The sequence below is a fragment of the Lampris incognitus genome, chromosome 19 (assembly GCF_029633865.1).
Source record: "Lampris incognitus isolate fLamInc1 chromosome 19, fLamInc1.hap2, whole genome shotgun sequence".
In the NCBI taxonomy this organism is placed as follows: Eukaryota; Metazoa; Chordata; class Actinopteri; order Lampriformes; family Lampridae; genus Lampris; species Lampris incognitus.
The window spans coordinates 29,287,969-29,357,877 of NC_079229.1; the positions used below are offsets into that span (position 1 = coordinate 29,287,969).

At 45.4% G+C, this 69,909-nt stretch overlaps 1 protein-coding gene across 6 annotated transcripts; it reads left to right on the plus strand.

Annotated features, from left to right (window-relative positions):
* The first annotated feature begins 11,468 nt into the window (after positions 1–11,468).
* pfkpa (phosphofructokinase, platelet a) lies at positions 11,469–60,047 on the plus strand. Of its 6 annotated transcripts, none has more exons than XM_056299634.1 (22): positions 11,469–11,712; positions 16,581–16,654; positions 19,081–19,158; positions 20,414–20,603; positions 27,054–27,219; positions 27,691–27,735; positions 28,604–28,712; positions 31,068–31,163; positions 32,841–32,933; positions 34,762–34,887; positions 35,950–36,014; positions 36,359–36,428; positions 37,618–37,764; positions 40,738–40,808; positions 40,953–41,040; positions 41,857–42,009; positions 47,172–47,336; positions 47,638–47,699; positions 48,200–48,311; positions 48,524–48,623; positions 49,634–49,739; positions 59,163–60,047. In XM_056299634.1, the coding sequence occupies exons 1-22, from the start codon at positions 11,619–11,621 to the stop codon at positions 59,317–59,319; spliced, it is 2,367 nt and encodes a 788-aa protein (XP_056155609.1). In that variant the 5' UTR covers positions 11,469–11,618; the 3' UTR covers positions 59,320–60,047. The 6 variants fall into 6 exon arrangements, 5 of the variants coding, with proteins under 5 accessions (XP_056155609.1, XP_056155610.1, XP_056155607.1 ...); XM_056299635.1 differs by lacking the exon at positions 41,857–42,009 and adding an exon at positions 46,010–46,162; XM_056299632.1 differs by lacking the exon at positions 31,068–31,163 and adding an exon at positions 31,600–31,695.
* Positions 60,048–69,909: the final 9,862 nt, after the last annotated feature.

Genomic DNA, 69,909 nt, shown 5'->3' on the forward strand with positions numbered 1-69,909 from the left:
GGGGGAGAAAATGCAATGAACAACTTACCTCTTTATTTAAAATCTAGAGTAAAATAAGACGCGTGAACGGGCGTCTCAAAGTAATATTGAAATGATTTCCATGCATCATCGTGAGTGACGTGTCACATCGCTGAGCGTGGATGACAACCACGATAATCTTCCCTCCAAGGATAATATTGTTCACCCGACTATCATCGCCACTTTTCACAGATCGTTACGTTGTGCACTGATGAGCCAAAACATTGTGACCACTTACAGGTGAATCGAATATTTTTGGTCATCTCCAAACACGGGCAAATGTCAAGGTCCAGGTAGATTAGATGGTAAGGGAACAATCAGTTCTCGTAGTCAGCGTGTTGGATGCAGGAGAAATGGGCAGGAGGAAAGACCTGAGTCACTTTGACAAGGCCCAAATTATTATGGCCAGACAACTGGGTCAGGGCATCTCCGAAACGGCAAGGCTTGTGGGGTGCTCCCAGTCAGCAGGGGTGAGTACCTACCGACAGTGGTCTGAGGAGGGGCAAACTATAACCCGGCGACAGGGTGTTGGGCACCCAAGGCTCATCGATGTGCGAGGGCATCCATGAGCCTTGGCACAAGTCACAGAAAATTTTAATGGTGGTTACGGGAGGAATGTGTCACAACACACAGTGCATCACCCCTGCTACGTATGGGGCCGTGTAGCTATAGACCAGTCAGAGTGTCCATGATGACCCCTGTCCACCGTTGCAGCCGCTTAAAATGGGCACGCGAGCATCAGAACTGGACCATGGAGCAGCAGAAGAAGGTCGCCTGGTCTGATGAATCACGTTTTCTTTTAGATAACGTGGATGGCCGTGTACGTGTGCACCATTTACCTGGGGGAAGTGATGGCGCCAGGATGCACTGTGGGAAGACGACAAGCCGGCGGTGGGAGTGTGATGGTCTGGGCAATGTTCTGCTGGGGAAACCCTGGGTTCAGCCATTCGTGTGGATGTCAATTTGACATGTGTCACTTACCGAAACATCGTTGCAGGCCAGGTACACCCCTTAATGGCAATAGCATTCCCTGACGGCAGCGGCCTCTCTCAGCAGGATAGTGCTCCCTGACACACTGCACACGTTGTTCGGGAATGGTTTGAGGAACATGATGAAGTGTTCAGAGTGTTGCCCTGGCCTCCAAATTCTCCAGATCTCAGTCCCACTGAGCATCTGCAGGATGTGCTGGACCAACAAGTCCGATCCATGGAAGCCCCATTTGGCAACTTGCAGAACTTAAAAGTTTTATCTGCTGCTATCATTTTGGTGACAGATACCAGACATCTTCAGGGGTCTTGTAGAGTCCATGCCTCGACAGGTTGGTGCTGTTTTGGTGGCACACGGAGCACCAACAGGTTGTCACAATGGTTTGGCTCATCAGTGTGTGTCTGGTGTTTTCTGTACCAAAAGCATGTGCTAAAATCAAACCCTGCAGTTTATTTATGTCCACAAAAAAACAAAACAGCAACACAGATTTAATACAGGAAGAAGAGCATGCCATTTTAATGTTATCTGTTGTGGCACCGAACTATAGTATATCGCTATTTTGTTTCACTTTCCCTAATTGTGGACATGAAAAGTCTTGATAGCCAAGATCCTCAGGAGCACAGCGTTCTTATATTATAAAGCTACCATCCACTGGTACCGGTTTGTATGCCAATATGAATAAGAAATCATGATACAACATCATCAAAGTAAGTCACTGGAAGAATTAAGAGTTGTGCATGTGCCTCTCTTGAAGCAAAGTCATCATTTGAGTCAATAACGCTTAAAACAAGCTTTTCCATAAAGCAGACCTTGAAAGACAGTCGTTAATCTCAATGAACCAAGCCTTTGTCACCGTCTTAGGTGATGTTAATAAAAGGCCACATTGTGAACATTGCAATTTAATTTTACTTTTTTTTCCCCCGCTTGGCAACACGTTGCAGCTTTGAAGCACCCCGTAATTCTCAAGAGACCGGATAAAGATTGAGCTCCATCCTCTTTGGAGCCAGCGTTTCCTGAACCCTAGTATGTCAGCTGAGCACCAGTCTGAATGACAACCTCCAGCGAATAAACAAACAATCAATGCCGGCCTATTCTGCTAGTCCACTCAAAATGGGACATGATTTCCCCTGGGTCTTCTCGGTTGCACTGTGCATTGCAATAGGGGATGAGGTACGTATGTGGTATAACATTACAAGCAGGAAATGTCATTTGACAGACAGTGAGGTCCTCTCCACGGGGAAGGGATATACAGCTTTGGATATAAAATGGTGCTGTGAGTGACCTCTGCTGGAATGGAGATGTTACAGACAGTGGCTTGCCTAGGTGTCCAAACAGCAGAAAAACAGCCTCTCTAATCTCGCAGCGGTGGTGAGGCCCACCATGTATTCACAAAGCACTCCCTTTAGTAAACCCGACAATGTGCCGAGTCTCATCAGAAAAAAAACAAACAAGAAAAGTCATCGTCAATCTATTTATGTTGGAATCCTCTCCGAAATCAGCTTTGACCGTGGCTATATTTTCGTTCTGTAACTACAGTACGGCCGATTCACCTGACCTTCAAGTCTTTGGGGCTGTGGGAGGAAACCGGAGGAAACCCACGCAGACACGGGGAGAACATGCAAAGTCCACACGGAGAACTACCCGGGACGACCCCCAACGTTGGACAACCCCAGGGTTCAAACCCAGGACCTTCGTGTAGTGAGGTGACCGCGCTAACCACTGTGCCACTGTGCCGCCCATGACATGTAGGTCAGGTGAATCGGCCATACTAAATTGTCCCTAGGTGTGAATGTGTCGGCCCTGTGATGGACTGGCGGCCTGTCGAGGGTGTCTCCCCGCTTGCCGCCCAATGACTGGTGGGATAGGCTCCAGCATCCCACGACCCCAATTGGGATAAGCGGCTTGGATAATGAATGAATGAATAATTACAGTACGGGGAATATTTTAGCAAGAGGACATGTCCCTCCATCTGCAGCATAACCCTGATTTGAATTGGCCCTGAAATCAATTTCAATGTAAAGTCTTACCCACCCGTTGGGTGAAATGTGTCTATCCACATATATTGACTTCTGTTGTTGTTGTTGTTGTTTATTAAAAATCTCTATAGAGAACATGACCCCAGGCCTCCCTAACATTTTTTCCTAATTGGTGCCCATTGTCAGATTTTCACCCCTGCTCCTGAGAAAGTCTTTCTGCACAACTCTATCCTGCTGACACCAGACCCGAACCATAACACATTCACTTCCAGTCCCTCAACTCCATTTTCTTGAGGAGACTCCGAGTATTACTTCTATTGAAGACTTCTAAGGTGAAACAGTGAGTCAGCAGAGAGCACCAGAGACAACGACTCCGTTTCTCGTGTGAATTTGAGTCATGGGACACAACCAATGTCTTCCTCTTACTTTCTCCAGGACGGCTCAGCACATCAAGTCAAATCATTTGGACCTATATTAAGGCATGTTGGATCTGGCTCGAGTATATAAGGATAACTTTACTTGCTTGTATGTGTTTGCCGACGTACGAGTCAATGCTACCCATGATGCATTTACTTTCAAATATGAAAATACAGTAGAAAAGTAATAACCTAATGACAAATGGTGAAATGCAAATTGAAGGTCGATTTGATCTTCTTTGCAACCCAAACATCATAAAACCATTGGACCCCCGTGAATGTCTTGGGGATAGGGGCCTGCTAATGTGGAAGCAGGCCAGCCAGAAGCAAGGGAGAAGGCAGGGAGACGCCCTCGTCACTGCCAGCTGTTTCTGGCTGTCGGCTGCGTGAGATTGATAATTTAATAATAATAATAACTTTATTTATATAGCACTTTTCTAAAACAATGTTACTTTGCAAAGAAAAAAAAACAGATGGCAAAAACCAGAGTAAGACCAAATAAGTAAGCGTCACCGCCGCCCCACGCCCTCCCAGGACTCACCCGCTTTGTGCCATTCTTCCTAATTGCCTCCCTTATCTTGGCCACTCCCCCTGCCCTAGTTTCTCTCTCCTGTTTGTGTGTGTATGTGTGCTTCAGGATTGGAGGCAGGTGTGCAGCAGGCAGAGCAGAGGTCCACCACATGCATTTCATACTGCATTTAACCCTACTCCTTATATACCCAGCCTTGCCACATCCACCTTGCCAGATCGTAGTGCCTGCTCAGTTCAGTCTACACTTCTGGCCTTTATGTTGAGACGGTGCCTGTTACCGGTTTCCTCATCTCAATCTTGCTCTCCATGTTTCCCACAAGCCTGCACTGCCCAGCCCAGCCCCCGCCTCCGGTCATTGGTCTGTCACCATAGAATCCCACTTGTCTTGCTGCTTCCCGGTTTGGGCAAGGTCCCCCTCCCCTGTGTGCTCTTGCCCTGGACCCAGTGTTCCCTGTCTGCTCCTCGCTCTACTGACTTCTCATCTCGCAGGGCATTAAAGGACTTGTTTTACTGAAACCCTGCCTTGAGTCTGTCTATGTTAACATATTGGGTTTACCTTGCAGCCAAGGAACAACAAAAGGAAGCTTCCCCACCCAATTAGGCTTATATAGCTCGGCCAAATAAACAAGGTGGGGGTGTTGCTTTAATGTCTATTTTCAATCTTGACTTCTAGACTTGAATCTAAATTCCAATATTTTTAAGGCTCTTGTTCTGGATCCATCTCCCTCAGTCATGAATAGACTCAGCTCAGTCCAAATTGTGATACTCTATCAACCTCCTGGCTGTTACTCACTTTTTCTTGAAAAATTTAGAGAATTTGTCTCAGGTCTTTTTACTCATTCTGATGAGATTCTAATTCTTGGTGATTTCACTATTTATCTGAATAAGGCTGCTGATCCTCTAAGTAAAGCCTTTATGGCGTTTGTTGATACTTTTGGGTTTGCCCCGTTTGTTCAAGAGTCGACTCATTGCAGTGGTCACACCCTTGATTTGGTTTTATCTAAAGGGATAGCTGTTTCTGATTTGAATGTCTTGCCAACCCCATCTGTTGTATCAGATAATTTTCTCATCAAATTTGAAGCATTATTGGCCTGTCCAGTTAATATCGGCATGGATTTAATTACCATTCACCACAATGATCCACCCACTGTAGCTGCAGTTGGCCAGCAGCTGCCTGAAGTCTTGACTCCTTTCGCTGTGGACTGACTCCGTTGAAAATGTCACTAGTGACTTAAATGTGGCCCTCTGTAGTCTCCTCGATTCAGTTGCACCTCTCCCTACCAGAGCTATGTAGGTGACTAAAGAGGCCTACACCCTGGTTTAATGACTAGACACGTGCTCTTAAGTGGGCCTGCAGGACACTGAGACGTAAATGGCAAAAATCAGAATTAGACGGGTTTTTTTTACCTATCATGGCACGAGTGTTTATTGAAATACAAGCGTGCTTTATCTGCTGCAAAAGCAGTGTATCTCTCTTGCTTAATAAACGTAACCCCAGATTTGTCTTTGACACTGTACCTAAACTTAACTAAAAAGCAGCCGTCTATTAGCTGCTCACCATTCACGGCCCATGAGATTCTAGACTTTTTCTGCAATAAGATTGATGAGATCATCAGCAAAATTAGTTCTTCAACTCCAGCTACTCCTGCAGATCCCTTACCAAATTCATATCTATACAATGAGTCACCTTTTTGAGACTATCTCTCTTGATAGTTTGACTAAGTCCGTGTCACCACCTAAATCAACTACTTGCCTCCTTGACCAGCAAAACTTTTTAAAGACCTCTGGCCTTTCTTGGGACTTACAATGCTAGACATTGTTAATTTATCACTTAATACTGGCACTGTTCCCAGCAGTTTTAAGAGAGCTGTGGTTAAACCTCTACTTAAAAAAATCACACCTTGATCCAGGTAACTATCAGCCAGTCTCTTATCTTCCATTCTTTTCTAAAGTACTACAGAGAGTTGTGTATCAACAACTTTTGACCCATATAGAAGAAAACTATATGAACCTTTTCAATCGGCTTTCAGGGCCTGTCGCTCGACTTAAAATGCTCTGACCAGATTGGTGAACGATCTTCTACTAGCTATGGACTCTGATTCCACTTCTGTGCTTCTACTACTGGACCTCAGTGCAGCCTTGACACCAATGATCACAGTATACTATTAGACAGAATAAATTTTAATTTTTGTGTCGCTGGCTTTGCCTCCTCTTGGTTTAAGTCCTACTTATCTGGAAGAACACATTGTGTCTGCTATAATAACATTACATCAAAATTCTCTGACGTTGGATATGGCATACCTCAGGGCTCAGTTCATGGCCCTCTACTTTTCTCTTTATATTTCATCTCTTGGCCAAATTATACGCAATCATGGAATAAATTCCCATCGCTATGCTGATGATACTCAGCTGTATGTGTCTGTAAGGGCTGATGATCATACTCAAATGACTAATTTAGAGGCCTGTTTGGCTGCTGTGAAAAATTGGATGTCACTAAATTTTCTGCTTTTAAATTCAGACAAAACTGAGATGCTGGTCATTGGCCCTGCTAGACACAAACACCAATTTGATCAGATAATGATAACAATCAACAACTCTGTGATTTCACAAAGTGTGGCAGCCAAAAATCTTGGTGTTACCGTTGATCCCAGCCTTTCCTTTGATAAGAACATTAAAGAAATCACCACTAGGTAAATGCCCCGCTGGTGGCAGGGCGTTTACCTAGTGGGTCCCTTTCCTGTGGAATAATCTGTCTGCTGCCGTCAGACAATCAGAGTATGTTGATTCCTTTAAATCCAAACTTAAAACTCATCTTTTTGCCTTAGCTTACAATTAGTCAATTAGTTGCCTTTAAGTTGAGTGCTTGCTTCATAACCTGTGCTGCATGGCGGGTCAGTTTCTGTCTCAATTAATTTACCAAGCACTGTTCTGCTGATGAGATTACAGTGTATTGATTACTGACTATAGCAAACTGTTCCCTTCTTTCACATGTCTTTTCTCTCTATCTGAATGATGTCTTCTCCTTTCTCTTCTTCTGTGTGTGTGAATGGTGTGATGAGTCTCCCCAGTGTGCACGTGCAGTATGTCCTCTTCCTAGGTATCCATGGTGATTGTGGTCATCACCTGGACATTGCTTGGCATCTTCCTCATCACATTCTTTATATATCTTATAAGTCCATATCATTTTGCTATCCTGTTTCAATGTTATATCCTTCTCTCACTCAGATGTGTGACTAATGTGTGTGTGTGTGGTGTGTCTTTTTGTCTACATGGTGATGGTGGTCACGTGGCTCGGGTCCTGGGCTGTTCCGGTGGCGTTTGGACACTGCTTGGTATCCTCCTCATCATATTCTTCATATACTTTATGATTCCATAATAATTCTGTTATCCTCTTTCAGTGTTGTATTCTTTAAATTGTGTAAACACAACATCCATTGCATGTTGTCCATCATGGGAGAGAGATCCCGCCTCTGTTGCTGTTCCTGAGGTTTCTTCCTATTTTTTTTCTCCGTGTTAAAGGTTTGTCTTTTTTTTTTTTAGGGGGTTGTTCCTTATCCGATGCGAGGGTCTAAGGACAGTATGATGTAGTGCTATAAAGCCCACTGAGGTAAATTTGTAATTTGTGATATTGGGCTGCACAAATAAAATTGACTTGACTTAATGAAAAGTGAACAGCTGTTCAACAGAGACGCAATAACAGAGAATACAACTCGCTGCTATAACATGAAAAGGAATTTTGAATGATATGTCGCATTACATTTCATCATTCATTTGCGGTGTTGAGAATAACAATGTTTGCCTATATCCTTTACATATTTCATTGTGTTTGTACTGGTGCACTGAAATCAAGTCTAGTGATTCTGCAACGACTGATCAAAACCAACTGTGCAAGGATGTAAAAAAATAATACTTCCTAGTCACACATCCTTTGCTCAGTATTTTCGAAAAAAGATTGTCATTATCTATCCGTTATCCGAACCACTTATCCTGCTCTCAGGGTCGCAGGGATGCTGGAGCCTATCCCAGCAGTCATTGGGCGGCAGGCAGGAAGACACCCTGGACAGGCTGCCAGTCCATCACACAGGGCCCACACACACACACACACACACACATACATGTTCATACATAGGGACAATTTAGTCCAGCCGATTCACCTGACCTCCATGTCTTTGGACTATGGGAGGAAACCGGAGCCCCCGGAGGAAACCCACACAGACACGGGCAGAACATGCAAACTCCACACAGAGGACGACCCGGGACGACCCCCAAGGTTGGACTACCCCAGGGCTCGAACCCAGGGCCTTCTTGCTGTGAGGCGACCGCGCTAATCACTGTGCCGCCGATTGTCATTAATCACAAGTTTTGTTTTTTTTTCTGAAATGTCATCTTTTCCCTCTGTGTAAAGTGATCCGCTGTGGCATCCAAGCATCATCCTCTCTTTAGTTAAAAAAAAAAAAAATGAGCGTGGCCATGCACAGATCAGCAACACTGTGCTGAAATCTGATCGAAAAATGAATAGTTGCGAATTTTGCCGAGGGAAGACAGAGAGAAGACATTTTAGGAAATTACTTTTAGACGTTTAGGGGGAAAAAGGTGGGGGTTTTGTGTTTTCTTGTTAATGTTGTAGATAGTGGGAATAATAGGGAGATAATGATAACGGCAGCGTAGCTGTAATGAGCACAACTTGTGCTTGACCTTGAAAATGTCCACATATTAACAATAATCCTTATCCGGACTATTCTAAAATGGTGATAATTCAAGTTATCTGCCTGATTACCAGCTCCCTTTAAATGATTTGCTGGGAAAATTGCGTCTCATCAAGTACACCCATTACACCGCCAGCGCATAAAGACTGATAGGCAACAGTAATGAGAAAATAAACAAAACAAAACAAAAGATTTCAGGTGGGGAAAAAAAGGAAAATGTTCCTTTTCATTTCACATTTACTATGCTAAAGGTGCATTCCTTTGATAAAAATGATTAAATGATACCTCATTTTCTTTTCTTCTTTTCCCCTGCCCCTAACAAAGCCCACACTGTTGTGTGCTTGAGCCAGCCCACCGGCTTCAGATCCACACAAGCAAAATCATCCTGGGTCATCCATCCACCCATTATCTTAACCGCTCATCCTGCTCTCAAGGTCGCGGGGAAGCTGGAGCCTATCCCAGCAGTCATTGGGCGGCAGGCGGGGAGACACCCTGGACAGGCCGCCAGGCCATCACAGGGCCAAGAAAATTAATATTAACAATTAAAATGAAGAAAAAAAACATTAAGTTTCCTTTATTAATCCTCTTGGGGAAATTCATTTATTGCAAATTCACCCGTCCTAGCTGTACGAGCTGCTGCCTTCATGCTACGCCCGGGGACCAACTCCAGTTCTTCTTTCCATTGCCTTGCTCAGGGGCACAGACATGTTGACATGCATGTTAGGGTTAATACCCTAACATGCATGTTTGTTTTGATGGTGGGGGAAACCGGAGCACCCGGAGAAATCCCACCGCAGACATGGGGAGAACAGGCAAACTGCACACAGAGGACGACCTGGGATGACCCCTGAACCCGGGACCTTCTTGCTGTGAGGCAACAGCGCTAACCACTGGGCCACCGTGCCGCCCAGATCATCATTGAATTCATTTACAAACTGGTTGTTGGAGGTCTGTAATATGATGGAGAGTAAACAGGCCCGAGCAGGTGGGGATACTTTATTGGCATTTGGTCCAGTCAGCACCACACTTGTCCCCCTTCAGACCAACTTAAAGCACGCTCATATTTGTTTCAGTTCATAGACAAACCATGTCAGGGCAAAATGACAATACATTTCCAAATGACTTCGCATTATAAAGCATTTTTAGTGCTTGTGTCTTCTTACTGTGCATGCATACAAGCTTTCATTTTCTTTTTAGTCTGACTGAAAAAGAAGTATTAATTAAATTCAATATACCTAGCTGACTGCCAAAACATCAGTCAGTGGGATTCTGGGGAGTCAAAGATCTGTATTGTCAGAAGACATTGATGATGACGATGGCTATAAACAAATTGTTTCTTCATAGAGCTCAAACATACTCTAAAATCATCCAAAATATATGGATAAATAAGTATATGTTAAAAAAAATTACGTAAAAGAGAGTACTTGAATGATTTTATTCAAGTACTGTATTTATGTCAATTTAATTCGAACCATAAATCTACACTACTCCTTTGGGGTTGCAAAACTACACTGATCAGCCAAAACATTAAAATCACTGACAGATAAGTAAGTACCATTGATTATCTCATCACAGTTGCACCTGTCAAGGGGTGGGATGTATCAGGCAGCAAGTGATCAGTCAGTTCTTGAAGTTGATGTGTTGGAAGCAGGAAAAATGGGCAAGAGTAAAGATCTGAGTGACTGACAAGGGCCAAATTGTGATGGCTAGACGACGGAGTCAGAGCATCTCCAAAACGGCAGGACTTGTAGGGTGTTCCCGGTATGCAGTGGTCAGTACCTGCTAAAAGTGGTCCATGGAAGGACAACCGGTGAACTGGTGACAGGGTCATGGGCACCCAAGGTTCATCGATCGGTGTGGGGAGAGATGGCACCAGGATGCACTATGGGAGGAAGGCAAGCCAGCAGAGGCCGTATGATGCTCTGGGTAATGTTCTGCTGGGAAACTTGGGTCCTGGCATTCATGTGGGTGTTATTTTAATACGTACCACCTATCTAAATATTGTTGCTGACCAAGTACCCCCCTGTCGTGGCAACGGCATTCCCTGATGGCAGTGACCTCTTTCAGCAGGATAATGCACCCTGCCACAGTGCAAACAATTGTTCAGAAAATGGTTTAAGGAACATGACAAAGAGTTCAAGGTGTTGCCTTGGCCTCCAAATTCCCCAGATCGTAATCCAATTGAGCATCTGTGGAATGTACTGGAAAAACAAGTCTGCTCCATGGAGGCCCCACCTTGCAGCTTAAAGGACTGCTACTAACATCTTGGTGCCAGGTACCAGATGACACCTTGTGGAGTCCATGCCTCGACGGGTCAGAGCTGTTTTGGCGGAACGAGGGGGACCTACACAGTATTAGGCAGGTGGTTTTAATGTTTTGGCTGCTCGGTGTTATCCTTTCCCTGGACGATTGTGTGTCACTTGCGGCTTGCAGCCACAAGATGGAGACAGTTCCCCGCGAGTTTCCCTCTACGAACAAAAATCAAGGTTTACTTATAAGATCTTATCAACTGTAGGGGAGGAAAATACCTCCGTTGAGATAGTACTTACTGGCTGCAGCAACACGTGCTGCCTCTTCTTCCTCTTTGCCCATAATGAAAGTTTACAATACCGCACCCGATTCCTCAGACTGATAAAGTAAGTTAAGGACTTCCCAGGGCATCCTGTATCTACCGAGTGTCACGTCCACTCGTTCAACCACCGTGACTCCTATTGGTTGTCAAACGAAGGCGCTTCGTGTGAGCGAGAGCTGATTGGTCGAGGGAAATGTCAGTTCGCAGCCGGCCCGTCTATGTAAATCGCTGACTAGATGCGGAACGGAGAGAGTGGGGGGTGGGGGCTCCCGGTGACGGTTTAGGAGGAAAGAGGTTGCGGACGAAAGCCTTCCATCATTTTCCGGGCAGTTTCACATACTGCTCTCGGCCAGCCGCCGTAGCCTCTCCGGGGTTTGGAGCGAAGACGAGATTTGTAAACGCCGGGGGAAAAATGGCGCAGCCGGACTGTAAGAAGATCTTCTTCGAGAACCTGTCGGGAGCGGGCAAAGCCATCGCGGTGCTGACGAGCGGAGGGGATGCTCAAGGTACCGTGTGCCGGACCAGAGCCCCGACCGGGTGGACGGTTGTATGTCTGGATAGTGCCCCCCACCCCCCCGCAGGGCCGGAACACGCATTTTTTGTTTGTTGGTGTAACGTTAACCGAGCGGCGAGCTTAACGGTTTCGCTAAAAACGCGTGCAGATAATTACGTAGGTGACGCCAATCACAAGTGGGCTAAAGCTACGCCGTCACCTCCATCCGGAGAGCTTGCCGGTTAGCTAAGCTCCGCGGCTAACGACGCTGGCCGGTTAACGATTCGGCGGTTTACGTTGCCGGCCACCGTTCGGGGGGGGCGGGGGGCGGCTTGTCAAGGTGAACGCCGGTCGACCCGAACGCGAGCCTCGACGTGACACGTGGTGCTGGATTGGCTGACGTGACGACTCGGCCGTTAGTTAATGACGCCTCGGCCACCACCGGCGAGATGATGCGCCGATGTAAGACAGCGGGCTCGGCATCTCCCGCCTTTAAAGCCGCCCCTCTGCGTTGCGGGGGGTCGGCGGCGGCGGAGGAAACCCCGAAACATGTGTTTTTCATACTCGTGTACAATTTGAGGTTAAACGGCAGCCGCTCGCGAGGCGAACGCGCCGTCGCTGTGCCGGGAAGTTGCCCTCGGTGGGAAGAGGTCGCGGACGTGACGAGTTCAAACATTAGTCACTCTCAAGGTTGCCCCCCCCGTTCCCTCCCCCCTTCCAGAGATGGGGGAAGATGAGCGCACAGCGGCGTTTCGCTCCGTCATTGGGGGGGGGGGGGTCGCGCTGATGGGACGAGGCTGCGTGACGTACCGCGGCAGCGGTCGGTGGGCGTTTAAAATCTGAACACTCTTGAGCTCGGTAAGAGGGAGCTTTTTAATCCCTGGCCCACCTTCGGGTGGTGCAGACTTCTGCGGCTTCACACCTGGCTCCAGTCGTTCACAGTTGGTTTTTAGCCACAGTGCTGATCTGCTGTGGGAACGCGCTGCTATTTTCTTTAAAACACGACGGGTTCCATCCAAATCGAACAGGCTCGCGGATGACGGCTGCAAGCGTGTGTTGTTACTTTGTCGCCAACCTTCGTGAGGCGACATTCTTCAGTAACAGTTGTTGCCGTTAGTGTTGCCATTAAACAGAACAGCAGTGCTTCAAGATCCAGAAATGAACCTCACCCTCCGGTTCTCCAGAATTATCCCTGGCGCCATGTCTCACTTTGTAGACCTTAAAAAAAAACCAGACAATATTGTTGGGCAGCTCAGGTCCTCCACCTGCTGCTTGGATCCTCTCCCTACCACATTTTTTTTAAAACCGTTTTTAACTGCTTACGCCCTGAGGTATTAGAAATGATTAACTGCTCACTTCAATCTCCACTTAAACACTTAAGGCACTTAAAACGGCTGTCATTAAACCACTTCCGAAGAAGCGCAACCTCGGTGCGGCAGTTGTTGCCAACTATAGGCCCATCTCCAATTTACTATTCCTCAGTAAAATACTTGGGGGGGGGGGGGAACAGTTTATTCTCAGCTCAACAACTATTTAACATCAAACAACCTTCTAGCCATTAATCAGTCAGGTTTTCGATCTCGCCGTAGCACAGAAACAGCACTTATCATAGTTGTGAATGATCTGCATATGAACACAGATTCGAATAAATGATCCGTTCTTGTGCTTCTGGATCTCAGTGCTGCCTTCGACACTGTTGCCCATAATATTTTGTTAGAGAGAGTAGAAAAATAGGTTGGCCTATCTGGCTCGGTTCTGAACTGGTTCCTACATACAGGACAGGCAGTCTTTTTTGTGTCCATTGGAGACATTGCCCTGGACAAAGTGGGTATTATGTGTGGGGTACTCCAAGGTTAAATTCTTGGACCATTACTATTTAATCTCTATCTACTCCCACTCGCACGTTATACAAAAACACAAAATAAATTACCATAATTATGCAGATGATTCACAACTGTACATATCCCTATCTCCTGATGACCTAGACCCCATACATTCCCTAACTCGGTGTATTGACAATATTAATCTATGGATGTCGGAAAACTTTTTACAGTTTGTCACAAACATTACACAATTGAATGAAGACCTGACAGAAATACTCATTTTTGGTTCAAAGACTCAGAGACAGAGAATTGCAGCTCGTCTCAGCTCTCTGTCTCTGGAGTGCAAAAGTGAAGCTAGGAATCTGGGTGTAATCTCACAAGATCAACCTTCTCCCATCTTAAAAACATTTCAAAACTAAGCGGCTTTCAGACTGTGAGAAATTAATCCATGCATTTATAACAAGTAGAAAAGACTACTGTGATGGTCTATTCACCGGCCTCCCAAAATCAGTTGTGTGGCAACTTCAGTTAATTCAAAATGTGGCAGCACGTGTTCTCACCAGAAACTTGTTCTTAGATCTTTGCATTGGTTCCTCGTCAAAACTAGAATCAATTTTAATCTGGTACTTGTGTACAAAGCTGTAAATGGCCCTGCACCTCAGTATATAAAAGACATGCTAATTGGGTACAAACCAGCAAAAACCCTCAGGTCCAAAGGAAGTGGCCTTTTAACCACCCCTTGTACTAACTCTAAAGCAGGGGAAGCTGCCTTTTGTATTCATGCCTCAAGTAGGTGGAACACCCTGCCTGAGGACCTGAGAGAGGCCCCCACACTGAACATTTTTAAAGGGTTAAAACCCTTCCTTTTCAAAACAACCTACAACTAAGTTCTTGGTGTGTGTGTGTGTGTGTGTGATATTTTGTATATTTTGATATTTGTATGTTCTGCTCCGATTCCTGTATAACTGCACAACAACTGTTAATGTGCACATTTATTTTCTACATTTTCACTTTTAAGATTGTTTCAATTGTATTGTTATTTTATGTAAAACACATTGTGTTGCCTATTGATGAAATGTGCTTTATATGTAGTTTGTTGAGTTGTTGTTGTTGTTGTTGTTGTGTGTATGTGATAAACTGCATACATGGAGTCTCCACTGAAGCGTTGTGTCACGTCAGGAAGTAGAGCCAAGCCCTGAGCTGACTGGACCGAAGTTATGGATGACATGGGCTGTCATGCAGTTGGCTTTTAATTGCATCGTAGAATCTACGATAGTGATGAGATGACAAACACCTGTTACCAGCAGAGTTAACGCTGGACTCGTACTCAATTCCCGAATAATGCATTTTATCGCCGGTGCACAAACCAAACGTGACTTTGTTTGGAGCACTTACAAAACGGACATTATGAAGGACCTGAATTCTAGATTAGCCTAATTAATACTGTCAGGTTTTAATGAGGGGAGTGATGACTTCAGCAGCCTCCCCGTCTATCAACATAAGTTCATTTATAACTTAAAGGACCGCATATTCTTTGTCTATGGTAACCACCGTTGATATTTCGGCTTGAGAGAGATTAATCAACTTTCAGGAGAGTTTGGAGTTGCATTTCATGGCCACGATGTGTTTAGGCCTCCACAGCTAACACACACACACACACACACACACACACACACACACACACTAGTACAAAAAATCCGAAAAAGAATTCAGTGGGCCCCAAAACAAACCATGCGTCCACTGGGCTGATGGCATGCTTGAGAGAAGGGGAGGGGAATGTTGATGTCAGGGGGCATTGTGTTTGTCCGGTCTCTCTTTTTACACAGTGTGTGTGTGTGTGTGTGTGTGTGTGTGTGTGTGTGTGTGTGTGTGTGTGTGTGTGTGTGAGAGGGGTGCGAGGAAGATGAGCGTCAGTCAAGCTCGCATGAGAAGCTCAGACTCCCAGCCATGAATTAATGAAAGAAACAAGAGGCAGTATAGAGGCATTGAATGGTTTCTGTGCCTCTCTCTCTCTCTCTCAATTTTTCCAAGCTTCAAAGTGTTTTACCAGCATGACACAGCTATTGCTCTCTATCTCTCTTGCTCCTCATTCTCCATCTCTCTCCTCTTTCACTTGCATGTCACATTTATTTCTCTTTCTCTCTCTCTCTCGTTTCCTCTTCATTGAATGCAATTAAAACTCGAAATACGTTTGATCAACATTATGTAATTTGAGAATTCCCCATCAGATGGTAATGGAAACTAGTTTTTTATGACTGAATACATGTGAAGTCATTTTTGCGGTTATGTTTACCCTGTGCATATTTAAGTGATTCTCTCACTCTTTTTCCCATTTTCTTTGGATTTCTTTTCCTGCCGTCTCCAAGCCTTGCAAATATCTAGCTTTTGTGTTGCTAAGTAACACCCTTGCTAAAGTGCAGCCTCCATTAGAGATGCAGTGTGTTTGCCAGTTTGGCAAGAGAAAGGAAATCTAATCTTTTGTCTCGTCGTAACGGCCCAGCTTGCCCTCCTTTGGTAAAGCATTATCCTGTGTTCCCACTATAAGAAATTAGGCTTACCTAATATTTACTTTCAAGGCACGGAGTGCAGCATCTTATTGGTTCACTGGAAGAGCCACAGACTAGCTGTCGGAGTGTGTGGGAGGAGCCAGGGGACATTTTTACCAAACATGGGAGTGCTGCATCACTGCCGAGAGGAAAACTGACGGAGGCATGGAGTAACACAATGAATACATTAACCCCTGCGAGCACATGTGCACGTACACACACAGAGTTAGAAAAAGTGGATAAAAATAATGATAAAAATAAAATACTGACATCTAAAAAATAATAGCAGAAATAGTTAGAAATGGTTTTGATTCTGTTATGATGATAAAGCCAATCGTCCATCTTAACATGTGGCATTGTGTTGCAAGGGAAGATTTTGTGTTGATTTGCTTTTGCTGCAGTGAAACCTCATCTGCTATGACCGTACATGTCTTCCAACACATACAAATTTTTTGTAGTATTTGATCCTGCTCAGGTCACTGCCTAAGCCTTGTTTTTTGTCTTTTGATTAGGTATGAATGCTGCTGTGCGTGCGGTGGTTCGAATGGGAATATATGTGGGAGCAAAAGTTTACTTCATTCGTGAGGTGAGTCTTGCCACAACGTGCCAGTGTATCCTTTCATTTGTCCTACTCCCAGGGAATAATACGACTACAGTCCATACTTGAAAGAAAAGCTACAATGGGCGAATTCGGAAGAAGGTATCGGCCATGTATTTTAATATATCATGTGCTATCTTCCAAGACATTCTTAAGATCAATGTACAGATGGGTGACAAATTAAAGGAAAAACCTGAATGCTTGACCCCTAGAGTGAGGGGGTCTGGGGGCTCTGTTGTGCTGTGGGGGGGCATTTTCCTGACATGGTTTGGGTCCACTTGTTCCCTTCGAGGGGAGGGTCACTGCAAATCAATACAAAGTTATTCTGAGTGATCACCTTTATCCTATGATGAGACATCTCTATCCTGGTGGGAGTGGTCTCTTCCAGGAGGACAGTGCCCCCATCCACAGGGCACGAGGGGTCACTGAATGGTTTGATGCGTATGAAAATAATAAGTCACATGCTATGGACCTCGATGTCATCACATCTCAACCCAAATGAACACCTGAAGGAGGTTTTGGACAGATGCATTAGACAGCGCTCTCCACCGCCATCATCAAAACACCAAATGAGGGAATATCTTCTGGAAGAATGGTGTCCATCCCTCCAGCAGAGTTCAGAGACTTGTAGAATCTATGACAAGGAGCACTGAAGCTGTTCTGGAGGCTCGTGGTGGCCCAACACCTTACTAAGACACTTTATGTTGGCTTTTCCTTTCATTTTTCACCCGTCTGGCATTACTTAATATAAACTGTTCAAATCATTTTTATATTTCCCTATTTACAAAAGGTAGCGATAACTGAGAAAATATAATTTCTCTCATTTTAATTGGATTGCAAAGGAAACCAGTGGTGTTGTTTGTTTGTTCTTTTATTTGTTCAAAACTTACTTAACATGTTTAGGCTACCTCCAGGTCTTCCAGTTGTCTCCCATGGTCACATTCTGTAAAGCGTCACATGTATGTTCTCTGCATGTAAGCTTATGAGAGGATGTAGGAAAGGAAGGGCTTAGACCCTGACAGCATTAGAGCAATGGTTTCCTGTGCAGCAGTGCTGAGGCACGGCGGTCAGTCCATGAGCTTTCGAAGCGCTGAGTGCTTATCCTAGCACAGCTGTCTACATGGTGATCCCTGACATGGTAGGGTTTATTACATAATTGACATGAGGCTCTAGCACATGCCTTGCATGGAGTGTTCCTCCTCCTCAGGTACCACCACACTGTTGTATGTGTGGTTCATCAGGTTAAAGAGTTTGACCATAGGTAGTTTATTTTCTCCTACGATGGTTACTTAAAGGGGTAGTGAACCTTTTTTTGTTTTTGTTTTTTTTTTTACAGTATGAGCTTAGACTATCCAGGCATGGGCCTAGGATGGTAGAACTGGTTGCTCTCGTGATGAATTCAATAAAAAACATGACAATACACAGCGGCTTTGAGGGCAAAAATCTTTACTTTTTCCTTTGAGTGGCTGTTGCAGCGAGAAAAGCGCTGCATGAAATGCAACTTGATTGATTAATCAACCTCCTTTGAATTTCCTACCCCCCCTTTTTTTTTCTCCCTAATTGTACTTGGCCAAATACCCCACTCTTCTGAACCATCCCATTGCTGCTCCCCCCCTCTGCCAATCCAGGGAGGGCTGCAGACTACCACATGCCTCCTCCGATACATGTGGAGTCACCAGCCGCTTCTTTTCACCTGACAGTGGGGAGTTTCACCAGGGAGACGTAGCGCAAGGGAGGATCATACTGTTCCCCCCAGTTCCCCCTCCCCCCTAAACAAGCGCACCAACTGACCAGAGGAGGCGCTAGTGCAGCGACCAGGACACATGCCCACATCCGGCTTCCCACCCACAATTGTGTCTGGAGGGATGCCCGACCAAGCCGGGGGTAACACGGGGATTCGAACTGGTGATCCCCATGTTGTTAGGCAATGGAATAGACCGCTACGCCACCCAGACACCCTGCATTTCCTACTTAATATGTGGCACCAAAGATGCAGATGCCTGTGTGTGATCGATTGATTGATTAATGGAGGCAACACACGTGAGCCTCAGAGTGTTGGACCAGTAAAATATGAAAGGGGTAGACTTTTTGGAAGCTGGGGCGAGGTGTCATACTACAGCAGTACTACCTTCAGTCACAAAGCCACACCACCATCACTGTCATCTGCATCTAGGCCCCTTTTTCACCTTTCTCAAAATGTGATTTGATGGAGACAGGCTAGAAAGAGTGCTGACTTATTCTTAAATGAATTGTTTCCTTCATGATGGTAGTCACACTCTGATGGAAATTTTCACTTCGCTGTTGCATTTCACAAGATGTGCGTCAGCCCACTGAATTTGTCTCATGCATTTGTGCTGATGGGAGATGTCTTGTGTTCAGAATGTAAGAGACTTTCTTTTGTTCTTTCCTTCCAGGGATATCAGGGTATGGTGGATGGTGGAGACAACATAAAGGAAGCCTCATGGGAAAGTGTCTCCAGTATGCTGCAAGTGGTGAGTAATGATCATGGAAAGCACAACACATCAAGAATTTAATTTACGGCCAATATGGTTTGTGCTGTTGTAAGAATGAGACCTTTGACCAGTCTTTGAATTTCATGTCTTGGACTGAAACATTGTGGATGCATAAAATCCCCAACCGTACCCCTAGTGTTGATGTGCTTTTATACAAGACTTTTTTTTGTAATTTTTAAACTTATTTTGATTAATAAAAACAAAAGAACACTAACTCACAACATGGATCACAACTGTAGGGTGCATCCAAGTACCTACCAACATGGGGATCTCCAGTTCGAATCCCCGTGTTACCTCCAGCTTGGTCGGGTGTCCCTACAGACACAATTGGGCATGTCTGCAGGTGGGAAGCCGGATGTGGGTATGTGTCCTGGTCGCTGCACTAGCGCCTCCTCTGGTCAGTTGTGACGCCTGTTTGGGGGGAATAGCGTGATCCTCTCCTGGCGAAACTCCTCACTGTCAGGTGAAAAGAAGCGGCTGGCGACTCCACGTGTCTCGGAGGAGGATGTGGTAGTCTTCAGCCCTCCCTGGATCAGCAGAGGGGTTGCAGCAGTGACCAGGGCGGCTCGGAAGAGTGGAGTAATTGGATGGGTACAAATGGTGGAAACCCCCCCCCCCCCGAAATACAGTGAAGTAAGAAAAATCACAGTTGTGATCCATGTTTTGTGTCCATCAACAGCCATGTGTCCTGCCAAGTTTACGTGAGCAAGACACAGAACTTTTACCTGTTTATTTCTTGTATTGTATGGACGGGAGTGTCCTCTAAATGTCTTAAATGTAATGTAAACTTAGCACAAAAATAAGGAAGTTTGTGTTTGGTAGATTATTTCTTTGTTGTAACAATGCTTCTTGGCAATAAATCTATCAGGCACCTGATTGTGAGTACCTGGGGTACCAGAAGCTCAAAACAAGAGTCAATAGCAACAGCAAAAAAAGCTATTTGGCATTGGCAGAGAAGATTTGGCAAATTTTTCATGGGCACAACCCACATACTCAGCTCTGTTGCTCATCCCACAAATGCAAGTTCCTTACAAATGTGGCACCATTTAAAAGGGAAATAAACAGGCTTTCCAACGGTATAAGATTTATTGTCAAGAAGCATTGTTACAACAAAGAAATAATCTACCAAACACAAATGTCCTTACTTTTTGTGCTAAGTATAGAAATCGTAAAACATTGTCTTTAACGGACTTTAAGTTGACTTTGTGTTCTTTCTCCATCTTGTCATTATTAGGGTGGCACAGTCATCGGCAGTGCCCGTTGCAAAGAGTTCCGCACCCATGAGGGACGCCTAAAGGCAGCGCACAACCTGGTGCAGCGTGGCATCACCAATCTGTGTGTGATCGGAGGAGACGGCAGCCTGACTGGAGCCAACCTCTTTAGGGAGGAATGGAGTGGGCTGTTGGGGGAGCTGGTGGAGCAAGGTATAGATTTGTGGAACAGGAAGTTATACCTCATTTCCTGTTCACCAAATAGTCAAGTCAAGTCAATTTTATTTGTATAGCCCAATATCACAAATTCCAAATTTCTCTCGAGGGGCTTTACAGCAACACAACATCCTGTCCTTAGACCCTTGCATCGGATAAGGAACAACTCCCAAAAAAAAAACCTTTAACGGAGAAAAAATAGGAAAAAACCTCAGGGAGAGCAACAGAGGAGGGATCTCTCTCCCAAGACGGACAACGTGCAATGGATGTTGTGTGTACACAATTTACAGAATACAGCACTGAAAGAGGATAACAGAATTATAATGGAATTATAAAATTTATGAAGAATATGATGCGCAGGATGCCAAGCAGTGTCCAGACGCCACTGGAACAGCCCAGGACCCAAGCCACGTGACCACCATCACCATGTTTATAAAAAAAATAAAAATAAATTGGTCACACATCTGAGTGAGAGCAGGATATAACATTGAAACAGGATAACAAAATTATAATGAGGGGGATGCCAAGCAGTGTCCATGTGGCAACCACCATCACCACGGAGACCTGGAAAGAGGACCGACTGCGTGTGCACACAAGGGAGACTCATGTGACACCATTCGCACACAGAAAAATAGAAAGGAGAAGACATCATTCAGAGAGAGAGAGAAAAGAATCGTGAGAGAAGGGAACAGTTTGCAATAGTCATTAGTCATAATCATAATGCTATAATCTCATCGGCAGAACAGTGCTTGGTAAATTCATTGAGACAGAAACCGACCCGCCATGCAGTACAGGTTGTGAAGCACTCAAATTAAAGGAAACTAAGGCAAAAAGATGAGTTTCAAGTTTGGATTTAAAGGACTCAACAGACCCTGATTGTCTGATGGCAGCCGGCCGGTTATTCCACAAGAATGTAGCCTGATAGGAAAAGGCCCTGCCACCAGCAGACTTCTTTTTAACTTTGGGTACACACAGGAGCCCTGTATTTTGAGAGCCAAGAGCTTGAGATGGAATATAAGGTTTAAGGAGATCAGACAGGTAAGATGGGGCAAGCCCATTTAGGATTTTATAAGTCAGCAGAAGCACCTTGAATTCTGATCTAACATGGATAGGAAGCCAATGAAGGGAGGCAAGAATTGCTGTAATATGGTCAAATTTCCTAGATTTACTTAGGATTCTATCTGCAGCATTCTGAACTATCTGAAGTCTTTTAGTACTAGAATATGGCAGACCTGAAAACAGTACAGTAATCAAGTCTGGATGAAACAAATGCATGTATTAGAGTCTCTGCATCAGCCATGTGTGTCGGGCCTGTGTCGCTCTTGATGACTGCCATAATCCACTTCGGCCCGTAGCTGTAGTTCCGTATGAAGACACCGTCTCCCAGCTGGAAACTTCGCAGCTTTGCATGTTTGTCATGTGAAGCTTTCTGTTGTTCCTGTTTTTTCTGAATCTTTGCTTTGACGTTGGGCAGGAGCAGAACAAACGGTGACCTTGGTTTGCGTGACATCAGCATTTCAGCTGGTGACAGGCCCGTGGAGGCATGCGGTGTGATGCAGTAGCTAAAGAGGAACCGTGACAGTCTGGTTTCAATCGTCTCCCCCTTTGTTTTCTTCATCCCTGCTTTGATGGTTTGGACGGCCCGTTCAGCTAGTCCGTTTGAAGAGGGGTGAAAGGGAGGTGATGTTATATGGCGGATGCCATTCTGCTTCATGAATGTCTCAAACTCAGTATTTGTGAAACAGGCCCTGTTGTCTTACACCCGAACCTGTGGCAGTCCATTGGGGCTGAAACTCTGTCTGAGCCTCTTGATCATGGCCTGTGAGGTGGCGGTACTCACAGGGTAAATGTCCATCCACCTTTAATGTGCATCCACGATCAACAAAAACATCCTCCCCAGGAACGGGCCTGCATAGTCTACGTGGGGTCAACTCCATGGAGTCTCTGGCAAGGGTGCAACGGGGCATGAGGGGTGCAAGGGTGCAACTGGGCATGAGGGGTGCAACGGGGCATGTGGGGGTGCCTTTCTGCTTTCTTGACACTCATTGCACGCCTGCACCTCTCGCTCTATTTCCTGGTCCATGCCTGGCCACCAGGTGTATGACCTGGCTTAGGCCTTCATCCGCAACATGCCAGGGTGCGTCTGGTGAAGTAGCTTCAGGAGGGTGCCGCGGCCTTTGGTCAGAATGACGATTCGGGAGCCCCACAGCATGCAGCCATCTCTCACACTCATCTTCACTCTCTGTGAGTGATAAGGACTCAGGTCCGGATCAACATGTGCTGGCCACCCTTTCAGCGGGTATTCGTGCACTTGGGACAAGGTCACATCTTTTGCTGTCCACTTATGGATGTGTTCTGTGTGCACCAACGCATCCTCCATCTGGTCCAGCATCAGAACATGATCTGCCACCTCGGTGTCTTCAATGACCTCTGGAACTTGCAGCCTGCTCAGTGCATTGGCATGGTCCTTTCCTGGCTTGTACACAATTTTGTACTCGTATGCCTTCAGGAGCAGCGACCACCTCTGGACTCCCAGCGACCCTATCTGTAGTACTGGCTTTTTCTCATTGAACAGGACGATCAGTGGTTTGTGGTCAGTATAGATTGTGAAGACTCTACCGTAAAGATACTTGTGAAATCTCTGAATTCCAAAAACCACAGCTAAACCCTCTTTATCCAGCTGTGAGTTGCATGCTTCTGAAGGTGTAAGGGTGCATGATATGAAGCCTAGTGGTTTTTCACTTCCGTCCTCCATTTTGTTTGACAACACGGTGCCCATGCCATATGGTGAAGCGTCACATGAGAGAATGAGTTCTTTGTCTGACCAGTAGTGCACTAAAACTTCAGCTACCTGTAATAGCATCTTGGACTTAACAAACGCCTCCTCTTGCTCATTTTTCCCTTCCCAGCGGGCCTTTTTTTTTCCAACAACCTGTGGAATGGGGCTAGCAGTGTGGACAGGTTGGAGAGGAACTTTCATTCGTTCATTCATTCATCTTCAGCCGCTTCTCCGGGATAAGGTCACGGTGGCAGCAAACTAAGTACGGCACTCCAGACGTCCCTCTCCCCAGCAATGCCTTCCAGCTCCTCCTGGGGATCCCAATGCATTCCTAGGCCAGATTGGACATGTAGTTCCTCCAGCGAGTTCGGGGTCTCCTCCCAGTTGGCCGTACCCGGTAAACCTCCAAAGGAAGGCGCCCAGGAGGCAACCTAATCGGATGCCTGAACCACCTCAACTGGCTCCTTTTGATGCGAAGGAGCAGCAGCTCTACTCCAAGCTCCTTCCGGTTGTCTGAGCTCCTCACCCTATCACTAAGGCTGAGCCCAGACACCCTACGGAGGAAACTCATTTCAGCTGCTTGTGTCCGCAATCTCACTATTGTAACAGGTGTCTGAAATTCAGGCTTGACCAGAAATGTAAAGTGCTTTGAGTGGCTGTTGCAGCTATAAAAGCACTATATAAAATGCAACTTGATTGATTGACCCTTTCGGTCACTATCCAAAGCTCATGACCACAGGTGAGGGTTGGAACGAAGATTGACTGGTAAATTGAGATCTTTGCCTTCTGGCTCAGCTCCCTCTTCACCACAACAGTCTGGTACAACGTCCGCATTACTACTAATGCTGCACCAATCCGCCTGTCAATCTCCCGCTCCATCCTACCCTCTCTCGTGAACAAGACCCCGAGATACTTGAACTCCTTCACTTGAGGCAACAACTCATCCCTAACCTGGAGGGAGCAATCCACCATATTCTGGTAGAGAACCATGGCCTCAGACTTGGAGGTGCTGACTCTCATCCCTGTCATTTCACACTCAGCCAAAAAGTGCCCCAGTGCGCGCTGGCGGTCGCGTTCTGATGAAGCCAACAAAACCATATCATCTGCGAAGAGCAGAGACGCAATTCTGAGGTTCCCAAAATGGACACACTCCTCGCCTTGGCGAGGCTGAGGAATGTGATGCCCCGATAATTGGAGCATACCCTCCGGCCCCCTTTTTAAATATGAGAACCACCACCCCAGTCTGCCACTTCACAGGCATTGTCCCCAACCTCCACGCAACACGGAAGAAGCGTGTCAACCAAGACAGCCTAACAATGTCCAGAGCCTTCAGCATCTCAGGGTGACTCTCCTCCACACTCGGCACCTTGCCACCGAGGAGCTTTTTAACTACCTCAGAGACCTCTGTCAGGGATATGGGTGGGGCTTCCCCTGAGTCTTCAGACTCTACCTCCTCCCCAGAGGACGTGTTAGCCGGGTTCAGGAGCTCCTCAAAGTGTTCTCTCCACCGCTCAACAACATCCCTAGTCTGGGTCAACAGTTCCCCTCCCTGGCTGAACACAGCCTGAGTCAAGCCCTGCTTCCCCTTCCTTAGTCACCGGATGGCTTTCCAGAACTTCCTTGAGGCCAACCGAAAGTCCTCCTCCATAGCCTCGCCAAACTCTTCCTACACTTGAGTTTTTTCTTCTGTGACCGCTAAAGCGGCAGCCCTTCTGACCTCCCGGTACCTTTCCCGGTTCCTACCTGGAGGGTAGGAACTTATTATAATAGTTCAGAATGCCCAAATATACTTTCAGTTAAGCCACGTTGGTGGGTACAGGAGCCTCCACGATGGCTTTGACTTTTGATTTTTACCGGGTGTAGCCCACACGCATCTACTTTGTGCCCAAAGTACTGCACCTGCTCTTCTAGGAATGCACACTTGCTTCATTTCAGACGCAAGCCTGCATCGTTCAGATGTATGAGGACCTCCCCCAGTCCCTCAAATGTTTGTCCTCGTCCACTCCCGTAATTAGGATGTCATCCAAGTACACCGCTACTCTCAGAATCCCCTGCAACAACCCTTCCATTGTCCTCTGGAAAATGGCTGGTGCCGATGAGACACCAAAAGGTAGCCGGTTGTATGTAAAAATGCCCTTGTGTGTGTTCACAGTCAGATATTTCTTTGATTCCTTGTCCATAACTATTTGTTGATATGCATGACTCATGTCTAGCTTTGAGAATCGCTTCCCCCCCTGATAGTGACGCAAAGAGATCTTCAACTCATGGGATGGGATACTGTTCTAGCGAGGAGACTCTGTTCACAGTCAATTTATAATCCCCACATAAGCACACTGAGCCGTCTGGTTCTACAACGGGCACTACTGATGCTGCCCACTCCAAGTACTTCACCGGAGTGATGATGTCATCTCTCAAAAGTCTGTCAATTTCTGCTTCCACTTTTGTGTGCATTGCATATGGAACAGTGCGAGGTCGGAAGAATCTCGGCTTTGTGTCAGGTGACACATGGATTGTAGGTTTGGTGCCCTTTTAAAGTGCCTAATTCGTCTTTGAACATGTCTTCGTGCTTGGTAAGTATTTGCTGCAACGTGACGCTTTCTGTGTTAACATGTGTTAACCTCAGCCCACGGTAACTGAATTTCTTCGAGTCAGCCTCTCCCCAGCAAGCTAGGTCCAGCTCCATCAACCACCACAATAGGTAAGTTTTTCTTCTGATTGTGGTAAGTAACCCTCACATCAGCTACCCCTATTACTGAAATGGGCTGTCCTGTGTGTGTGTGTGTGTGTATGTATGTATGTATGACAAGTAAGGATACAGCCACATGTACATACATACATATGTATGTACATGTGGCTGTATCCTTACTTGTCAAAGGTAGGATACTACAGAGATAATGCAATCCCTCAAAACACAAGGCTGTAATCCATTGGATTGGTTTTGTAAATCAAAACCTGTGCTGCCTACTTGACGTTTCTAGAAAGATGTTTTCCCCCAACTTTAGCAGTTTCAACTGCTGAAAAGTTGAATAACGCGCTGATGGCGTTGATGAATAAAATAGATGACTACTTGATGGGACAGATCTTTTTTTCTTTTTCTTTTTTTTAATATTTTCCCCTTTTTTCTCCCCAATTTTACCTGGCCAGTTACCCCACTCTTCCAAGCTGTCCCGGTCGCTGCTCCACCCCCTCTGCCGATCCGGAGAGGGCTGCAGACTACCACATGCCTCCTCCGATACATGTGGAGTCGCCAGCCGCTTCTTTTCACCTGACAGTGAGGTGTATCGCCAGGGGGACATAGCACGTGGGAGGATCATGCTATTCCCCCCAGTTCCCCCTCTCCCCCAACCAGAGGAGGCACTAGTACAGCGACCAGGACACATACCCACATCCAGCCTCCCACCAGCAGACACGGGCAATTGTGTCTGTAGGGACGCTCGACCAAGCCGGAGGTAACACGGGGATTCGAACCGGTGATCCCCGTGTTGGTAGGCAACGGAATAGACTGCTACGCTACCCAGACACCCCCTGGGACAGATCTTTTAACCAAGATGTTTTTAATATGCTCCGTCTCGCTCAAAAGAGATTTTACATTGGGAGCAAGACAGCTAAATTGTGTTTGAATATGAAAAATAATAGGGAACAATATTGCCTCTCTGATCTCCTCTCAGGTTTGATTGACAGTGATGCTTCTCAGAAGTACTCAGCACTTCACATCGTGGGGATGGTGGGCTCCATCGACAATGACTTCTGTGGGACTGACATGACAATCGGCACCGACTCGGCCTTGCACAGAATCATAGAGGTCGTGGATGCCATCATGACAACCGCACAGAGGTGAGGAGTGTACGAATTGACTTCTTGGGGATGGTCAGGGGTAACATGTCCCACATTATGACTTGTAAAGGTGTGAATGGGTAGAACAGAAAATAAAGTAATTTGTCTTGTGTGATGTAACAGAATAATGTTTCATTATCAAGTTTATCTATCATGTGCAACAGTTACACATAATGTGCAGCCAAAGCAATGAAATGCTTATTTATGGTTGCACCTATAATATTTAAAAAAGGAATATGAAAAAAGTGCGGAAAGTAAACATGTTGGATAAGTTAAAATATCAGGAGAAAATGGAAGTAAAATGACATGAAAATAGGTTAAGAGAATTTTGATTTGGGAAATAGTAGCTTTCTGACCCTCATACAGTGGGCGCACAAGCTATTTTGTGGCTCTGATTCTGAATGAAGAGTTCCTTTCTTTCGTGGCCTGAGAAGTATTGTCACATGCCGGGCTCTCTTCTTCCTTCTGCAGTCACCAGAGGACGTTTGTGTTAGAGGTCATGGGGAGACACTGCGGGTAAGAAGGAATTTGATAAACCGGATTGTTGATTCACACACATCACTCAGACGTCATAAGCAGACTCCAGTATCACTGCTGCTTATGTACATGGTGTTCTGTGTGTGTGTGTGTGTGTGTGTGTGTGTGTGGGCGCATGTGTGATGGGGCTGGCAATGAATATTCCAAATTCGAATATATAACCGAATTGTGAAAAAAAAACACGTTCAAGTGTGAAAAATAATATTCGTATGTGGGGGGGAAAAAAAGCACTACTGCGGCTGTCTGCCTTGTGAATTCTCGCTGCACGCTGCATGACGGACAGGAGTCACACAACCTCACTTTCACTGGTTGAAAATGAAGTTTAGGTCGAGCTGAAATGAGCGAATAATTCAACAACAACCATGTGGTAAAGATGGCAGAGAGTTCCCAACCCAACTCGGCCGCAGGGAGTGGTTTTCACTCCGAACAATCAAAAAAGCCCCGTTTGGAAATACTTGGATCTTGGTCTGAAAATGGAAAATTGTGGACCCTCAAGATAAAGTCGTATGCAAGCTATGTAAGCTACAGTTAGCTTACCAAAAATACTATCAAATTGTTTATTTAAACCAGTATGAATATTCCCTAATCTGTATAAAAATGAGGCTATCGAATAACATCAGTTACTCAGATGGATTTGAACCTATGTTTTTTCTTTTAGAAGGAATAATCGAATGTCATTTATGGCCTATTTTGACAGCTGTAGCGTGTGTGTACGTATGGTGGATGGGTGTGTGTGTCTGTCCATGTCTGTCTTTGTCTTTATGTGAAATGTCTTTTTAATCCATTTTCATCTTTTTGTGTGTGTGTGTGTGTGTGTGTGTACACATGTATGGATATGTGTGCTCAGCTACCTGGCCCTAGTGAGTGCCCTAGCTTGTGGGGCAGATTGGGTGCTGATCCCTGAGATGCCCCCCGAGGACGGCTGGGAGAAAAAGATGTGTCAGAAACTGTCTGCGGTAACGTGATAATATTTTCTACCACACAATAAACCTGATGAACCCATGGTAATAACAATATCCATTGTGCGTTCTTGGACGTCATAAGCAGCTGTATCTTGGCTATCCGATTCGATTTGAATACTACTACCACTTTTGGCTGCTGCCATTAGGGGTCGCCACAGCGGATCAGCCGTTTCCATTTCTGTCCTCTCTATCATCCTCTGTCATGCCAACCACCTGCGTGGCCTCTCTCACCACCATAAACCTCCTCTTTGGCCTTCCTCTTTTCCTCTTGGCTGGCAGCTCCATATTCAGCATCCTTCTCCCAATATACCCAGCATCTCTCCTCCACACATGTCCAGACCATCTCAGTCTTGCTTCTCTTTCTCTTGCCTGTCTCCAAACCATCCAACCTGAGCTGTCCCTCTAATGTACTTGTTCCTAATCCTGGCCTTCTTTGTCAATTCTAATGAAAATCTTAGCATCTTCAGCTCTGCCACCTCCAGCTCCACCTCCTGTCTTTTCATCAGTGTCATCATCTCCAAACCATATAACATAGCTGGTCTCACTACCATCTTGTAGACCTTCCTTTTAACTCTTGGTGATACCCTTCTGTCACAAATCACTCCTGACACTCTTTTCCACCCATTCCAATATGGCCTGCACTCTTCTTTACCTCTCTTCCGCACTCCCTGTTACTTTGAAAACTGACCCCAAGTATTTAGAATTATCCACCTTTGTCACCTCTACTCCTTGCATCCTCACTATTCTGCTGTCCTCCCTCTCATTCACGCATAGATATTCCACCTTGCTCCTACTGACGGTCATTCCTCTTCTCTCCAGTGCATACCTCCACCTCTCCAGGCTCTCCTCAACCCGCTCCCTACTCTTGCTACAGATCACAGTGTCATCCACAAACATCATAGTCCACGGAGACTCCTTTCTGATCTCATCCGTCAACTTGTCCATCACCATTGCAAACAAGAAAGGGCTCAGATCTGATCCTTGATGTAATCCCACCTCCACCTTTAACCCATCCATCATCGTAGCACAGAGCTCAGCACTATCACACTGCCCTCATACATATCCTGCACTACTCTTAATATACTTCTCTGCAGAGGTGTAAAAACCTGGTCCAGAAAGTAAAAACCCTAACCGTGTCTTTACTCCATCCAAGTATTAAACCAGCTGATTTGGGAAAGTAGTCTGTGCAATCCGATGGTTTAGTACAAGGGTGGAGTAAAGACACAGTTAGGGTTTTTACTTTCTGGGCCGGATTTTTACACCTCCGCTTCTCTGCCCCTCCTGACTTCCTCTTACAATACCACAACTTCTCTCTTGGCATCCTGTTGTACGCTTTCTCTAAATCTACAAAATCACAATTTAACCCCTTCTGACCTTCTTTATACTTCTCCATCAATATTCTTAAAGCAAACCTCACATCTGTAGTGCTCTTTTGTGCCATGAAACCATACTGCTGCTTGCTAATCACCTTTGCTCTTAACCTAGCTTCCACTACTCTTTCCCATATCTTCGTGCTGTGGCCGATCAACTTTTATACCTCTGTAGTTACTACAGCTCAGCACATCACCTTATTCTTGAAAATCGGTACCAGTGTGCTTCTTCACTCCAAATTCTACCATTTGATCCTTGGCTCTACCTTCAGTCTCTTCCTTTTCTTGATCTCCAAAGTCGTCCTATAGACCACTACCCGATACTGCCTGGCTACGTTCTCCCCGTCACTACCTTGCAGTCGTCAATCCCTTTCAGATTGCACCTCCTACATAAGTTATAGTCCACCTGTGTGCACTTTGCTTCCCTCTTATATGTCACCCTGTGTTCCTCCGTCTTCTTGAAATATGTATTCACCCCAGCCATTTCCATCCTTTTTGCAAAATCAACCACCATCTGTCTTTCCACATTCCTGTCCTTGACACCACCTGCCCATCACCTCCTCATCACCTCTGTTCTCTTCACCAACATGCCCATTGAAGTCTGCTCCAATCACCACTCTCTCCTCCTTGGGTACACTCTCCACCACTTCATCCGTCTCACTCCAGAATTCTCCTTTCTCGTCCATTTCACACCCAACTTCCTGCATTCTCAGTGGCTGGGTTTGATTTAAATACCATTCTGTTCATTTTTTTATTTGCACAACTTTTTCTTCTTGACATCTCAAGAATGAATTCTTACAGGCAATGTAATAAACCCACATTTTTGTTTCAGCTCATTCAAAAGCCATATCAGATCTGTAGCTAGAGTTCATATGAGATCATACAGGTAAAGAAAGGATGTTTTGGTGTCATTCTGGCCACTGCTTATATTGCTGTGGTGCATTCTGCTTTGAAAACATGCTGTCATTCTATGGTCCAGACCCGTTCCAGGGGCACAAGGCTGAACATAATCATAGTTGCTGAAGGAGCCATTGACAGGCACGGGAAGCCTATTACCTCTAGTTTTGTCAAGGATGTGAGTACCCGAGCATGCAGAGTGGGGAAGCCAGAAGCACAGAGCCCTGACTGCTTGAAATCAGTCCTGTTGAGCTATAAGAGACCATAGATATGGCACAGTTTTATGATGTGTGCCATGGTTTAGCATCAACAAGCAGTAGCAAAAAGACATTTCTAAAGGAATAAATGGTAAAGCTATCCTTAGATATGGTAGTTGCACCATGTGGACTGGACTGGTTCTGCTTGGCTCATAGTAAAGCAGTTATAGCAAACCGCTCTGACACTGCTGAATACAGCTTGTAAATATGAGCCACTGATGGCTTCGCTGTGAAAGAAATAGCTCTTGGCTCGCAAGGCTGTCGTCATCATCAGGTGCCCGTGCTTCTGAAAGCCCATGTCAAAGCCGTTGTCTCAGTTTTTCTGTCATGTCGTTTCTCCACCACCCTTCCCTATAGAACCGAGCAGGAATGAAAAGGCTGAATATCATAATTGTAGCTGAGGGGGCGATTGATCGTAACAACAAGCCCATAACCACTGACTATGTTAAGAATGTAAGTATAGTATTCATGTAAGTGTGACGGGTTCTACTATAAAAACACAGCTCAGCCTGCCTCATATATGGCCTCTACTACTGTACCGCTACCCTGGTGTGGCTTTGACTTTGTCGCTGTGCCTTCTGGAATGCTCTCAGACACACTCTCTAGTTTGGTAAGATGCTTTCACCTATACTTTTACTGCTTTAGTACCCTGAACAGATATGGTCCTCTTTAGTTTGATATGATGTCATTAACCTGGCACCCTTAACCACACTTGACACATGGACATCAAATGTCCTTTCACTGTAAACGTCGCTCTCACTGTATAACCAGGACAAAGAAATGTAGAATCTATTCTGTTGAAAACATTTTAGAAATTCCTCACAGAAAACTGCTGCTCTTTACATGTTGTTTATTTATCACAGGACAGATAGCCCTCAAGAACCTGCACCTATTTTTTCTGTTTTTAACTTTTCAGCAAACAACTGTTTTGTTTGCTTTGTGCGTGAATACCTCTACTCAAAATAGCCTTTTCTAGCTTGGAGTTCAACATGCTGCTCTGCTCAGTATAAACTCAATTCCCCCACCCAGTCCTCACCCCATCCCCACCCCACTAACATGACTGAAAAATAGGATTGGTTTGCATGTGCTCTGCTGTTTCCCTATCTCCTCAACTTCTTTTCTGTGTTTATGTTCATGTTTCTGTGCGTGTGTGCGCATTTGTATGTTTTTACATGTCCTCGTATGTGTTTCTGTTATAAACGTAATGTAACAGGTCTTAAAAAAGTGATTGTGTCCTACATTAAGTAAAATGACCACAGTCTGTTGGATGTATTACTTCAGATAAAGGATACAGCCATAAGTGTTACATTAATGAATTATTACATTATTATTATATTACATTAAATTATTACACGTTACATTATTATTACTATAATTAAGCATTGCATTATATTGTATTACATTATTATTACATTACATTGTTACATTATTGTTATTACATTGTTACATTAGTTATACATTACATTATTATTATATTATTATTGATTATTACTTATTAATTAATTATAACCATTATTAAGGAAACATGATCCTAAAATGTCTAATGATGTCCCTAAATGCCCAACATTTGTTCAGTCACAATTATTTCACCTTCCCAGCTTGTTGTCAAATGCTTAGGTTTTGACACTCGTGTGACAATCCTGGGCCATGTACAGAGAGGAGGGACCCCATCTGCTTTTGACCGTATCCTGGTAGGTACACCACCTCAGTGGAAGACATACAAACTGGCACTTAAACTTGGTATCTTTACAAGCCCAGGTTTGGTGCAATTATAAATACTTGGAAGATTATACTATGTAATATTGATTTCTACAAATACCTGACATAATGTATACCTATATTACCAGTAGCGTACCGTGGGGTTTTCAGTCAGGGCCTTCAGTAACGAACTGCACCCTGCCACACACACACACACACACACACACACACACACACACACACACACACACACACCGATACAACTACATACAAAATACACTATCACGCACTATATGCACTACTGGATAAACACCAGCAAGACAGCTGATCTTCAACAACCACAACACACACCACTGTGTGTTACAGCAGCTACTGCAGCATCACCATCAGATCTTCCTTTATGTCACTCAGCAACCAGATTGCACACACACCACATGGCACAAAAACAACTAGAAGAGTCCCCTCAGTAGAGTGCAGCGTATCGCCAGGCGTATCACCCCTTCTCCGTTGTTCAGACTTGGCAATAAACCATCCGTTTCTTTTTGGGGTTTTTTTGCCTATCAGGAGAAGGGGCTCTTATTAAAAGAGTTCAGATGTTAAACATCACGGTTTTCATGCTATAAAACTAATATTCTGCTTTTACTAGAACATAGACATGGTTGCTAGCGTGACAGATAGCTAAACAGGTTCCTTAATAAACATCCAGGAGACAGCAGGCAAGTTTAGGATGTTTACTGTCAGAAGCACTGTGAAACTGAAATACAGAAATGAAAATACAAATTCACAATTGTAATGTTTCCCTCATTAGCCATTACAGTTAACTGTCGATTAGCATGAATGCTAACTTAACATTGGAAATCACAAGCTAGCGTGATTAGCATCGCCATGGTTTTAACTTTTTTACACGAGCTAAAAACTGCTACAAATAACTATCACAGGTGATTGTCACAAAAGGTAAGTACTCAAATCAATAAGACTGATTACTTACAGACATATGCTATCTAGGGTTCAGGCTGAGAAAAATGAATAGAGGAGAAAGAACAACAACTGTGCTTGCAAAGCTCTTCAAGTACCAACCAAAGTACGGCAAGCTACATGACACAGTCAACACTCTTATCAACTATCTTAAAGGGGCAGCACTCTCTCCACCTGGGATATTGTACTATACCACCGTGTCCCTTTAAGGTGTACCACAACTTCTGAGGCGGGTCTTGTATACACCCAGGGGGAGCCCTCTTTAACCACCCTTACCTCCACTTTACGGACCCTGTTATCTTGACCAGGAGTGGTATTTCCTGTAAGTCCTGTAGGACATTCATTCCTTTTGACCTGGCTGACTTTCAGGAGGACAACTTCTCCAGTTTACAGGTTGTATTGGCCTGTTTGCCATTTCCTCCTTGGCTGTAATGTCGCAAGGTACTCTTGACGCCATCGTCTCCAGAAAGGGTCAGCAAGGCTCTGGACTTGCTTCCACTGACTCTGGTAAAGGTCCTTAAGGTCAAGGTCACCTGTAGGCATGGACATCAAGTCGATTTTCTGTGTTAAAAGCATGACGGGAGTGAGTACAGTGGGCATGTCCAGATCCAATGACACAGGAACTAGAGAAAGATTCAGTCTTTACTTTGGAGATAATGCACACAGAGTTTATAGTTTGACGAGAAGAAAACAGTAATTGGACGGGAGCAAGAATTTGTACAAAGAGAGGAAATTGCCTATAAAACCATTGAAGAGTCAGTAAAAATGATCATGCCTATGAAGCCCTTGAAGAGTCAGTAAAAATGATCATATATTTATGTGTGCTGTGTATGTTTGTTTGTGCAGGCCAGTCGTATGGGTGTGGAAGCTGTCCTAGCACTTCTGGAGACAACAGCCAACACACCTGCCTGTGTAGTCTCCCTGTGCGGTAACCAGTCAGTGCGTCTCCCTCTGATGGAGTGTGTACAGATGGTAGGTACTGGGCTGAACTGGAACCCAGCCAAGATGCGAGCATGCACACATGCATGCACACACCCCCACACAGAGGAGGATCTGAAAGGAAAGGGGGACAGCAACACATGCAAATACAAACACCCAATAATGACTCCATAAGTGCAGCGGATTCAAAAGAAATCGGCAGGAAGAGCAGAAGTGATGATAGCAAACATCACAGCCCATTGGGCTCAGAATGGCCCTTTTGTTGATGTGTGTGTGTGTGTGTGTGTGTGAGAGAGAGAGAGAGAGATGTCTTTCAAGTGAGTTTATTCTGGTTTGTAATTATCCAAAGCATTTGGCAGACTTGATGATTACCGCTTGCAGGATGATGATGTAATATCCAGGCACATAAAGGAGCTCTGTTGGAATTATAGCTTGTTATCTCTCTCATCGGCTTCTGCACTTGCACAGCACCTGTTCCTACTGCATTTTACTGCTTGATATTGTGGCAGACTTTTCCCAATAAAACCACTTGAAAAGTACAATTACCTTTACACATTTGAATGTCCCTTATGAAAATGACACTCATTAACTTGACTCTGATTTTAAAGGGAAACAACCACAGTTTTCAACATTATCTTTATAAATATGTTGTAAGTGATAACTCCCCGTTAGCAACCATAATACTGTCTTAATAGTCTTGTGTGTGTATCTGAAATGCTGCAGAAAAAAATGTTTTTCAGTGATGTCACTGGTGGACATTCTGAATGTGAAAGCTTCTTTATTCTTACTCGCTTGTTGAAAGGCTGCATTATATGAAAAAAATAGGCTGCATTGCATAAGACAATGCGAATAACAGTGCTACATTATACAGTTGTATGTAGAGCTGATATTCACATTTTCTTACACATCACCGCCAGACAAAATTTCAACAGCGTTTCAGAGACATACACAGTATTATGGCTGCTAATGTTATCCCTACAGCATGTACATAGAGATACTGTTGAAAATCATGATTTTTGTTGTTATTTTACCTTTTTAAGGATAAATTACCATTCAAACATTGAAGTACTCCCCTGTTTTCCCTCTGCCTCTCAGACTCAGGAGGTCCAGAAAGCCATGGATGAGAAGAAGTTTGAGGATGCTGTCAAACTTCGGGGCAGGTACTTTCAGTTTTCTAGTTAAAAATCAGTACATGGCAACCTGTTCGACATTGATTACACACATTGACCTGTGCACAGGAAGGGAGAGCAAATCAAAGTGCTATTTCAGGTCCCTGGCGCTCAACTGATTTATATTCAGGAGTTGGTCACCAATCAGCATCAGTAATGAAGTGGGGATGGATAAAATCATGAACAAGAAACTACTTAGCTCTGGTTTAATTCAATTACAGACCTCAATTTTGACCTTGTTATACCTTGCATTTTCAGGAACTTTGCCTGACACTTTCACTCATGCGGCTTTAGCCAATTTTGTAACATGCCAAATATTTCATCTCTTACCACAGGAGCTTTGAAAACAACCTCAAGACATACAAACTGTTGGCTCACCGTAAACCAGAATCGGAGTTGCCAAGCGTAAGTATCCTCAGGATATGTTGACACTTGTCTTACTTAGCCTTGGCTGGGTTCGACCTCGACAGTGACAGTGTTGTGAAGCTGCTTTTTCTTGTTTCTTTATACACGTACACGTACACACACACACACACACACACACACACACAGAGTAAGAGTTGTTTATTTTAGACTACCATATCTGCAGTGCAGAATGTCCTCAAAAAAGAATCAGACTCAAGATTGCTCCTAGAATAGAAAACCTGTTGGGATGTTTAATTTTTAATTTCACTGTTTTTGGCCCAAGGAGCTACCTGCAACAAAAAAAACTTTGGTGACTCAGCTACTGATCCCACAGGCAGCATTAGACAGTGATAGTGCGCTCTGTGTAACTGTTTAGAGCTTTCCTGGAAAAACACAAGACTGTCAAATCAACCTTGTAAATGAGAGGTTCACCCTGGGGGCCACGTAGAGCAGAGTACAGTTCTGCGACCCAAGTGTGCTAATGTTAAAGCACACAACTACTCCGTTCATACAGGCACCCATGTTGGGTTCTCAGTCTCAGTAACACCAGTGTCTGTTACCTGCTGTTTACTAGAAAAACGGAGAGCTTTATAATAGTGATGACGAGGCAGTAATAAACTGGTTTTCATCCATCCACCAGCGTCTCTCTCAGTCGCTATGGAACTCTAACTGCTTTAGCTGGCCACTTATTTGTAAATTTCTATATTGGGTTCAGATAGCCCAGAGGTTACAGTATAGTCCTGCTGTGATATCAGGTAACATCTGGACTCCCTGTTGTGGGAGGACCGTTCCAGAAGCTTTTTCAGCCTGCTGGTCTGTCTCCAGAAGAGGTAACTCCAACTGAAGATCACTCAAGTGTAGAGCCGGCATGGCCAGGCCCCATGCCGGGGAACTAGCCTCAGGGTTTGGCTCTGATTATGTCTGCGATAATGACCATTGTGGGCCCAGCATGTGACCACGAGCAGACCAGAAACTGTCTATTGAGCCTCTTTCTGCGGGTGGATGTGCCTTACATAGCCACAGCCTGATCTGCCCTCCTCCAAAATATCTCATACACCTCCCTGTTTCATTGAATGTAATTACTGAGGCTGACAAGGCAGTGATAAAGTACTTTTGGACAAGCGTTCCATAAAAAAGTGATTGCTTTTTAACTGCATTTAATCAGTTTCTGTGTGTTTTATGCCCTCAGAGCAACTTCAACGTGGCAGTGCTGAATGTAGGCGCCCCTGCAGCAGGCATGAATGCTGCTGTGCGTTCCGCCGTCAGAGTGGGCATCTCCGAGGGCCACAAGATGTTTGCCGTGAACGACGGGTTTGAGGGTTTCTACAAGGGACAGGTGGGTTCTAAAGTATGCAAGATGCCACCTTTTAAAGAACAAATACAGTTCAACAGAAAAAAAAGGACAAATTATCCATCCATCCATCCATCCATTATCCAAGCTGCTTATCCCAACTGGGGTCACGGGGATGCTGGAGCCTATCCCAGCAGTCACTGGGCAGCAGGCTGGGAGACACCCAGGACAGGCTGCCAAATTACAAACAAATTATACAACAAATTCTTATTAAATTATTAGAACAGATTATATGTCAATAAATTTACTTGAACAGCCTTATTGTTTTTTTGTTGGGTTTTTTTTATGATTTCTCGTGTACAGTCATATCTTAATCCAGGGTGCCCACACAACCTGGAAAACCTGGAAATGTATAGACTATTTTTCCAGTCATGGAAAACACCTGGAAAATTATAAAATTGGTCAGATTTCCTGTAAATACTTTTGAGTTCATGCAAAATTGTAGGAGTAGGTTACAAAAATTGTATCTTTACCTCACTAAGGTGTTTTTTTTTTTTATTACATTTTTATCAAGATCACATATACTTTAAGTATATGTGATCCAGAGCATATCAGACTTGGAGTATGATATACTCCAAGTCTGAGGCCATGGTTCTCTACCGGAAAATGGTGGATTGCCCCCTCCTGGTTGGGGATGAGTTGTTGCTTCAAGTGAAGGAGTTCAAGTATCTTGGGGTCTTGTTCACGAGTGAGGGTAGGATGGAGCAGGAGATTGACAGGCAGATCGGTGCAGCATCAGCAGTAATGCGGACGTTGTACCGGACCATTGTGGTGGAAAGGGAGCTGAGCCAGAAGGCAAAGCTCTCAATTTACCAGTCAGTCTTCGTTCCAACCCTCACCTATGGTCATGAGCTTTGGGTAGTGACTGAAAGGGTGAGATTGCGGATACAAGCGGCTGAAATTAGTTTCCTCTGCAGGGTGTCTGGGCTCAGCCTTAGAGATAGGGTGAGGAGCTCGGACATCTGGAGGAAGCTCGGAGTAGAGCCGCTGCTCCTTCGCGTCGAAAGGAGCCAGTTGAGGTGGTTCGGGCATCTGATTAGGATGCCTCCTGGGCACCTTCCTTTGGAGGTTTACCGGGCACGGCCAACTGGGAGGAGACCCCAGGGTTAGACCCAGAACTGGAGGGACTACATGTCCAATCTGGCCTGGGAACGCCTTGGGATCCCCCAGCAGGAGCTGGAGGGCGTTGCTGGGGAGAGGGACGTCTGGAGTGCCCTACTTAGCTTGCTGCCACCGCGACCCGACCCCGGAGAAGCGCCTGATGGTGAGATGAATGAATGAAAAGAGTTGGAACCCTGTAATCAGAAAGAACAAGAACTGAATTTCCACAATGACAATGTGACAGTCAATTTCGTTTAATGCTGACTGCAGAACAGTCAGAAGAACCATGGGGATAATCTGCCCAGATTAATGTAAACCAATTATCTCACTGGTGCTCCCTCCGCTGCCCCACTCAGTCCACATAACGGTCATGCCACAATTTCACAGCAGAGTAGTAGAAATTGCTCACAAAATGCTTTATTAAAGAAAAATCAGGAAAGGAACAACCACCTGCCACTGCTCACCATGTTCTGTCAATCAGTGGAAAGAGTCCAACATCACAAGACCTTAGGAGGAGTTTGTTTTTTAAAAAGTAATGGTAGAAACCTCAAGTAAACTTCTAATGTGTGGGTATTGATCTAGACAATAATACATAATGTTAGCTTTCTGTCCCTCATCCTGTGAAGGTTTTTTTTTTTCACAGTTCTGTCCCCTGTAACGCCAAATACCTTTTACTCAACAAATATTTCATGGCAAATAAACTAAAGTGTGTTTGCATCTCACCATTTATAAGCACATTATATACAATTTCATAAATCATAATACAATGCTTTACCCTCTATCTAGTTGTGTTAGCATTCTGTGAGCATCAGCAGCCACTAGTGGAGTGAGCAGCTGAAATCAGGCTACGCCGACTGACCCGTAGAGGATTAGACCAGCAGGAGTAATGGATTTTTATACTTCAGTGCCCTTGGACTTTAATGCTACTCACTTTGTATTTAGTTCCACTCGTGGATGTCCACTGTTATATAAGGGAGTGTATCTGTCTCACAACCTGCTGATCCTTGGAGGACGTGATAGATGGTACAAAATGTGGATAATACAGAGGAGTGTCTGGTGTTATATTGATTGTATCTGTATCAGTGTAGTCCTGTATATGGACCATGAACAGGCAATATTCGGCATAATTTAACTAACGTATTCAAATAGTCTACCAGACAGTATTTACTGCTCGACTGAAGAGGTGTAAACGGGGGGGGGGGGGGAATGTACTACATGCAAAAATTGGAAATTAAAAAAAGTTGGCCGAGGGCGTCCGGGTAGCATAGCGGTCTATTCTGTTGCCTACCAACACAGGGATCGCCAGTTTGAATCCCCGTGTTACCTCCAGCTTGGTCAGGTGTTCCTACAGACACAATTGGACACGTCTATAGGTGGGAAGCCAGATGTGGGTATGTGTCCTGGTCGCTGCACTAGCGCCTCCTCTGGTCGGTCGAGGTGTCTGTTCGGGGGGAGGGGGGGAATAGCGTGATCCTCCCACGTGGTATGTCCCCCTGGTGAAACTCCTCACTGTCAGGTGAAAAGAAGTGGCTGGTGACTCCACATGTATCGGAGGAGGCATGTGGTAGTCTGCAGCCCTTCCCAGATCGGCAGAGGGGGTGGAGCAGCGACGAGGATGGCTCGGAAGAGTGGGGTAATTGGCCAAGTACAATTGGGGGTGGGGGGGGGGTCCACAAAAAAAAGAAATGTTTCAGTCTCTCACATAATCTGTGTTCCAAAATATTTTAGATGGACAAAATTCAGCCACACCGTTTATTCCACTGTATAATTTTTTGAGGTTTAAGGAAATATTCAGCACAAATCAAGATTGCTTATTTGAAATATGCAAAACGTCCACCTCTTTTTTGGTGTCCTCAGATCAAGGAAATTAAATGGGCTGATGTTGGAGGATGGACAGGCCAAGGTGGATCTTTGCTGGGAACCAAACGGTAAAGTCCCATTGACGTGCAGTAACTTGTGTCTTTACATGAGCCTGGTAACATAACAAAACCTTTCATATCCTTTTTAGGTGAATTTGCTTAAGACACAATGAATACTTGCGTGTTTTTTCTCTCCCTCTGTTTGACCCATAGAACACTTCCTGCAAAGCACGTTGACAAAATTGCTGAGCAGATGCGAAAACATAACATAAATGCACTGCTGATTATTGGTGGATTTGAGGTAAGTTCAAAAACGTATTTTTGGTAGTGGTTAATTAGGCTGACTATGCTACATTCTCACCTCTGATATTGTCATTAGCCTGTCAGCTTGTGAGTTTCATGAGTCCATAGTAGCTGAGCTAATACTGTACAATAATAGGCAGCACTGTGGGCAATTTACTGTAAAGGAGCTGTAATCTCATATTTGTTAAAATACTTGCTAAAGTTAAATGTTCATGTATATATATTTATATATATGTATATAGAGAATACAATTGTGCTTATTTTACTTATCTTTCCTGTCAGTCTTACCTCATTTTATGTTGGCATATCCCACATGAATTCATGCATAGTCCTACTCGTAACCATGCTTCACACTCTTTCCTCTGTTAGTTTAGCTGGACCTGAATCACATTTTAAAGTTGTGGATGTCAGTCTCATGAAACGATAAAGTGAACCAATACTGGAAGAGACACCATAACTATAAAAATGCCATTTGCTATTATCTAACCATTTCACGCACCCCCATTTAGATGCTCACCAGCCTCAATTTTCCTCTGATGTATGATAATGAATGGGTATTCTGTGTATCTCTGTATTGGGTTGTGTGTGCAATTTTGTAATGTTGTATAGTTAGTGTATGTGGAGTGATACCTGTCTGTTTCTCACTGCTGTCCGTTGTGATAGACCTGGCTCTCCCCTTGGCACCTTGCTCTTATGTCTTCCTTTTCCTCCGCTAATAGTTCCACTCAACCAACCAACCACCCACCCACCTGACAAACCAACCTGCCATCCTATCACACCACCAACCACTAAAGCCCTTGGCTCTGCCCTGCAGGCTTACCTGTCACTGCTGGAATTGTTAACGGCGCGCGGGAAATATGACGAGCTCTATGTGCCCATGGTCATGGTGCCAGCCACTGTCTCCAACAATGTGCCGGGCTCAGACCTCAGCATTGGCGCAGACACGGCTCTGAACGCCATCACTACTGTAAGTGATGGGGCCGGCAACCACAAAAGTCTTTGCTCAACCACACAGACAAATAAATGTGAACTCACACACACACACACACACACACACAAATACACACACACACAAATACACACACACACACACACACACACACACACACACACACACACACACACACACACACATCAATACACACAAACCTGCTGACATGACCATACAAACACACACACCTCTAACGTTCTCTCTCTAATGAGGATGGCCGGCCAATCATGTTGCAAGAAGGGACATTACTTGCTCAACTGATCAGTTACAATGTGTGAAATTTACCAGCATCCGCCTGGCTAGTTACCCTGCACTCACACCAGCAGCAACTTTGTCACCCATATGTCGGCAAATCGCTGTGTCACTGTCGCTTGCAGCCAGCTTTCGGGCGTGCCGATGTAGTTTTGAGGAAGCGGGCTACAGATGTGTTGACAGGAGATGGATCAACTTTCTAAAAAAAAAAAAAAAAGACCGTCATGAGACAGGTTAGTTTTACCTTACTGATGATGTGTTGTTGCAATCAAAAAAGACATGCATGTTAGGGTTAATCCTCCTGTCTGTGACGCTGACCAAGGCAATAGGAAGAAATAACTGGAGTTGGTCCCCAGGTGGTGCACGGTGGCTGCCCCTGCTACACAGCTAGGATGGGTTAAATGCAGAGAGTAAATTTCATTTGTAAGTATGTACAAAATGGCTAATAAAAGAGTATTCTGTTCTATTCTACAGTAACCCTGCTCAGTACGAGAGGAACCGCAGGTTCAGACATTTGCTGTATGTGCTTGGCTGAGAAGCCAGTGGTACGAGGCTATAGTCTGGGATTATAACTGAACGCCTCCAAGTCAGAATCCCCCGTAGATGCGACGATACCGTGATGCCGCGGCCTTCAGTTGGACCAGGATAGCCGATTTCGGTCAGTGAGCAGGGCCATCCGTGACGGGGCTGGGGTGCAGCCGGATGGCGGTCGCCCCTCTTTTGACTCGCAACACATGTTTGTGGTGAACCGGGTGCTAAATCCCCTGTAGATGACTTGATTCTGGGTCAGGGTTTCGTACGTAGCAGAAAGTCTTAAAAGGCAGAAAGATACTGAAGGCGTCGCCGTGTTGTGTTGTTGGCTGCCTGGTTTGTGTTTTCGCCTTATCAGGTCCGAATGAATGGATTGAGGGCTAAATAGAGTGAGAAATAAACACACACAGTTTTTAGGGCCACATCTCATGCCATCTCGGCAAAATATGCTGTCCTGTGGAAATCCATTATCGGGTAGATAAATCTGACCAGTCTAACAAGATTTCCTCCCGGGGGGAACTATCTGACTTAAAAAAAAAAAAAAGAAAGACAACCACATAGAGGTTCATGCAATAGTGACTGGTTGCCTATTTTCTGCACTTTCAAATATATTGTTCATCTTACATCTTTTAATCAAAAATCAAGTCCCACCCCGATGCATGTATTTCCAATTAAAACATTTCAGGCAAACCAACTTACAGTTGAAATGGGTTCCCGTTCAACATATCGTGACAGGACAGCCAGCAGCAACGCAGCAGCTGCACTCACTTTCCCCTCCATGTCGGCCATGGGAACTAAAATGCTGATATAGGAACTAAAGTTTAAGAAAACTTTTCACAGCGAAAGAATATAAGAGGAACACACCTGCCCTCTGATTGGCCGTTGCTTGACTCTGTCACTGTTCATTTGCATAAAGTTGAACATCGCTCAACTTTTTTTTTGGCCGCCAAATTGCGGAGGTTTTGTCACCAGGCAACTCGCTGTGCCATGTCGCTCGGTGTGTCCCGGGGACCACTGGAAATGAATGACTTCGGGCTGCTTTGCGGCTTGTTGTCGCCGCCGGTGTGAGCGCAGCTGGTCAGCGGCTAGGTTCGAAGCGGTTTCAAAGTGGACACACAACAAAAGTTATATGTAACCACCAACATTTTGGTCTCAGGGAAAAGATCATTAATTAGAAAAGGGTCACATGGGCATCCGGGTAGTGTAGCGGTCTATTCTGTTGCTTACCAACACGGGGATCAGCAGTTCGAATCCCCGTGTTACCTCCGGCTTGGTCGGGCGTCCCTACGGACACAATTGGCCGTGTCTCCGGGTGGGAAGCCGGATGTGGGTATGTGTCCTGGTCACTGCACTAGCGCCTCCTCTGGTCGGACAGGGCGCCTGTTCAGGGGGGCGGGGAAACTGGGGGGATAGCGTGATCCTCCCACACACAACGTCCCCCTGGTGAAACTCCTCACTGGCAGGTGAAAAGAAGCGGCTGGCGACCCCACATGTATCGGAGGAGGTATGTGATAGTCTGCAGCCCTCCCCGGATCGGCAGAGGGGGTGGAGCAGCGACCAGGACGGCTCAGAAGAGTGGGGTAATTGGCCGGGTACAATTGGGGAGAAAAAGGGGGGGGGGGTCATATGAACATTTAATGTGATGCCACCAGTTGCTCATGATTCGACTGCCGGTAGGTCTTGCTTCCGCAGTCAGTTTTGGCCCTATCCTAAAAATGATTGGATTTGAAAACAAACAAGGTCTCAGACAGACACATTTCACTGGAAGTTTCTGCAACTGGAGGCATGACGTGTAAAGGTAAAGCCGAGCTTGTGCAGTAGTGTCCCTTCCCGATCAGGTAAGTAACTGACAACATGGAGGCATTCTGTGTCGTATCCATGTGTCATTGCTGCCGTGTTTGCTCCGCCTGACCCTTGCCCTGACTGTATGCTTGTGTGTGTCCATCGCACATCTGGACGACTGTTGATCAGCATGCAGGATTTTTTGACTGTTGATTGTCCTAGTTCACGCTGACCCCTAGTGAGCTCAAGCTAACATTCTGTAGTTTCAGAAGTACTTGATATAGTGACTACATCCTTGTATCACTGACATAAGTTGAATTTTTAGCAAAAAGGAAAAATTATAGCACAAATTATTGCTCTTAGAATTTGTTTATTTGTGTAAGAAGTTGGGCGGCACAGTGGTGCAGTGGTTAGCACGGTCACCCCACAGCAAGAAGGTCCTGGGTTCGAACCCCGGGGTTGTCCAACCTTGGGGCGTCATCCCCAGTCGTCCTCTGTGTGGAGTTTGCATGTTCTCCCCGTGTCTGTGTGGGTTTCCTCCCACAGCCCAAAGACATGTAGGTCAGGTGAATCAGCTGTACTAAATTGTCCCTAGGTGTGAATGTGTGTGTCAGCCCTGTGATGGACTGGCGGCCTGTCCAGGGTGTCTCCCCGCCTGCCGCCCAATGACTGCTGGGATAGGCTCCAGCATCCCTGCGACCCTGAGAGCAGGATAAGTGGGATGGATAATGGATGGGTTTGGCCAACATCTTCACTTAATCTTAATTCCTCCATCATCTTGTGCATGCGGACTTGATCGATGCCTGTCCAGCCTGCAGTTGTGGTTTTTGCATAGGTGCAGACAGAAATCCTCAGCCAACTGTTTGGCCTTGTGTAGGGTTGCTTCATTCGGTTGCTGACACATACAAACACACAGCTCTCTTGTCTTCCTAGCTATTACACGCTTCCTCTCTTCCTTCATACTTTTAAGCCCTCCTTCTCTCCTTCCTTATGCTTCTATTTCCTGCCCACCTTCCTGTCCTTTCCCTCTCCTCTTTCTTTTTTACTATTTCTTTCTATTTTTTCCTTTTCGACTACCGACCTTGTGCGCTGTGATTTCAAGTTTTCCTCCATTATTCTTGAATTTTGTGGTACCCCACCCTTCTCTCTTGCGCTCTCTTGCTCTCTCGCTCTCTCTCTCTCTCGCTCTCTCTCTCTCTCAGCATTTCTTTACTCGCGCTCTTCCTTCGGTCCTTTTCTCCATCCTTGGTTCTGCCAAAGGGAAGCCATAGCCACTATCACACGGAAAGTACTGGAATGGCAGGGGTACACCCAAAAAAAAAAAAAAACAGGGAAAGATTCATGTCTCTCCCATGAACGAGGTGGCTGGTCCCAATGGTACTAATGCCTTTTGTGTATACTGCTGCTTCAGGCGGTTGAGTGTCTGCTGCAGCTGTATGATGCTCGGGCTACCTATGAGGAGTTTTGCATCCCGATGTGTATGCTGCCTGCTACCATTAGTAACAATGTGCCGGGCACTGATCTTAGTATTGGGGCAGACACAGCCCTCAATGCCATCGTGGAGGTAAGGCAGTCCAACTGGGCATGGGCACTGCTTGCTTGTTCAGGTGCTATTGCAATAAAGATTAAATTGACACATGATCAGTTATCAGTCATGTTTTGCGCTACAGCAAAAAAAAAGGCTGTAGTCATATAAATGTATATTGAAAATGTATATCTGTTCTGGGGGTGTCCGGGTAGCATAGCGGTCTATTCCGTTGCCTACCAACACGGGGATCACCGGGTTGAATCCCCGTGTTCCCTCCGGCTTGGTCGGACATCCCTACAGACACAATTGGCCGTGTCTGTGGGTAGGAAGCCGGATGTGGGCATGTGTCCTGGTCGCTGCACTAGCGCCTCCTCTGGTCGGTCGGTGCGCCTGTTGGCAGGGGGGAGACTGGGGGGAATAGCATGATCCTGCCACACGCTACGTTCCCCTGGTGAAACTCCTCACTGTCAGGTGAAAAGAAGTGACTGGGGACTCCACATGTATCAGAGGAGGCATGCGGTAGTCTGCAGCCCTCCCCGGATCGGTAGAGGGGGCGGAGCAGTGACCGGGACAGCTCGGAGAGGGGGGTAATTGGCTGGATAAAATGGGGGGGGGGGGCTATAAATCTGTTCCCAAAGTAAATTTTCAGTAGATCATGGCTTTTATTTGAAATTGTTGATGTCCAGTGTTTACACATCATGTGCTCTCTTCTCCTGGCAGGACTCCCGTCTGTCTGGTAAAACCCATATTTTAGACTGAATGTGCCTGAGTTGTTTAAATCCAGCAAGCTTTTTGTCCCTAGCCAGAATTTGGGATGAGCATGCTGGCTTTGAAACTTGATGCGCAAGAGTTATTTATGTATTTGTTTATTTATTTGGTATGGCTGTAACAATATGTGGCCTGTTAAAATGTCTCACAATTCTTTTACATCCGTACATTAATTGTAGAAGGGCCGCTTGCATAATGTAGTTCAGACATAAATACAGAGCTTTACCTCGTAATAAGTCATTAGTGTATGCTGACACTATGGTGTATGTGGTATCAGACGTGTGACCGCATCAAGCAGTCGGCCAGTGGGACCAAACGACGTGTATTTATCATTGAGACCATGGGCGGCTACTGTGGTTATCTGGCCAGTGTTGGGGGCCTGGCTGCGGGGGCTGATGCTGCCTACATCTATGAAGAGCCTTTTGACATCAGAGACCTGCAGGTGACTCTTTGTCTCACACACACATTATTACCACATGCATAAGAGCTCTTACTTTCACACAATACACAAACACACCATCCCATTCACCCGCATTATGTTGGATTTTCTGTTACGTTATTATCACTCTAGGTTTCTTTGAAAGTACGTTATGAGATGAGACTACCTTGCATTTCATATCCCCTTTTCCACTTCATCCACTAGAGGGCGTTTGAACATTTTGAGATTCACTCCCCACACAAAGCCCTCCACTGTGCCATCTGCTGGTTGACAGGATTACATTTCTCACTGCTTATATCTACAGGCCAACGTTGAACACTTGACAGAGAAGATGAAGACCAGCATTCAGAGAGGGCTGGTCCTCAGGTAATGACATTGGTACCCAGGTATACTTCGACATACATAAAAAGCTTAAAAGGTTTGGCTGGGCAGTTTAAATGCGAAGACCATGATCAGGGACCAAATTGTAGCTTGGTTCAATGTATGGTTCATAATTGCACTTGATACTTTTGCTCTAATCTGTCAGTAGAATACCAGGTATACACCTGATGTACTCTCCTCATTCTCTTCTGTAGAACATTCTTGAAGCTGGTAATGTCGATATAAGCAGTATTCCAAATCAAGAGTTTATCCATCCGACGCTATTAAACCTGGAAGTCAGAGCAGTTTGTGTTGTTAATTGATGGACCTCAAAATGGTTTGTGTTTAAGCTGACTTTCTGCACTCAATCTGTTTTCACTATGACTGTGCAGCATGAACCCATTATGGGGCAAAGCTAACAGAACAGCAGCTCTGATAATGAGTCGGGAGCATCGATGAAATGTATAGTTCACGAGTAACCATCATGTTTCACTACATGTGTGTAGGAATGAAAACAGCAATGAGAACTATACCACAGACTTCATCTACCAGCTATACACTGAAGAAGGAAAAGGAGTGTTTGACTGCAGGAAGAATGTACTGGGACACATGCAGCAGGTACACGTGGCCACACTAGTCACAATTTCCCAAATATTACACAGGAACACTTAAATCTCATTGTAGCAGAGTGCCCATGAGACTTTATGGTTTACTGAATAACATTGATAGTTGTTATACAGACTGCATTATGTTATACAGACAATATTGTGTTGTTTTCAAACAGAAAGAACAGACAATAACACTTATCGGTTGTTTTTTTTTTTTTTAAGGGAGGAGCACCATCTCCATTTGACCGTAACTTTGGGACCAAGATTTCAGCCAAGGCAATGCAATGGATCTCCAAGAAGCTGGTGGAGACATTCAGACAAGGTACGGTGAGACCAGCAGTACTGTGGTATTGGTGATATGAGCTTGTGGTTGTAGATTGTCCTGCTCCCTTCCAGAGGTATGGTTGTTGTGAAGCAAACCTTTCCCACTTCTGTCATGGAGTCACTCAGTTTGGCATTTTCATGGTCTATCCTGACAACCTGATTTAATTTAGAATGAATATACCCGACTACAAAAATCTAGCGACATGTTAAACAGCTGACAAAGTTGAATTTAGTTTTTATTTCCTTTGAATATTAATGACTGAATCAAATGAATCCATTACTCATTTACTGACTGAAAATGATATTTGATCAGTTTGATCGCAGCTGTTTTGAAAACCAAATTCTATTAAATCAAATCTAGTCAAGTCTAAGGTTAAAGTTGATATTCCTCTTTGTTTTTTTATGTCTATTTTCCTTGCACATGGATGACAAAAGATGAAGGTAATTCTTTGCTTTGTTTTCATTTGCCTTTTTTTTTTCCCCCATACTGGCTCCATGACCTTCTATTTTGGTAGATGCATCTCCATCACCCTGTGACATTTCTAGTCTTCCTTTCTACCATACCCCATAAGTACACACTGCCAGTCCATGTTCATAGTAATGTCTAGGTGTGGGCTGGCTTGATTTTCGCACTTTTTCCACTGCATTTCCTCTTGTACCTGGGGCACTTCATGTTCTTATTAGTTTTTAATAGAGTACGAAGTTTCTGTATCTTCACATCATAGTAGAAACCCTTGAAATTTGTTTTCTTGCAATTCATGCACCATCCTATGCTAGTGATCACTTAGATTTACAAACACTGGTTTCTTTTACAACCCTTAGGGTAAGTAGATGCTGTCGGATCAAAATCCCATCATATCCTCAAATCTCATACCAGAAAAAAAAAAATCTGTCAAACCCAAACATTTTTGAAAGATTAATGCAAACCTGTCAGCACAAAGAACAGCTAGTTTCTTTGGTATGTGCCCTGCGTTCCATATCTGACTGCCGTGGTGTGCACCTCTGTAGGCCGGGTGTTTGCTAATACGGAGGACTCCTGCTGCCTACTAGGGATGCGCCGCAGGGCTCTGGTGTTCCAGCCTGTGGTACAGCTAAAGGAGGAGACTGACTTTGTGTAAGTATCACTTTAAACTTAAACTGGAAGGTCTCACTGATTTAGGACTGCTTAGCAGTGTTTCCCAAACTTATTTTCTGGGGACCCACTTTTTAAAAATGACAAACCATTGTGACCCAATTCACAATAGCCCTTATCTATAAATCGTGAGAAGAGCGGATTTGTGCATAAATCAACGTTCCTGACCATTTTTACTGCCGTTCCCGCATCTACTACTACTACTTGGCTGCTCCCGTTAGGGGTTGCCACAGCGGATCATCGGTTTCCATCTCTTCCTGTCCTCTGCATCTTCCTCTGTCACGCCAGCCGCCTGCATGTCTTCCCTCACCACATCCATAAACCTCCTCTTTTCCTCTTCCCTGGCAGATCCATCTTCAGCATCCTTCTCCCAATATACCCAGCATCTCTCCTCCACACATGTCCAAACCTTGGACATGTGTCCAAATCTTGCCTCTCTTGCTTTGTTGCCAAACCGTCCAACCTGAGCTGTCCCTCTAATATACTTGTTCCTAATCCTGTCCTTCTTCGTCATGCCCAACGAAAATCTTACCATCTTCAACTCTGCCACCTCCAGCTCCGCTTGCTGTCTTTTCATCTGTGCCACCATCTCAAAACCATACAACATAGCTGGTCTCACTACCATCTTGTAAACCTTCCCTTTAACTCTTGCTGGTACCCTTCTGTCACAAATCACTCCTGACACTCTTCTCCACCCATTCCAACCCAGCCTGCGCTCTTCTTCACCTCTCTTCTCTTCGCCTCTCTTTTTTCCTCCCTCTCGTTCACACATGTATTCTGTCTGCTCCTACTGACTTTCATTCCTCTTCTCTCCAGTGCATACCTCCACCTCTCCAGGCTCCCCTCAACCTGCACCCTACTCTCGCTACAGATCACAATGTCATCCATGAACATCATAGTCCACGAAGACTCCTGCCTGATTTTGTCTGTCAACCTGTCCATCACCGTTGCAAACAAGAAAGGGCTCAGAGCCAATCCTTGATGTAATCCCACCTCCACCTTGAACCCATCTGTCATTCCAACAGCACACCTCACCACTGTCACACTGCCCTCATACATATCCTGCACCACTCCTACATACTTCTCTGCCACTCCCAACTTCCTCATACAACACCACACCTCCTCTCTCGGCACCCTGTCATATGCTTTCTCTAAATCCACAAAGACCCAATGTAATTCCTTCTGACCTTCTCTATACTTCTCCATCAACATTCTCAAAGCAAACATCTCATCTGTCGTGCTTTTTCGTGGCATGAAACCATACTGCTGCTCGCTAATCATCACCTCTCCTTTTAACCCAGCTTCTATCACTCTTTCCCATATCTTCATGCTGTGGCTGATCAACTATACCTCTGTCTTGAATATCAGTACCAGTATGCTTCTTCTCCACTCCTCAGGTATCCTCTCACTTTCCAAGACTGTGTTAAGTAATCTAGTTAAAAACTCCACTGCCATCTCTCCTAAACACCTCCATGCCTCCAGGGGAACTTGTGGCCGGAATACACAAGTATTGTTTTGAGAGTCGTGTGTAGAGTCTCTGGTGTTCCCCCTACCAGTCCAGCAGGTCCTCCTCACTGTCAGGGTTGCCTAATTGTAGGTAAGACTAGCTCAGAGGCTATAGTTTGTTGTTCTTGGTGGGGTCTTGGTGTGGTTCCCTCAGCGGTCTTGAAGAAGCTCCCCAAGGTCGTCTTTTTCGTTGAAGTGGGTGCATCCTCAGCAGTCGCAACGCAAGGATCAGTTGGGCCCATCTCCTTGAAAAGAGTATGGTAAATAAAATATGAGTACCCAATTCAGTCTAATGAAACACATTTAACATCCATATCCAGAAAGTAGATGACAGCACATTACAGCAGTTGATTTCATAGCACTTTTTCATCCTCTTCCTTTCATTCATTTATAATAAATTCTGTATCTGTATGTAGTCACAATAATTACTACTACCATGCCTGCAGGCGCAGTCCTCGCCATCTCACAAGTCAGTCTGGCTTGGATTAGTGCAACATTGTCCTCATGGATGTATCTCAGCTTGAACCGTGGCTCAAGAGCAGAGGCTATGTCAAGCAGCTTTTGTGTCAGAGGATCCTTGTATTTTTCATCCAGGTAGCTCAGGATTTTTGTCTTGATGGTGTATGTTAGATCTGGATCATCATCCTTCACTTTCAGGATAGAGGAGCTGAAAAGGTGGAGGACTGGCTTTACAAAGGAAACACTGACATACTTTTCATTGGAAAGCGTATCTGTAAACTCAGTCAGAGGGCGGAGGGATTTGTTGATGGCCTCCAGGATATCAGTGTCCTGCCATGTGGGGATGAGGTGTACGGCCTTTCTGTCAGTGGACAAGACATGAACAGTGGCCTTCTGCTGCTCCAGGACCCTTTCTATCATGACCTGCCTTGTGGGGCACTCCGTCTTCAGTGCATGCTCTGGAAGCTTCAGGTCCCTTTGTGCCTCTGCTAGCTCCTTTTTATGCCTCCAGCTTTAGGAGAAACTGCTCACCAGCTTTTTGCAAAGACCCACTGCATGGTCAATCTGAGGATCTGTCATTGCATTCTCTAAAAAAGAACATGAGAGATTCATATGGAAAATTAAAGCACAGAATGAAACCTTATCTGCTTCGATACACATTTGATAAACAGTCCCCGTCATATTATTGATATATTACTATTTTCATGAACAAAGTATTCACTCATATATTAACACAATCAGCACAGGTTACATACAATTAATCTTCACAGATTACACAAAATATTTCAGTTAAATACATGCACTTTTTCTTATCTATTTATTTATTTGATATATATATACTGCTGCTCATCTATTGCTAGATGGAGCCTGTGGCCAAAGTACTGGAGCCTCGTCCATTTATTCAGAGACGCTGCCTTCACAACGTTTGAGCCGTTGTCTGTTGTAATGCAGACAAGTATTCCTGCAAGCTCCATCGCTTCCCTTAGTCCCTGGGCAATTGATTTTCCTGTGTGGTCTTGGGGGGGAAATGATTGCAAATATCGACTATTCATTTTAAAATCACCGTCAATGTAATGAATTGTCAGGCTCGAGTACGACGCCACTGTTCTGCTTGACCATAGGTCAGTGGTAGTCTGTGACATCCCTCTCTATTTCCCCTTGATGTTTTGCATACAGCGCAGGTAATGCCACTTCGGAAAAATAATTACGTGAGGGGCTCACATATTTTTTCTCCAGCGTGTTGACCATTTTCCTGAAGCCTTCATTGCTCACAGTGTTTACTGGACACTTATCTTTGGCCAAATGGAATGCGACTGCATTGGTTATTTCAGTCTGTCTTTGGTGGCTGGATGGATACGGTGACGTGCTGTACAGGGTTGCTGTTATGGATGTCTTGAGTTGACGTTGGACAAGGATGGGGATTCAGTGAGCCAATGTTAGAAACATTATTCTTCTTGGCCTTCATGCATTCATCGTACTGCAGTTTGTGGTGTTTTTTCAGGTGGTTGAAAAGATTAATTGTGTTGCTTTGTGGCGCACACACAATTCTACGGCGCTCTTTACATGACTTGTTCTTGGTTGACATCTACTACTACTACTACTACTACTACTACTACTTCCGGCTGTTCCTGAAGGGGTCACCACAGCAGATCATCCGTTTCCATCTCTTCCTGTCCTCTGCATCTTCCTCTGTCACACCAGCCACCTGCATGTCCTCTCTAACCACATCCATAAACCTCCTCTGTGGCCTTCCTCTTTTCCTCTTCCCTGGTGGACATCACTTGCCCTAAATCCAAAATATTTCCAAACAAGGGATGATGATCCGTTTCAAGGGACTAGCTCTTCAACTTCTGCTCCAGACATTTGCTATTTGTTTTGCCCTTACTCGTCTACTCTGGACTGCAACCGCAACAACCAAAAAATGTTTGCACAGGCTGCCACTGCAGGGTTGGCGCTTAAAGGGAATAGCTGTGATTTGTCAGGCAGTTAGTTTCGGAATTGCTTTATTTGATATACAGCGGAGCATTCCATGAGAGGTGCATGCATTTTAAACGTCAATATCGCAGTCGATCATGTTCATTTAATTGTGGGAAGCCAAAATCGTGATCGCGATTAATATTCGATTAATTGTGCAGCCCCAGAAGAACTTTGAAGCCTCCAGCTGTCCACTGGACAAACTGAACAGACTTTTTACCTACTTTAACTGAACGTTTTAACGAAAGTCTTGCTGAGCTTTTGGCTCTGTGCGGACTTCGGCAGTCACGACGACTGGGTAAGTGAGCCGGCGTGCTCGTTAAACTTTGACAGCGGGGATTTAGACCTGCACTCCCATCACTTCACCTGGCGAATGTCCACTCTCTGGCCAACAAGATGGACGAACTCCTACTCCTGAACAGAATAAACTTGGACTTTTCCAGATCTGCCGCCCTGTGCCTCACTGAAACCTGGCTTAGTGAGCTTTAAACAAGACAGTACACTTCATCTGCCGTAGTTCCAACTCCTCCAAACAGACCACGAAATGAAGCTATCAGGGGAAAAAACGGGGTGGCGGCATATGCTTCTACATAAACGAAGGTTGGTGTACAGATGTGACAGTGTTCAAGAAATCATGCAGCCCTCACTTAAAGACCTTTGTGATTGACAGTAAACCATTTTATTCACCACGGGAATGTTCATCAATTATTCTGGCCCCCCAGGCCTGTGTTAAAGAGGTGTTAAAAACACCTGGCTGATCAAATTACAAACATAGAGCGCAAATATCCAGATTCCCTTCTCATTATCCTTGGGGAGCAAACCTCAGCCATGACCTGCCATAATACAGACAGCATGTTAAATTTCTCACCACGGAGAAAAACACTCTGGATCATTGCTACACAATATTAAAGGACGCCTATTGCTCTGTCCCCTGTGCAGCCCTGGGACTCCCTGATCACTGTCCGATTTATCTTATTCCTGCCTATAGGCAGAAAAATCTGCAACGCCTGTGGTTAAAACTGAGGAAATGGACCAGTGATTCTAAACAAGAGCTCCAGGCCTGCTTTGACTGCACTGACTAGAGTGTTTTTGAGGCTGCCTATACAGACCTGGACAAACTTACTGACACTGTAACATCTTACGTCAGCTTTTGTGAGAACGTGTGTGCTCACCAAAACTTTCTGTACCTTCAACAACAATAATCCCTGGTTCACAACAAATTCAGGCAGCTTCGACAGGCCAAAGAGGAAGCCTACAGGAGTGGAGATAGGATCTGGTATAACAAAGCCAGAAATACACTCACAAAGGAGATCTGAGTGGCAAAAAGGTGCTACACTGAAAAGTTGAAAAACAGGTTTTCTGCCAATGACCCAGCATCAATCTGGAGAGGTTTGAAAGACATTACCAACTACAGGAGACCATCTCCTCACACTGCAAAGAACCATCAACTGGCTGATGATCTAAATGGGTTTTACTGCAGATTTCATAAGCACACTTCCACACCCCTCACCTTCTCTGGCCACAACACTCAACCAACTGCACCCCCCCGCCCATACTCAGGATCTGTGTTGAGGACGTGCACCAGCTCGTCCAGAGAGAGAAGACCAGGAAGGCACCAGGCCCGGATGATGTGTCCATTTTCACATTGATCTTCAACAGATCACTGGAGCTGTGTGAGGTCCCCTCCTGCTTCAACAGCTCCACTATCATCCCCGCTCCCCAAGAAACCCCATATCACAAGATTAAATGATTACAGGCCCATTGCTCTAACGTCTGTGGTCATGAAATTTTCGAGAGACTGGTGTTGGCCCACCTAAAGGAAATCACAGGCCCCGTGCTTGACCCCTTGCAGTTTGCCTACCGAGCAAACGGGTCAGTGGAGGATGCAGTCAACATGAGATTGCACTACATCTTCCAACACCTCAACTCTCCAGGGACATATGCCAGGGTCCTGTTTGTAGACTTCAGCTCAGCGTTCAACACCATTGTCCCAGATATCCTCCACTCCAAACTCACCCAGCTCACTGTACCAGCCCCCATCTGCCAGTGAATTAAAAACTTCCTGACAGACGGGAGGCAGCAAGTGAGGCTGGGGAAAATCACATTAAGCACCCGGACAATCAGCACTGGCGCCCCCCAGGGACATGTGCTCTCCCCTCTACTCTTCTCTCTCTACACAAATGACTGCCCCTCAGGAGACTCGTCTGTTAAACTCCTGAAGTTTGCAGACAACATAACCATCATTGATCATGTCCGGGATGGTGACGAGTCTGCATATAGACAGGAGGTTGAACAGCTGGCCCTCTGGTGCGGCCATAACACCCTGGAGCTGAACACACTCAAAACTGTGGAGATGACAGGGAACTTCGGGAGGAGCCCCCCCAACACTGCCCCCCTCACCATGCTAAACAGAACGGTGTCTGCAGTGAAAACCTACAGATTTCTGGGTCCCACAATCTCCCAGGACCTAAGCTGGAAATCCAAAATAGACACAATCATCAAAAAGGCCCAGCAGAGGCTGTACTTTATCTGCCAGCTCAGGAAGTTTAACCTGCCTCAGGAACTGCAGATTCAAGTCTACACTACAATAATCCACTACAATAATCCAGTCTGTCCTCTGCACATCCATCACTGTCTGGTTTGGTTCAGCCACCCAACAGGACAGAGACAGACTACAACAGACAGTTAAGTCTGCAGAGAAAATCATTGGTGCCAACCTGCCCTCCATTCAGGATTAATACATCTCCAGAGTCAGGAAACAGGCAGACAACATCCCTGCAGACCCATCACACCCTGGTCACAACCTCCTCCCGTCTGGTAGGCGCTACAGAGCACTGTACACCAAAATAACCAGCTATAAAAACCGTTTCTTTCCGTGGGCTGTCATTCAAGTCAATGCTTAACATTGTCAAATAAATCCAACCATTTTATATATACTGTACTGTACATTGTACGTATACTGGTATGTTCTGTCATGTCCATCTACGTCAGGCATGTATGTAAGTAACCTGCTAATATTTATTTCAGCATCTCTGATATATCCTCTGCACCATTGTACTTTATTGCCTCTTATTTCGCCTGTATATGGTCATTCTTTGTGTATATATCTGAAGATTGTTGTGTTGTTATTCTATGTTAAGTACACTGTGAGAGCCACAAAACTGGAGGCAAATTCCATGTATGTGCAAACTTACACAGCCTATAAACCTGATTCTGATCACCCCATCACCTCTGTTCCCTTCGCCAACATGCCCATTGAAGTTCGCTCCAATCACCTCTCTCCTCCTTGGGTACCCTCTCCACCACTTCATCCAACTCACTCCAGAATTCTTCTTTCTCTTCCATCTCACACCCAGCTTGCGGGTCGTATGCACTGATAACATTCATCATCACACCTTCGATTTCCAGCTTCACTGTGTCCGACACTCTCTTCACCTCCAACACCCTCTTGACATACTCTTCCTTCAGAATTACTCCTACCCCATTTCTCCTCCCATCCACACCATGGTAGAAGAGTTTGAACCCACCTCCGAAGCTCCTGGCCTTACTCCCCTTCTACCTGGTCTCTTTCACACACAGTATACCTACCTTCCTTCTCTCCATCATATCAGCCAGCTCTCTCCCTTTACCAGTCCTAGTGCCAACATTCAAAGTTCCAACTCTCACCTCCACACTCCTACCCTTCCTCCTCTCTCGCTGCTTCTGGGCATGCTTTCCCTCTCTCCTTCTCGTTCACCCAAAAGTAGCATAGTTTCCACCGGAACCCTGCTGGCAAACGGTACCGGTGGTGGTCGTTGGTAACCCGGGCCTCAACTGAGCCGGTATAGAAATCTGATGTATGATCCGCATATTTGATCTTGCTAAGATTTTATGCCGGATGCCCTTCCTGACGCAACCCTCCCCATTTGTCCGGGCTTTGGGCCGGCACTAAGAATGCACTGGCTTGTGCATCCTCAGTGGCTGGGTTGATTTACTGCCATTCGCGCGTCACCTTATATTATCTTGAAAAGGTAAACCAGCCATTTCGAAGAGATGTATGTTTGATAAATCACAACTTCGTTTTATGCACGTGTTATTGGAAACATATACACACGTTGAATATTTCATAAATGAGACCAAATAAATACATTTAGGCGGTGTTAACAGGCTCTCATCGTTTTTATCGCTTCTAATCAGTAAAACATTGTACACATTTTAAATATTTTGAGACAAAATAAGTGCATTTAGATGGAGTAAACAGGCTTGTGTTTTTTTCCTCATCAAAACAAACAGGATGTACACTAGCCTTTCATATTAGAGTCAATGTTATAAGTACAATTATCAGAACAGTACCAACATGCAGTACTATCAAAAACAGAATGATAAGGGCATCCGGGTGGCATGGCGGTCTATTCCATTGCCTACCAACACGGGGATCGCCGGTTCGAATTCCCACGTTACCTCCGGCTTGGTCGGGCGTCCCTACAGACGCAATTGGCCTTGTCTGCAGGTGGGAAACTGGATGTTGGTATGTGTCCTTGTCACCACACTAGCACCTCCTCGGTCGGTCGGGGCACCTGTTCAGGGGGAGGGGGAACAGGGGTGGAAAGCGTGATCCTCCCATGCACTACGTCCCCCTGGTGAAACTCCTCACTGTCGGGTGAGAAGAAGCGGCTGGCGACTCCACATGTATTGGAGGAGGCATGTGGTAGTCTGCAGCCCTCCCTGGATCAGCAGGGGGGCGGGGGCAGCTACCGGGACAGCTCGGAAGAGTGAGGTAATTCGCCAAAAATACAATTGGGGAGAAAAAGTGGTGAAACACGATTCTTGTTGAAAGTTTCTGAAATGCTCGTGCCTATAATCAGAACAAGTAGGCTTCTATTATTATCAGTCAGTTGATCAGTTTGAACAATCAGGTAAGTCTATTCTACATCAAATCTCATTATACCCATTATGTGCTATTTATTTACCCTGAATATTATCTTTTTAGGCCGACTCCAAATATCCAAGTGTGCATATTGGTTTTACATACACCTTGCTAATGTGATAGGTGGGCCTGCTGGCTTTTTAGTGTTGCATTCCAGCCCGGTGTGCAAGAGGAGAGCACAACGTGCATGTCGGGTACAGCGTTCAGTCTATTTCTGGCTGTAACCGTGAGTTTCGTACAAATACCAACGAGCTCGCATGTGGCTCAAAGATGTACTGCAGATATACATTTTAAAAGACTGGGGAAGAAATTCTGCAGATTTTATTTGCCGACCTTTCGCAGCAGATTTTATTTGGCAACCCAAATAAAATCTGCTGCAGCCTATCTGTGGGTCACGACCCAATCTCTGGGAATGACCGGCTTACATTACCATAAATGGATACAGTTTTGCATGTATTCACATTGTTTGTTACCGTTGCTTTTCAAAGCTGATTTCTGCCATAGCTGGGCTATGCTATTGCTAAAGTCATCCTGGTAAAATCTCCATGTCTGCCTTGTAGCCACAGGATCCCCCAGGAACAGTGGTGGTTGAAGCTGCGTCCTCTGATGAAGATCCTGGCTAAGTACAAGACCAGCTATGATGTCTCGGACTCTGGACAGCTGGAGCATGTGGTCCGCAACCGGTCCAAAGAGTCTGATGCCTCTGCTGCTATGTGAGCCTCTCATTGGGGGGGGGGCTGCAAAGGCACACCTGTGTCCCACCCATTGGGTGAGACTGGAAGTCTGTGGGGTATCATGTCAGTCTTCTCCATTGTAAAGCACACCTGTAATTGCTTGAATAGCCCTCTCTGTTCGGCCGTGCCCAGTAGTGGCGTCTCACACTTTTTTTCTGTCTTTGCCTTGGCTTTGTAACGGTTCTCCCTCCCTTTGTAACTCCCTTTTTTCTTTCATTATTGACAAATTAATTTCCAGTATAGTTACTAAGGCACCCTAGCCCCTGCAGTGGGCCAGATGTCAAGATATATCCACATGCACATGTATACTCACACACTGCCCTGCACTTACGACCACAACTCATCGGTGCATGTGTCTTTGTTGCCCTCGGTGTTTGTTGTTACTGCTGAAATTGCACTTCGTCTCCAAACCTTGAAGTAGGCTCCGTTCCCAGAGCCACATGAAGGCAGGCTATATCTGCTGTAGAACCGGTGTGTATATCTGCCTAGAACTAATTTAAGTTTCAGCATATTTATGTGCGACTGATGCAAGCAAAGAGTACTGCTTGCTGTGCTTCAAGTCTAAAGAAAAAAAAAATTACTTTTTAACACTGATAGACATAATGAAGTGTAGGCACTGCTGTGTTAAGCGTAGGTGTCACTTGTATTGCAACATTAATGTGTAAGAAACTAATGCTTCCCACAAAAATTAAAATCAGACATGCTAAAATGTATCCTGTTGATATTGTATTATTTAGTTTTTTAATTGCATTTCATAATCGAGACAGATTGTTGATCGTCTCCATATATTATATTTTGTTCAGTACATACTGTGCAGCTACCACGTGTGCTAGCAGCTAGACTTGGCCAGTGGCCGGCAGATGGCAGCAGAGCACCATCCTTTCCAAATTGCATGGGTTCACTCGGTCCATTATGACACAGATTCCCCGTATCCATTGCTGTCAAAATCTGCGCGTGGCAATTTCAGTGTATAGTGGCTTATTGTTGAAGTAGATTAACTGTGTGTGTGTGTGTGTGTGCGTGCATACATTTTGTGCAAGTGCATGCACATGGGAAAGTGCACAGCCATAATTAGGAATTATTCTTATCATCTGAAAGGAAATTTCAATTTCCCATGGGTGAATTAAATGTGTATACATGTAATTGGACAGCTATTTCCCAGCTAAATGGGATCTACCTTTATTTCTTTCAACTGCAAGCAGCTACATATAAAGTGCAAGGGGCAGGCTGAAGCTATGGTTTCGTGACAGCACGGTGACAATGCAACGTGCAGACCGGCTATCTAATTCAACAATACGACCCCGCCAACCCCCCCCCCCCCCGGCGTAATTATAACCCTTAACATAAACCAGTATGGTTAATTCAACTTCACACCCACGCCTCTCCACGAAGAGATGGCCCTTTTCCCATCACTATAATTTACCTGAACCCCAGTGGGCATGTGGATCATAGCGGAGGCATTTTCATGTTGCAAGCTACTTCTCTTTGAGCATGAAATTAGCAAATCCAATAATTTAGTCTGATTTAAGAATGCATGGGGAGCCCACGGGGTCATATGCACATAGGTAATCAATACTAATTACCATTTCATCCCCCCCCCCCATCCCCCTTTCTTTTCTTTTAAAAAAAAATTGCACACACATCTGATCTCACTGGACTGATTAAAGGTTGCAAATGAAGGGCCCCATCTCCCCGGCTCCCGACCAAAGGCCAAACACATGCTCGGCAACTTTGTCTTCATTTAATCTCTACATTGTCTTCAGACGAGGCCCCCAATTATAAGCTCGCAGCGAATCTCCGAAACAGCCTCCGTAAATTGACCTTTTTGAGATTAAAAAGCACATTCTGTCTCTCGCCTTAAGTCTCTCGCACACTCCGCTTTCTGCACCGACGGACAACATTGTTCAGAATCGCTCGTGCAGTTATAAATAGAGGATGGCGGTGGTGCTAAAATAGATTTTCTGTAAAGGTTTTGCGATAATAATAGTAACGAGAGCCAATAAATCATCGCTATCTGTTATCGAACAAGCAATGTTTTTCTTCCAAATGAATCATGTATATGTGACGTGAGGAGAATGAATATTTATGAATGAATAAATCCATGCAGAGACAAATGAGCATGTAATACATTTCTGGCGAGACTTGCACGATGGAAACGCGCAGGATAGCAAAAGGTATGGATTTTAGTTATGAATGTATTTTCTATTCCATTCCTGCTTGCCACCATTCAATACATGCGCTTTGGTTGTGCTACCAAAAAAAAAAAAAAAAACCTGCAGTGAGCCACAAGAAATTGGACAATGGATTTAATGCGCCTTGCGCACAAAACAGGTTTTGGCTTAAAACAAGTCTGCTGGGTTGCACTCCCAATTTAAGGATTCCTGCAAATCCACCAGGAAAAAAGTGACGAAGCCTCATCTGAGAATCTCCCTTTGACAATTAAGACAACCAGGGAGGCATGGAAAGCTCTCTTTTCCATTAGCCCCTGTGCTGTTTCGCCCTATCTGGCCACTCAGCCTTAACTCACTTATTACTACAAGTCGGCCGTATTTTGTTAGGGAGGCGATTAGTGAAATCTACATGAAAAGGCAATTTCCTCCATCTTTTCTTTCCCTTCGCTCCCTCACACTTCATTTGGGATCAGACAGATCTGCAGAATGGTATATGAGCACTAATGAAATTTGCTCTGCGTCATTTCAAATGTTAATCTTCGGATGGCGGAGACTCGTGTCTTTATTTACTCGTTTTTAGTGTGACGAATGGGCAGAGTCATTTAATATCACGCTGACACGGGCGCACTCCCCTATTCAAAACCAGGGGCTGGAGCGCGGCGGTGCTGGCAGTCTGCTTAGAGATTGCGGCGCCGCTTTGATGTATTGGAGTTAATATCTTCCTGACATTTCTCAGGACAGATTTTCATCACCGGATTCATCCGTACTTTTGGGGCTCTGTGATGAATGGCTGAGGACATTCATTTTCCTCTCCTTGACTCTCGCCTCTGTGGAAGAATCTGAGCCGTTTGGTGTCTGAGGTGGTGGTGGTGGGCGGGGGGGTGTAAATGGGTGCATACATAACTCTGGGTTTTCTCTCTGGTTTTGTGTGTCTGTGTGCATACGTACGTGCAAAAAGCAGGAATCCACACCGATGCAGCAGGGGTTCCTTTTGTAATATGCCCATATGTCAGTGTCTAATACTGTTGCGGTAGTGTAACCCCCCCCCCCCACACCACCACCACCACCACCTCCCATACATGTGACAAGAAACAGACAGCGGCATTAACGGAACTGACGTTAATTTGACGGCACGCTTGCTAACATAAGCAAGTCATTCCCAGTTCATAGGAATACTATTAACTCGGCGTCAGGATGGTGGGGGGCTGTCTGTCTGCCGGGCCAGGTGCCGAGTATTTCGGTGACCCCCCGCCCCCCCGCGCTTGCAGCCTGGCTTTCCGGGGGCACGAGCACACCCGGCGGCTACGCACAACAAGAAAAGCATCATTCTTAGTGACTGAGGCCATACGTTGCACCTTTGCTGACACGGTGAGCCCTCTGCCCTGCCCCGGGTGAACGGAGATGCATTGCAACACGGGTTTCACCCGGCGGCATTCTCCAGATAGCTGCACGGTGAGCCCTCTGCCCTGCCCCGGGTGAACGGAGATGCATTGCAACACGGGTTTCACCCGGCGGCATTCTCCAGATAGCTGCACGGTGAGCAACACAGAGCTGCGGGGTAATCCTTACCAGTGGGTAAAACCAGTATCTATCCATCACTCCAGGGGCAATACATGCCAGCCATTTCTGCTTGATTCATCGCGAGCGTACCCTTGAGCAGGGCACCAAAGGCAAACGGATCCACACACACTCAACGCACACAAATACATTTATATACACACACGACAGCCGAAGGAACATTAAGTCCCCGCCATTAACACTAATCAAAAACCACTTTACCTGATAAGAACCTCGGGGGGGGGGGGGGGGGCGGTCACCTACCACCTACTAGCAACCACATCCCTCTTCAGCCAATATTGACCAGGCTTAAACAAGGTGCCAGAAGTAGGCGCTGTGAAGGTGATGAAGAGAGCGAAGGGTCGGGCCGCTACTTCTTGTTAAAGCAGAAGACGGATCCTCTTCGGTTACGGCCGAGACGGGACAAACACGGTTCATCACGGCACAAACTGGACGATGCTGGCATGACAGACCCGCGCACACGCACAACCACGGTTTACACAGTCACACACACGCACACAAAGGCATGTATGAACACACAAACACGGGGATCTGTTATTTTTGCCCTCACCAGGACGCCCAAGCACCAAAACCGAGGGTGCCGTTGCTTAGTTTTAATGGCTGCCCCTTCCACCGGCATGTGCGCTTCACTTGACGTCGGCGTTAACCGAGAATATCAAATGCAGGGACGGGCTGGCACACTCACGCACTCACTCTCGCACACACACATCCCCACTTTCACACACGGACACACACTTGCATACCACTGCAATATGGATTGGGCATTGACCAGGCCTCATGAAAGATGCAGTTATGCAGATGGGCTCTGGGTGAGTGAGTGAACGCCAGCCGTAGGGGGCTGATGTAGAGCAGCCAAAGCCTCCCACTCAGCTGGACTGTCTGTGGTGGAAAATTCTCCAGAATCAAAATGAATCGTTACAACACGACGTGAAACGCTATCGCGGTTCATCGCGGGTCTTTATAAATCACCATTATCGCACAAATCGATAAAGCATGTAACTTGCCAAGCTGTGCTCATGAAAGAAACCCCCCCACTCGTTCCCAAATGTATTATTTTGCAGTAATTTTATCCTTCAAAATTACATGAGTGTGCTTAATTACCATGCAAAGCAAGTCTTTCTGCATCCGTGACTCTTTCTTTTCTTTTTTCTTTCTTTTTTTTGGAAGTTTCACTCTTCCACGGGTTCTTTGGTGGGAAATGGCTTTACTTCCTGTACATAACAACACACAATGCAGCCGTCCACATAGACCTACATGTCAGGAATCGGGATCATTTACTTGTCATTTCATTTCATATCGTTTCCCCCAGCCCACAGCAGTGCAACACAAAGACAAGAACACATCTAAACTACACGAACACATGTATCCAAACTACAAAAGACTACAAGAACACATGTATCCAAACTACAAAAGACTACAAGAACACATGTATCCAAACTACAAAAGACTACAAGAACACATGTATCCAAACTACAAAAGACTACACAAACACATGTATCCAAACTACAAAAGACTACAAGAACACATGTAGCCAAACTACAAAAGACTACAAGAACACATGTATCCAAACTACAAAAGACTACAAGAACACATGTATCCAAACTACAAAAGACTACACGAACACATGTATCCAAACTACAAAAGACTACAAGAACACATGTATCCAAACTACAAAAGACTACAAGAACACATGTATCCAAACTACAAAAGACTACACGAACACATGTATCCAAACTACAAAAGACTACAAGAACACATGTAGCCAAACTACAAAAGACTACAAGAACACATGTATCCAAACTACAAAAGACTACAAGAACACATGTAGCCAAACTACAAAAGACTACAAGAACACATGTATCCAAACTACAAGAAACTACAAGAACACATGTATCCAAACTACAAGAAACTACAAGAACATGTATCCAAACTACAAAGGACTACAAGAACACATGTATCCAAACTACAAAAGACTACAAGAACACATGTATCCAAACTACAAAAGACTACAAGAACACATGTATCCAAACTACAAAAGACTACAAGAACACATGTATCCAAACTACAAAGGACTACAAGAACACATGTATCCAAACTACAAAAAACTACAAGAACACATATATCCAAACTACAAAAGACTACAAGAACACATGTATCCAAACTACAAAAGACTACAAGAACACATGTATCCAAACTACAAAGGACTACAAGAACACATGTATCCAAACTACAAAAAACTACAAGAACACATGTATCCAAACTACAAAAGACTACAAGAACACATGTATCCAAACTACAAGAAACTACAAGAACACATATATCCAAACTACAAAAGACTACAAGAACACATGTATCCAAACTACAAGAACACATGTATCCAAACTACAAAGGACTACAAGAACACATGTATCCAAACTACAAGAAACTATAAGAACACATGTATCCAAACTACAAGAAACTACAAGAACACATGTATCCAAACTACAAAAGACTACAAGAACACATGTATCCAAACTACAAGAAACTACAAGAACACATATATCCAAACTACAAAAGACTACAAGAACACATGTATCCAAACTACAAGAACACATGTATCCAAACTACAAAGGACTACAAGAACACATGTATCCAAACTACAAAAGACTACAAGAACACATGTATCCAAACTACAAAAGACTACATGAACACTTGTATCCAAACTACAAGAAACTACAAGAACACATGTATCCAAACTACAAGAAACTACAAGAACACATGTATCCAAACTACAAGAAACTACAAGAACACATGTATCCAAACTGCAAGAAACTACAAGAACACATATATCCAAACTGCAAGAAACTACAAGAACACATGTATCCAAACTGCAAGAAACTACAAGAACACATGTATCCAAACTGCAAGAAACTACAAGAACACATGTATCCAAACTGCAAGAAACTACAAGAACACATGTATCCAAACTGCAAGAAACTACAAGAACACATGTATCCAAACTGCAAGAAACTACAAGAACACATATATTCAAAAAAAAAAATTCACTGTCCAAGAGAGCGAACGCCAGGATGACTGTCGACACTGCCGGTCTGCATGGGCTAGCAGTTAGCTTAGCCTGCCCCGCTTCCGCGTCCTGTCAGACCGCCCTCGGTGTTTCCACCTCAGGTGCAGCTCCAGGCAGGGCCATGGCCCCTGGGCCCACCGGACACGGCAGACCAGGCTCCCCCGGCCGATCCAACACCAGCTCTCCAGCCAGACACCTTCGACATCCCTCCCCGCACCCCACACAACGACACCAAAAACACAGTCAATGCTAGGCGAGGCTGCATGGGCTAGCAGATAGCTTAGCCTGCCCCGCTTCCATGTCCTGTCAGACCTCAGTGTTTCCTCTTCAGGCGCAGCTCCAAGCAGGGCCGTGGTCCCCGGGCCCACAGGACGCAGCAAACCAAGCTCTCCCAGGCGATCCAGCGCCAGCTCTCCCGGTCATCAAACGAAGACACAGACGTGGACAAAGACACTGCGTGGACGGTTCTGGGTGAGGCCGCCGCAAACGTGAATGACACGTGTCTCTCAGCGGGGAGCAGAGGTCACTCAGGTCTTGGTGCCGCTTGGAACCGAGGGACATATTGAAATGAACAGAGAAAGATCATGTTGCAGCAAGAGACAGAAGAACAACGGCGGTGTGCTGGTCCACATTTACATCCCTTCATACATAGGTGATTCCATTTAATATTTCTTATCTTATGGTGCTAAATATTCATGGGCGACAAGAGCTCAGGGCGAACTTTTCACACAAAAAAAAAAAAAATCTCGGCGAATCTCTAAAATCTTGCTTCCTGCAACACTTTTTTTGGCCGGGGAACTATTTTCGTCGTCCCGTCCCGTTTGAACACAGTCAATAGGACAACAACGCTGTACCCCGTCTCGTGTTATGTTACACCATCGCCAGTAAATGAAATAATGAATGCACGGCTTGGTACAAACGCAGTTGAAGGCGTATTTGGAGAGAGAGAGAGAGAGAGAGGAGAGAGAAGAGAGAGAGAACATTCCCAAAATTAATTTTCATCTCTAGGGTTCATGCATATTTAATAGAGAGCGCTTGAATATCATAGGGTAATACTAGCCCGGCGTGCATACAGAGGCCGGGCTGCGGAGAGAAAATAAACGACCGTGATCGTTGTCATGAGCAATAACTCTCTGTAGAGCTGGGAAACAAAATAGCCAGAAATACTTTGATGAAAGAGAGAGAGAGAGCGAGAGAGAGAGAGATGCTGTAGCCCAAATAGCGGAGGTTAAATACCGGTGGAGCGAGCGGCGGTCCCTTTGGATGCTGCTGCTGCTGCTGTGCTTTACGGCTGTCTTTGTTTTGCAGAGGGGGGGGGGTTGGAGGTGGTGGTGGTGGTGGGGGGGTTGATGACTGAGTGACAGTAGTTGACAAGCCCTTTGGACAACATCCCAGGGGGCCCTTTGCCACACTCCCCTCCACCCCACCCCCCTCCAACACGCCCCCCCCCCTCAAATACCTTGCTTCTCACTGGTGTTTCTGGTTTTCAGTAGAAGAAAGAACGAAACACAAAGTGTTCAACGTGCTGCTCTTTTTTTCTTTTCTTCTTTTTCTCCAGTGCACATTAAACATCGAAGCCTTTGCTGCTACCGAATATAACGCAGGTATGCGGGGTCCGGGTCTATTTTCCACCTGTGTGCTTGAGGTACCACAGTGGCGCGGCTGCAGTGCATAGCAGCAGTGTCTATTTACCCACTGAAGTCTCTGCGCTTATCCGGCATTCATCCCACGAGTGGAAAAATGAGGCATGAAACAGCGTTGTCATGCTGAACAGAATTTTAATTACCGACCCACTCCTCCCATCCCCGGGTGTGTGCTCCCAATAGGTCTGAAATAACGGGGGGGGGGGGGAGAGAAAAAAAGAAAAGGGGAGTAGGCCTTTCTGAGAGAAGACGCCGCATTAACACACCGCTATCACAGCGTGCTGCAAGAAGACCGTATCAGAGCAGATCCCGAACCGCTTGTGGAGCTTAAAGGCGGAAGGAGAAGAAGAAGAAAAAGCACACCAATCGTTTTCTCGAAGGGTTGCTTCCTTTGGAATAGTCTTCTACTACTACTACTACTACTACTACTACTACTACTACTAGTACTACATTCAGCTGCTCCCGTTAGGGGGCGCCACAGCGGATCATCCGTTTCCATCTCTTCCTGTCCTCTGCATCTTCCTCTGTCACACCAGCCACCTGCATGTCCTCTCTCACCACATCCATAAACCTCCTCTTTGGCCTTCCTCTTCTCCTCTTCCCTGGCAGCTCCATATTCAGCATCCTTCTCCCAGTATACCCAGCATCTCTCCTCCACACATGTCCAAACCATCTCCATCTTGCCTCTCTTGCTTTGTCTCCAAACCGTCCAACCTGAGCTGTCCCTCTAATATACTCCTTCCTAATCCTGTCCTTCTTCATCACTCCCAATGAAAATCTTAGCATCGTCAGCTCTGCCACCTCCAGCTCCACCTCCCATCTTCTCAGCAGTGCCACCGTCTCCAAACCATACAACATAGCTGGTCTCACTACCATCTTGTAAACCTTCCCTTTAACTCTTGCTGGTACCCTTCTGTCACAAATCACTCCTGCCACTCTTCTCCACCCACTCCACCCTGCCTGCACCCTCTTCTTCACCTCTGTTCTGCACTCCTCATTACTTTGGACAGTTGACCCCAAGTATTTAAACTCATACTTAACCCAGCCGCTGAGGATTCACAGGCCGGTGCCTTCTTAGCGCCGGTCCCAAGCCCGGATAACTGGGGAGGGCTGCTTCAGGAAGGGCGTCCGGTGCAAAATCTTTGCCAAATCAAATATGCGGATCATCCATAAATAAGATTTCCTTTGGGATAGCAAAGGCATGAAAACGTTCGTTGAATGAAAAAATTGTTTTTTTTTTGTCCCGATTTAAAGTCTTACATCTGTATTTAACAGGTGGATTTAAAAAAAAACAAACCCCACAGACAAACAAACAAACCGAAGGGACCAAAGTGAAGTTCGGGCCGGGCGGGGCGTGAAGCTGGTTTTAGATTGGCACCTCTGCTGTGGAGACGGCTCCCGCGTTGCCATCCTCAGCTAACCTCGCTCTCTTTGTTACCGCCGAGATGTGAGCACCAGCCAGGAGACTGACGTCGATCTGCATAAACTTAGTTGATTAGCCCCCCCCCCACCACCTCTCCCCTCCTCCCCTCCTCCCCTCCGCCTCTGATCCTCAAACCCCCGTGCCGCCCCAGCCGAGAGCCCTCTGACAGCTCGGGGAGCCCCACTAACTCATCTCAGCCCCCGGAGCTCAGAGGCCCCGCTCGCTTTATATCCCGCCCTGCTAAATTGAGTCGTAAAGACTTGTAAAAATAACGACGGGAGCGGATGGGCTGTGTTCCGTTTTTATTCCCTCTTTCTCTTCCCCATGAGTCCCAGGTGGGCTGTTTGTCGACACATTAAAAGCTGTGACACGTTAACAAGAGCGGAGATATTTATGGAAGGCTGACCTCCAAGCTTGGGGCGGTGGCGGTGGTGGTGGTGGTGGTGGGTGGAGGGGGGGGAGGTGGGTTTGGTAGTTTGATGTCAGCGGCGCTCTAAACTTATATTTATTCTCCCAGTCACTCACACGGCCTGTCTGGAAGAATCTAGAGGTATGTCTGGGACGTGAGACGGATGGGCGGGGATCTGCTTTTTTTCCACACTGTCCTCCGAGGCCGGAGACTGAACGCGTGCAACGTTGGTATGAAGCCGGACCCCCCCTCCCCCCCCACCCCCTCCCTGCATCTGTGGAGCAC

What these genes read in the sequence shown, in the direction of transcription:
- pfkpa (XM_056299634.1), top strand. Translation starts at nt 11,619, where the DNA reads ATGGCGCAGCCGGACTGTAAGAAGATCTTCTTCGAGAACCTGTCGGGA. An exon ending in AGGGTTTCTACAAGGGACAG is followed by an intron (nt 37,765 to 40,737) that starts GTGGGTTCTAAA and finishes TGGTGTCCTCAG; the next exon opens with ATCAAGGAAATTAAATGGGC. An exon ending in TCTTTGCTGGGAACCAAACG is followed by an intron (nt 40,809 to 40,952) that starts GTAAAGTCCCAT and finishes TTTGACCCATAG; the next exon opens with AACACTTCCTGCAAAGCACG.